The 72089-nt window shown below is 39.5% G+C and overlaps 1 protein-coding gene and 1 long non-coding RNA gene across 3 annotated transcripts; one reads left to right on the top strand and one right to left on the bottom strand.

Annotated features, from left to right (window-relative positions):
- Positions 1–9298: 9298 nt before the first annotated feature.
- Positions 9299–47680, bottom strand: LOC125129167 (uncharacterized). 2 transcript variants are annotated; one of them, XR_007135427.1, is made up of 6 exons: positions 47430–47680; positions 37165–37240; positions 32838–32919; positions 27765–28026; positions 14701–14901; positions 9299–9396 (listed from the first exon to the last, which is right to left on the bottom strand). It is a non-coding gene; the product is annotated as an uncharacterized LOC125129167 (long non-coding RNA). The 2 variants fall into 2 exon arrangements; XR_007135428.1 differs by lacking the exon at positions 37165–37240.
- A 6934-nt stretch (positions 47681–54614) lies between these two features.
- Positions 54615–56691, top strand: SERPINA10 (serpin family A member 10). Its single transcript, XM_053743507.1, is given in 5 exon segments — positions 54615–54633; positions 55801–55930; positions 55932–56055; positions 56201–56252; positions 56255–56691. Coding segments are annotated over 5 exon segments (762 nt in total).
- Positions 56692–72089: the final 15398 nt, after the last annotated feature.

Raw genomic sequence — 72089 nt, forward strand, 5'->3', positions numbered from 1 at the left:
AGAACTGAAGTGGGTCTCTTGTCAACAGCATATATATGTCTTATTTTTGTCTCCATTCAGCCAGTCTGTGTCTCTTGGTTAGAGCATTTAATCCATTTACATTTAGGATAATTATTAATACTTATGTTTTTATTTTCATTTTGTTAATTGTTTTGTATTTGTTTTGTTGATCTTTTTTCTTCATTTCCTCTTTTGTCCTCGTCTCTTGTGGTTTGATGACTAACTTTAGTGTTGTTTTCAGATTGTATTTTTTATTTGTTTGTGTATCTATTGTAGATTTTTTATTAATATGTGTCTCAGGGTGTTTCTCCTTGGATTTATTCTATATGGTACTTATTGTGCTTCCTGTATTTGAGTGAGTGATTATTACTTTCTCATATTAGGAAAGTTTTCAGCTATTATCACTTCAAATATTTTCTCTGGCCTTTTTTCTCTCTTTTCCCTCTTGCACCCCCTAGAATGGGAATGTTGGTGTGTTTAAAGTTGTCCCAGAAAACTATTCTCTTAAACATAGTTTTCTTAAACTGTCCCATTTCTTTTCATTCTTTTTTCTCTATTCTGTTCCTCATCAGTGATTTCCACCAGTCTGCCTTCTACCTTGCTTATTAGTTCTTCTGCTTCATGTATTCTGCTATGGGTTCCTTCTAGTAATTTTTCATTTCACTTATTCCACTGTTTAATCTTTAAATCTTCTATTTCTTTTTTATTAAAAAAATTTTTTTTTGTCTTTTTTTTTGGAGGGGGGGGGCACCTGCACCATATGGAAGTTCCCAGGCTAGGGGTCAAATTGGAGCCACAGATTCTGGCTTAAACCACAGCCACAGCAATGCCAGATCCAAGCTGTGTCTGCAACCTACACCACAGCTCACAGAAATGCTGGATCCTTAACCTGCTGATCAAGGCCAGGGATCAAACCCACATCCTCATGGATGCTAGTCAGGTTTGTTACCACTGAGCCATAGCAGGAACTCCCTATTTCTTTTTTAAACATTTCTTGTAATTTTCTTGATCTTTGCCTCCAGTTTCTTCTGAGATCTTGGATCATCATTACTATCATTACCCTAGTCTTTTTCATGTAGGTTTCTTATCTCCACTTCACTTAGCTCTTTATGGAATTTTGCTTGGTTCCTCCACCTGGAGCATATTTCTATGCATTTTCATGAATTTGTGGCTTCGTTTTTGTGGGCTGCAGGGTTGTATCCTCTCTTGCTTCTGGTGTCTAACCCCTTGTAGGTGAAGTTGATGGGTGGGACTGGTGTCTGCCCACTGGTTGTGGAGCTAAGTCTTTTCCTTCTGGTGGGTGGGGCCATGTCACTGGGAGGCAGCTGTGTGGCTGGCAGAACTTTAGGCAGCCTGTCTGCTGATGGGTGGGACTCGTTCCCACCCTGTTTGTTATTTAACCTGGGGCTTCTCATCACTAATGGGTGGGGCCAGAATTTTCCAAAATGGTAGGCTCCAAGGGAGCTCACACCAATGATTATTTTCTGGGACCTCCACTTCAGTTGTCCTTCTCCCATAGTGAGCCACAGCTAACCCCTGCTTTCCCAGGAGACACTCGAAGACCCACAGGTTAGACTGGCCCAGATTCTCATGGCTTCCCTGCTTGCCCTGAGACCTAGTGCATGTGAAAGCTTGTGTATACTCTCCAAAAGTTTGGAATTTAAAACAAAAAAAATGATTAAACAAAGGCTTTAGCCATTTTTAGCTCTTAGTTTCATATAAATGGCATTGCTTTGATTTTTTTCTCTATGAAGTTTGCATTTGTCTGCTTAAAAAAAACAATTGAAACAGAAGTAGGCTTGGATGATAGAATTATGTTATCTGATGTGTGGCCTGAAAAATAAAATTCCTCAGGCAAGATGATCCTATGGATATGTGTGTGTGGGGGGGTCCTCCATGATTACCATAGATAGAGGGGATATCCAGCAAAGTGAAAACATAGAATCATGCATTATCTTATTTGATTCTCACAATCCTTTAGAATAGAAATTCTTATTCTCCTTTTAAAAATAAGAAAAAAGAGATTTAGAGAGCATCATGAGATATATTAAAATAGAAAGTATGAGAAGTAGCCAGTGAGGGTCTAGAAAGGAAACATTAGATCCAGAACCTGAAGGTCCCAGTTTTCCTAGCTTGAGAATTGTCCTCATACTTCTGGGAAGGGAAATAATTGGTACTTTTAACCAGAGGAGTCTTTAGAGCGGTTAGTGGTGGTATGAAGGACAAGTTGGAATAAGAAGAAAATAAAATGGGAACAACTGCCTTTGGAAGCTTCTGCATGAATCTAGTATATAGTTAGTGAAAACCTTAACTATAGATGCTAACTTGAAGCTTGGACATATGTTATTCACCAAATCTATAGCAACAGCAATGACTGTTTAGAATTTAGCCTAACAAAAGATTTTTTTTTCAGAGGGAAGCATTTCATCAATAACATTGTTAGGATTGTCAGTGCATGGGATAATAAAAATGAGATTAACTTTTAGTCAGTTTTATTATTTTTTCAGATTCTTTCCAGGCTACACAGGCCCTTATTGCCTGTACTTTCCAGTGGACCACTCCCACCACTCCTGGGATGCCTCTGGTGGGCAACCAGACTGCTGTTCAAGGGGCTTTGCCAAATGCATACATCCATGAAACCACCACCGTAATAAAAATATCAAACATTTTCATCAGCAAATGGTTCTCTGAATCCCTTCCCAAGTCTCCAACCCTGGTCACAGATCTGCTTTCTATCACAGATTTGATTTTTCTTGCCTAGAGTTTCATATAAATTGAACCATATAATATATATTCTTTTGTGTCTGGCTTCTTTTGCTCAGCATACTGTGTTCTTGAGATTCATCCACTATGTTACACAAATCAGTAGTTTGTCAATTTTAAACCCTGAGCAGTATTTCATTGTATAGATATACCATAATTGTTTATCTCTTCACCTGTTGATAAACATTTGGGTTGATTCTAGTTTAAGACTATCATAAATAAAGCTAATTTGAACAAATTTTTGTATAGACATGATTTTTTACTTTTGGGGGGTAAAAATCCAGGGTTGCTAAAATTTATGTGTCATATGGTAAGTGTATATTGAACTTTACAAAAACTGCTAAACTGTTTTCCAAAGTGGTACCATTCTAAATTCCCACTAACAATGTATAAGGGTTCTAGCTGCTTCACATTTTAATAGATACTTGTTACTGTTAGATTTTTCTAATTTTAGTCATTTGTCATTCTAATGGATGTAATGGTACTTTGTTAGGGATCCTTTCCTTTGCCTGTAAATTTTTCATTAAATTAAGGACTTGTACTACATCATCCTAATTCTTTTCTTAACACTCTCAGACCCCAGATGTAACTAAAAGAAGAATTCAGCTGTGAGTATTTATAAAGATGATGTATTTCTTCAACAGTAATAGGCAGACTTAGGTTTTAATGATAAGATAAAAATAAAATTTTATATATATTTTTTTGATCAATCCTACATTTTACTTAGTACTTATCCAATGAAAAGAAAATATTCCTAAAGTTGTGTTAGCACTTTTTTCCTACTTCACATACACGCACACGCACAGACACACACACACACTTTATATAAAACATTTGCTTTTCTCTCTAGAGCTTGTTTCTTTTCTGTATTTCACATTTTATTTCCCTTGTTTGAACTAAGATTAATAGACAAAAGAAATTTCAGAGAAAAATGAAGAGACACACCTATAATTATTTTACATTGCAAAGAGGCTTTTTAAAGAAAACCCAAGCCTAACTGCTCCAGAGTGAGGTGGAAAGCAGAGCTGCAGTTATGCTGCTGTAAATTGCTTAAGAACATTCCCTTTTACCTGAGAACTAACTTAATACTTTTGAATTGTTAAAGAATCATATCCTTGGTTGAAGATGATGATTCAGTTCCTGTAGGAAAAACACCTGTGCACACACAAAGGCACACTCAATACATTCCCAGCAGATGTCACTAAGGTCTAGGCATGAGTTTACATAATTCTGCATTTAAACGTCTGGTGAGAGGGGTAGAAATTACTGGCATTGATAGTAAAACAATAAGCATAACGTAAGTAGTGTATATAAGCAATAGCAACACTCGTATTTTACAAAATAAACACAGTAACTCTTTCCTTCTGTTTGCACACACTTGTCCTATCTCTAAGTGGACATATATAATCTTAGAAATTTAAAGCTGATGTCCCAACTGTCTAGTCCAACAACCTCATTTTCCAAACTGAAGAAATTGAAGCCCATCCAGTTATGTGACTTGTCCCAACTCCTCTCTAGTTAGCAGCAGAGTTGGATCTAGAACTAAGATCTCCACTGCTCAAAGCACCATGTCATAGTGTGTCCCATAGTGGTTAAAAGATAGAATTGGAGCATAAAGATAAGAATTAACATACCTATTTGTAAAACATTTAAATAAATGTGGTTTCCTAATAGCTTAGCAAAACATAAGTAAACTGTTTCTTTTTTTAAAGAAAGAGCTAAAGTTACATCCAGATGGCATCAATTTATTCCTCTCCTAGTCTCCATGATAGAAAAGTAGGGAGTTTCTGTTGTGGCTCAGTGGATTAAGGACCCGACTAGTATCCATGAGGATGTAAACTTAAGAACATTTTTTTACACCAGGGAACAAGCCTCAATCCTTAGCCTTGCTCACTGGGTTAAGGCTCCAGTGTTGCCCCAAGCTGTAGTGTAGGTCACAGACATGGCTCATATCTGGTGTTGCTGTGGCTGTGGCACAGGCCAGCAGCTTCTGCTCCAAGTTGATCCCTAGCCTGGGAATTTCCATATGCTGTGGGTGCAGCCCTAAAAAGACAAAAAAAAAATTTTTTTTAAAAAAGAAAAGTGAGGAAGTCAGAGTCAAGAGTTCCCATTTCTCAAAAAATTACCTAGAAAGGAATTCTACAGCATCTCTAACTTTCTACCGCTATTACTTTAACAAGGACATTAATTTTTCACTGCATTCTGGGTGAACTCATGGATTGGTAACTCTTGCGTTCAAGAATATTTGAGGGTACGAATAGAATGATGTCCTGAAAAGCCCTAGACTGACATATAAAGCAGACATCAGGAGGCTCTTATTTGGGAGGGATTCCTATGAATTTGTATTTCCTAGACTGCCCCCCTTTATTGGTTTTGGATCAAACAAACAATTTGGAATTAAATGATTTTCTCATGTCTCCTACCTGACATTCCACGTAGCCCAGGTCTCTCTACAATTGGGCTCAAATTTCCTGGAAATTCAGCTGAAATTCAATCTTGGTTTGTGAATCTTGGCAAAGGATTCTGCTGGCTGCTCCAAGCTCCCCCAGCCGGCAGCATGCACTCTCTTCCCAATTTGGAGGACCCAGGGGGCCCATATTTACTGTGTGTTTGTGTTGATTAGCCTTCCTAAGGCCAGGGTGACGTCTCCTTTCCTGAGTTTCAGGTCTACCATTCCCTGATGTTGATCACCACATCCCAGAGGGAAAATAAAAATCCAGGGGCCATACTAATGATGCAAAATTCTATAGCATCCTCCTCTGATGCAGCCAGTTTGGTCTTGAACTCCCTCCTATGCCAATCCTTGGATAGCACTCTTACACACGGTTTCACCATTCCTTGACACGATGGTCCTAAACACACTTTTTAGCTCTTCTTCCCTTTACATGTGCCTTATAACATCATCAGGTGACAGAGTCTATAAAGTGTATCGCTCCCATTTTATCATTTGGGGATTCTTGTAATAAGTTAGAATGGTTTTCTCTACAGCATCTCTCCTTGCATGAAGAATTTCAATGAGGGAAACTTCCATGTTAAACCTAATTCTCTTTTCAAAATATAATCTACTATTCCTCAAATTTATAGTTACATTTAGAGAAACTGCCATTGTAATTTTGTGACTACCTTAATCAAAGTATCTTTCTAAATGTAATGATTCTAAATTCCATGACTGCCTTGGGCAATAGAGCCATTTTGACAGTTTTGATTCCTCCAATCCAAGAGCATGGTATATCTTTGCACCTGTTTATGTCATCTTTGATGTCTACCATCAGCATCTTATAGTTTTCAGAGTATAGGTCTTTTGTCTCTTTAGGTAGGTTTATTCCTAGGCATTTTATTCTTTTTGATGCAATGGTAAATGGGATTGTTTCCCTAATTTCTCATTCTGATCTTTCATTGTTAGTATATAGAAATGCAACAGATATCTATATGTTAATTTTGCATCCTGAAACTTTACCAAATTCATTGATGAGCTCTAACAGTTTTCTGATAATGTCTTTAGGATTTTTCTGTGTATAGTATCACATCATTTGCAAACAGTGATAGTTGCACTTTTTCTTTTTCAATTTGGACTCCTTTTATTTCTTTTGCTTTTCTGATTGCCATGGCTATGACTTCCAAAACTATATTGATGAAAAGTGATGAGAATGGACATCTTAGTTTTGTTCCTGATCTTAGAGGAAATGCTTTCAGCTTTTCACCATTAAGAAGGATGTTAGCTGTGAGTTTGTTGTATATGGCTTTTATTATGTTGACATAGTTTCCCTCTATGCCCACTTTCTGGAGCATCATTATCAGAAAAGGGTGTTGGATTTTGTCAAAATCTTGTCCTGAATCTATTGAGATGATCATATGGTTCTGATTCTTCAGTTTGTTGATGTGGTGTATCACACTGATTGATTCGCAGATACTGAAGAATCCTTGCATCCCTGGGATAAATCCCACTCGATCACGGTATATGATCCTTTTATTATATTGTTGGATTCAGTCTGCTTATATTTCGTTGAGGATTTTTGCATCTATGTTCATCAGTGATTTTTTCTTTTTTTTTTTTGTGCTATCTTTGTCTAGTTTCGGTATCAGGGTGATGGTGGCCTCATGGAATGAGGTTGGAAGTATTCCTTCCTCTACAACCTTTTGGAATAGATTCAGAAGAACAGGCATTAATTCTTTTCTGAAAGTTTGTTAGTATTTGGCTGTGAAGCCATCTGGTCCTGGACTTTTGTTCTTTGCAAGTATTTTAATCACAGTTTCAACTCAAGAACTTGTAATTGGTCTATTTATATTTTCTTTCTTCCAAGTTCAGTCTTAGAAGGTAGTACCTTTGTAAGAATTTGTCCATCTCTTATAGGTTGTCAATTTTACTGGCATATAGTTGCTGACAGTAATCTTAAGGACCTAAATATAAGGCCAAATACTATGAAACTTCCAGAAGAAAACAGAGGAAGAACACTCTTTGACATAAATTGCAGCAATATCCTGTTTGATCCACCTCCTAGAATAATGAAAATAAAAACAATAAATAAACCAATAGGACCTAATCAAATGTAAAAACTTTTGCACAGCAAAGGAAACCATCGAAAAAAATGAAAAGAGGAGTTCCCATTGTGGCTCAGTGGGTTAAGAACCAAATACTGTCTCTGTGAGGATTCAGATTGGATACCTGGCCTCCCACAGTGGGTTAAGAATCTGTTGTTGCTGCAAGCTGTGGTGTAGGTCACAGATTTGGGTCTGATCTGGTGTTGCCATGGCTATGGTGTAGGCCTCAGCAGCAGCTCTGGTTCAACCCCTGGCTTGGGAACTTCAATATACTGCAGGTGCAGCCATAAAAAAAGAAAAAAAAAAGAGGAAAATATAACCCCACAGAATGGGAGAAAATCTTTGCAAACAAAGCATCTAACAAGGGATTAATGTCCAAAATATACAAACATCTCTTGGAGCTTTATATAAAAAAAAACAAAAATTCTAGTAAAAAAAATGGACAGAAGCTCTAAATAGACAAAAACCACATGAAAAGATGTGGGTTTTTTTTCCATCTATTTAGAAAACAGCACTAATTATTAGAGAAATGCAAGTCAAAAGTACAATGAGGTATCACCTCATACCAATCAGAATGGCCATCATCAAAAAGTCTACAAACAATAAATGCTGGAAAGGATGTGGAGAAAAAGGAACAATGTTGTTGGTGGGAATATAATTTGGTGCAATCCTTATGGAGGAGAGTAGGGAGGTTCCTTAAAAAAATAAATATAGAACAACCATATGATCCAGCAATCCCACTCCTGGGCATCTGTCCAGAGAAAATCATAATTTGAAAAGACACGTACATCCCAGTGTTCATTGCGGCACCATTTACAATAGCCAAGATGCGGGAGTAACCTAATGTCTATCAACAAAGGAATAAAGAAGATGTGGTACATATATACAATGGAATATTATTCAGCCATAAAAAGTGAAGTAATTTGACCTGCAGCAACATGGATGGACCTAGAGATAATCATACTGAGTGAAGTCAGACAGAGAAAGACAAATATCATATGATATCACTTATGTGTTGAATCTAATAAAAATGATACAAAAGAACTTATTTATAAAACAGAAACAAACACTCCTATTTCAAAACCATAGTTGAAACTGTTGGAAGGAGGGAAGAATTGGGAGGGTGAGAATAACATATACACACTACTGTATAAAATAGATTATTAACAAGAACGTACACTATAGCACAGGAGAATCTACTCAGTAGTTTGTAATAACCTATATGGAAGAAAGAGTGGATATATTTATATGTATGACTGATTAACTTTGCTATACACCTGAAACTAACACAACATTGTAAGCCAATTATAATCCAATAAAATTTTAAAAATTCTTGAAAATCCATGGTAAATTAAGCAAGTGAAAACACTCAACAAAATTTGGGGTGGGGAAAGACTGATATAACTTAAAAGCATAAAAGAGCTATAACAAGTAGAAAATTTCTTTCCTAACATAGAACTCAGTCTGAGTTCACTATGATTTTTTTTAAATCTAAGAAGACATAAGAATGTAATAAATTTTAAGAGTTAACATTCAAAATGGAATTTTCATTTATTCAGAGAAAATGTTCCCTAACAATAAAAGGGAATTTTTTGCTTAGCTCAGTCTTTATAAGCAAAAGCATACTCAAAATATAAAAATGATAAGGTAGTTATATATGACTTCAGGAGGATGAGAATAAATAAACTTATGATGTAAAAATTACCATAAAGTATACTGACAAGAGACAAACCATCAAAAAGATAGAAGTATCTATAGCATATATAATAGCAATGGGAAATATATATATGTATATATAACAGTTAATAGGCAAATGGTTTTTATTTAATTAAATAGGAAAAATGACCATACCAAATAAAAACAGATTAAGGATACCTATAAGAAATTCAAAAGAAACCATATGAAATATGTATGACTGAAGAATCAGTGGATATAGTCTAAAACCCAGTATTTCAAAGGAAAATTAAGATAAGATGCAATTTTTACCTACCATATTTACAGGGAGTAAAGAAAAACTCAGATGCTGTAGAGGTGACGATGGTGTAGTGATAGGATTCCCCATCTGTTACTACCGATAGTCTACAGTGTTAATTTCTGAAAAGCAATCAGAAACATGCATCGAGACCCTTACAACTATCGTATTTTTTGAGCTAGATATCCAAATGCTGGACGCTTGTCCTGGGACAATAATTTTTAAATTATGCAAAAATGCAGACACAAAGATGCTTATCATAAGAGCATAATTTATAGGAAAGGCTGTTTTTCTTCCCTTCTTTCCTCCTTCTTTCCTTCCTTTTTTTGGCACACCTGTGGAATATGGAAGTTTCCAGGCTAGGGGTTGAATTGCAGCTGCAGCTGAGGCCTACTCCTACACTACGGCAACACCAGATCCAAGCTGCATCTGCAAACTACACTGCAGCTTGCAGCAACAGCAGATCCTTAACCCACTGAGCAAAGCCAGGGATCAAACCCACATTCTCACAACAGCATTCTCAAAGCATCAGGCCCTTAACACTGAGCCACAGTGGGAACTTTGGTTGGATTTCTTAATGGAAACACATAGGTAAGTCAGTGTTGGGATGCAAATTCAGTAGGTAAAGGCTCTTGTTCCATACAATTATTTTCATCCACACATTTCTATAGCAATGCTGGGGCCGAACACTCAGAGTTGTTAAAAATGTCTTATGTGGAGTTCCTGTCATGGCGCAGTGATTAATGAATCCGACTAGGAACCATGAAGTTGTGGCTTCTATCCATTGGCCTTGCTCAGTGGGTTAAGAATCCGGCGTTGCAGTGAGCTATGGTGTAGGTTGCAGATGCGGCTCAGATCTGGCATTGCTGTGGCTCTGGCATAGGCCAGTGGCTACAGCTCGGATTAGACCCCTAGTTTGGGAATCTGCATATGCCGCGGGAAGCGGCCCTAGAAAAGGTAAACACACACACACACACACACACACACACACACGTGTCTTATGTTACAAGGACGGCCCTGAAAGAGGTAAGATTATGTGATAGGACAGTAAGGGATTAAGGTGTAAGATCAATGAGAAAAACTTTACATTAAAATCATGTTAGTTCCAGATCTCTGAGACTTCAGCATGTCTGACTGGCTCCGCAGAAACTCTTGACAGCCTGAAAAGGCTGGTAGAGGTTCACATCTGGCAAGGCATTCAGAACTTCTGGGTACACTGGAGTCCACTGAAACTAGGGTGAACCTTTCTCTCATTGTCCCTGAGATAGTCTTTGTTTACTCTTACTGTCTGGATTATAAATGGTTAATGGGTGGCTCCTTCTACTCTCAAAAATTGCCCCATTATTTGGAATGATGTTATATGTCGCCCTAAAGACCCATTTATTTAAGTTAAATAAGCTATACTCATTTTAAGTAAATGGTGTTTTGATGCAACAGAATGTACTGAAGAGCATTAAATGACATGGCTCAATGCATTTCATTACAGTTTTTACTAAGGGTGCTGTCCATTATCTTATGTTGTTCTTCTCTGAGAGCTCATAAAAGGCATTTCTCTCTGGTCTCATTTACAGTGTAGCTGTGTTTCTCCTGGGTATCTGGTGTAATTTTGTCTCCTGGACTCAACTGCAGAACAAGTCCCATTTCTCACTTTATATTCAGCCATTGGTAGATGCTTAGAACCAACCATGATATCCATCTTTAGTCCAAATATGGTCCTTGAGTTCTTGGAGACAAATTATAAGGCCTATAATTTGCCATTGTACCTCCCCTTCAAAATGCAAACGCATGTTTTTCATTTCTTTTAGGGGGGAGGCCACACCCATGGCATATGGAGGTCCCCAGGCTAGGGGTCAAATCAGAGCTGCAGCCACTGGCCTATACCATAGCCACAGCAATGCCAGATCCAAGCTGTGTCTGAAACCTACATCATGGTTCACGGCAACGCCGGATCCTTAACCCACTGAGCGAGGCCAGGGATTGAACCTTCATCCTCATGGATACTAGTCAGATTTGTTTCCACTGAGCCATGACAGGAATTTGTTTTTCTTTTTTTCCCCCCAACAATTTTATTTATTTATTTTTATTTATTTTTTTATTACTCAATGAATTTATTACATTTATAGTTGTACAATGATCATCACAATCTAATTTTATAGGATTTCCATCCCACAAGCCCAGCACATCCTCCCACCCCCCGAACTGTCTCCTTTGGAAACCATAAGTTTTTCAAAGTCTGTGAGTCAGTATCTACTCTGCAAAGAAGGGAACTCCTGTTTTTCATCTTAAGCGTTTAAAAATAGTAGATAGTAGAAGGATCATCCCAATCAACCACCATTAAACAATAAGATTTCTGTTCTTCAAAAGATACATATTGCTGAAGGTGAGACAGTAAAATGCAGAGGTTGTAAGAGCTCTAGACAGGTGGAGTTGCGTTTAATAACTATGATGCCAAACTTAGCTTCTTTATCAACACATTATGTCATTGTTGCAGACCATCCTCAAAATATCATACTAGAATTAATTTCACTTGAGAATTCTTTGTTCATTTATTTATCCTATGTTTATGGACCACTGTGATTGTGCCATTTTAAAGTGTGATTCTGGGAATATCTGCATTAGTGTCTTTTGGATAACTGTTAAATGTGCGATCTCACATGAGACTTTCTGAAACTGAACTTGTATGGATTTACTTGATTTAAAAGCTTCTCAAGCAATTGCTTTGACACAGAATTCAAAATCTTTTAATTTACCTATGGATATGACATGGTGAAAAGCTCTGTGGGGATACAGAGATGAAGAAAATATTGCAAGTAATTCATTTTTTTAAAAGATGCATATTACAAAAAGAATGCTATAGGTGTCAGCCAATGTTCCTTGTATCTGTCAAGACACCCTTTAAGCAACTTGTGTCTTACCATTGCTGCATGAGTGACACACTCCCAGAGGACAGTCAAGAAATGAAACTCATGGCTTATACCATCATGAGGAGTTAGTTGGGGAGTTTATTCCTGTAACTAGTCTCTTCTTCCTGTTCCTTTGTTTATTTATAAAAAAGGTCAGTTTTATTGGTTCTGCAGTCACAGAAAGCTGTCACTTCAAATGGCACATGGCTACTTAGTCTCTGATCAGTGTAAGGATATGATACAATTCTTCCTCCAATTGCTAGAAGGCAATGGAGGCAGTTATTGACAGAGCTCCAAGTCGCAAGACAAGCCCCAGGATTGAGTAATGCCATTTTCAACATGGGTTGGCAGAATGCAGGCACTTAAAATAGAAATCAGAGTTTCAGCGACAACATATTCCAATTTTTTTTTCATTCTTGGTGTCATTAGAATAAGCATCACCATTTCCTCAGTTATAAAGAAACATTTTTAAAAAGACATGTTCGGGAGTTCCCGTCATGGCTCAGCAGTAATGAACCCAACTGGGACCCATGAGGACGTGGGTTCATCAGTGGGTTAGGATCTGGTGTTGCCTTGAGCTGTGGTGTAGGTTGCAGAAGCAGCTCCAATTTGACCCCTAGCCTAGGAATTTCCTTATGTCCTGGGTGAAGCCCTAAAAAGCAAATAAAATAAAATAAAATAAAATAAAATAAAATAAAATAAAATAAAATAAAATAAAATAAAATAAAATAAAATAAAATAAAACAAAATAAAATAATAAAATAAAATGATATGTTCCTACTGCCTTTGCAACTTTTCTGTAAATCTAAAACTATTCTAAAGTAAAAGTTTATTTTTTTAAAAAAGACAATGTATCTTTTTTTCTTTTTAGAGTCACACCCCTGCAGCATACGGAGCTTCCCAGGACAGGGGTCAAATCAGAGCTGTAGCTGCCAGCCTATGCCATAACCACAGCAACGTCAGATCTGAGCTACTTCTGCGACCTACACCACAGCTCAAGGCAACGCCGGATCCTTAGCCCACTGAGTGAGGCCAGGGATTGAATCTACAATCTCATGGTTACTAGTCAGATACATTTCCTCTGAGTCATGATGGGAACTCCCCAAAAAGACAAGGTATTTTTAAAAAATTAAAAACACTCTATATGCTAGCTTTAATGCTACCAAACAAATACGTGTAGTTCTTCAAACTCTAGGCACACAGTAGGATTGCCCTTCCTGGGCCCCTGAAGTTTCATAGGGCCCTGTGACCACCTCTTGCCAAAGAATGGGGCTGAAAGTATTTCCTGGCATTATAGTAAGACACTGCTTTTCCTCTGCCACAGGACTTGAGAATGTTCTAGCAAGAGGATGTTCCACCGCATCATCATGACTAAAGATGATGGAGAAGTAAAGTCCCAGCTGTGGCCTGCAGTGGACATGCCTTGTAATCAAGATATGGACCTTTCCCTTTTAAGCCACTGAGTTTTGAGAATTGCTTTCCCCATAGCATAATTGAGCATATACTCATGCAATATGGCAGGACTTTAGATGGAATGTGGGATCCAAGACTGAGTACACTTTTTTGTGCATATGTGTGTGTGCTTGTGCGTGTGTGATATGTGTGAAGTTTTATTAAATGGGTCCTCAAGCACTAGTCAGTATAGTTATGTTCCTGTTTTATCCAGAGTTCAGGTTAACCCCTATTGCCCTGAAAATTAATCACAATGTTTCCTTTCATTATAAAAAAGTGTCTCAGTTTACACAACAAACTATTACAGTCATGGTAGGACAAATGCATGCTATTAGTAAGTGTATTAGACTTCATAGTTTGCATTTTGCACACAAACCTCCATAAAAGCCTCCATCTTATTTTCCTAACTTTATTTTTACTTTCCCTCATTTTTCTATTTTATTTAAAAATTTCTTGGAGTTCCTGTCATGGCACAGCAGAAACAAATCCAACTAGGAACCATGAGGTTGTGGGTTCAATCCCTGGCCTCAGTCAGTGGGTGAAGGATCTGGCGTTGCCATAAACTGTGGTGTAGGTCACAGATGCAGCCTGGATCTGGTGTTGCTGTGGCACAGGCCAGCAGCTATAGCTTCAATTTGACCCCTAGCCTGGGAATTTCCATATGCCATGGGTGTGGCCCTAAAAAGCAAAAAAAATTTTCTCTATTTTGCTATAATATAGTATCTTTTAATCTTTCCATTAGAAAAAAACCTGATAAATTATGTGTATACAATTTGTTTTTTGTAATTAATACATTTATTAAAAATAATTAAAAAAATTTTTAAATGTGTTTGAAGAATTACAAATGGCTTTCTTCCTTTTAATAGTGTTACATGTCCTCCAGTTAATATAATTTCCCTTCACATTCCAGAAAAGCAGCCCATTCTGGTGAGCACTGAGAATAACTACATAATTACATAACGTGCTATGACTGTTCTGTCAGTCAGGGCTTTTAATTGCAAGCAACAGAGGTAGATTGTGGCAGAGGTAAGAAGAAAAAGGAGTTAATTAAGAAACTATCAGGTAACTCACAGAATCACTGGAAGAGCTTGAAGCTAACCAGCTATGGAAAATCCACCCAAATGTAGAATCTTGTTCAGTGAGGAAACAGCTTCAGCTGATTGGCCCTGCAGCCATGAAGAGAAGGTTCTTATTCTTTAATTCTTGAGTTACAGGCTCCTGAATGAAGTTCTGGTATAGATACCGCTGACTGATGTGCTAGGTGCTTGTATTCTATTGCAAAGAAAGCAGGAAAAGCAAAAAAAAATCTATCATTTTCAACAACTATAGTAAAAGACAGTCTTTGTTCCTCACCAAGATACATAGGATGGGGAATTAAACATTCCCTTGGGCTTTTACTAAGCGTTTAGATGCTGAACCAGAATAAATGAAGAAAAAAAATGGCAACTGTCTATTTTAGGCAATGAAATTTAATACAGAAGTACACGTGATCATTACATTGTACACACATGTGGTTTCGGTCCACTGTTTGGCCCGATATCCACAATCCTATTTATTCCCATGCCCTGAGACCACAGACACTGTATGAGAAGACAGATGCATTCTTCCACTTTACACTAGTTAGAAAGTTTTCTTCATCAATGACTTCATAGAAAAAGACTAAAAGGAAAGCAAATATCTCTCTCTCTTGCCAAAAACAAACAAACAAACAAACACTTCAGTAACATCTTCATCCATATATTTAGGTGAAGTAACAGCAACTCTTAAGAGCAGAGCTTTCCCGGGTGTTGTGGCTCAGTGGGTTAAGGATCCAGCATCGTCACTGCTGCAGCCTGGGTTGCAGTTTTGGAATGGGTTTGATACCTGGCCCAGGAACTTCTGCCTGCTGCAGGTAAGGCCAAAAAGATATTATATATATATAATTATATATATAAAGAGCAGGGCTCTCCCTAGAGTTAGGAAAAAGCCCACTTGCCCACTGTGAATCCATTTACCCAAGGTCCTAGCTAGATTAAAAAAAAAAAAAAAACTACCAGAGTTCTTGTTGTGGCTCAGTGGTTAACAAATCCGACCAGTATCCATGAGGTTTCGGGTTCGATCCCTGGCCTCACTCAGTGGGTTAAGGATACGGCGTTGCCATGAGCTGTGATGTAGGTCGCAGATGCGGCTCAGATTCCACGTTGCTGTGACTGTGGCGTAGGCCAATGGCTACAGCTCCGATTAGACTCCTAGCCTGGGAACTTCCATATGCCACGGGTGTGGCCCTAAAAAGACAAAAAGACAAAAAAAAAAAAAAAAAAAAACAGAAAAAACCTACCGACATAGTAAATAAAAAACTATTGCTCCTCAAATTGAGGTTAGGAAATCAGCTCTGCTACTCAGTTACAACATGCTTCTAGATATTCACCGAAGTCATTCTTACCACCTATGAAATGAGGCACTTGAGAGCAATAAAATGCCCAAGTGCTTCCAGATCTTAAATTCTATCATTCAGTAAAGACAAATAGGCAGAATTATGCCCAGGTACAGCCTCTGGACCTAAGCCTGGTATTAATACATGGCAGATACTTACTGAAGGTTGATTGAATGAATGAATACATTATGAATACATTAACTAAATACATGATTTATGAATGAATAAATGTTCTTTAATTCTTTGTTGAAGACAGTATAACCAGATCAAGGACTACAACTCCACTGAAATCCCTCTGATTATCTTTTGTTTTCAATTGATCATAGGTTTTCTCTTTTTCCGGAACGAACATTATCACTGAGTTGCTCAGCGAAAATGCTCTAATCACACCTTTATTTTCATTTACTTTAAAAAACTTTGAGTTATATTTTATACATTATATCCATTTAAAGTGTACAGCTCAATGGGCTTTAGTATACTCATATTAGCTGTAAAACCATTACCAGAATCTCATTTTAGAACTTTTCTTTTTTCTCCCCCCCCCCAACCTTGATACTCAGAGCAATTATTCTCCATCCACCTCCTATCCCAAGCCCTGGGCCAATACTAGTCTACTTTTGGTATCAATAAATTTGTCTCTTCTGGGCATTTCATCTAAATGGAATCATTAAATATGAGCTCTTTATACTTGTTTCTTTCACTTAGCATAATATTTTCAAGGTTTGTCCTTATTGTAGCACTTATTAATGTGCTATTAATTTTCTTTGGCCAAATGATATTTAATTGTATGAGTATATCATATTTTATTTATTCATTCATTAATTGACAAATATTTGAGTTGTTTCCACTTTCTTGTTAATTATGAATAATGCTGCTATGATCATTTAGGTACTAGGTTTTTTTATGAATGGATGTTTTCATTTATCTTAGCATATACCTAGGAATGAAATTGCTAGGTATATGCTAGGTCTTATGACAACTCTGTGTTTAATCTTTTGCAGAACTGTGAGACTATTTTCCAAAGTGGCTGCAGCATTCCACATTCCCACAAGCAATGTTTGGGAATTGCTTCGTCCCCTCACCAACACTCATTAATATGCCTTCTGATCATAGCCTTCCTGGTGGGTGTGCAGTTATATCTCCTTGTGGTTTTGATTTACATTTTTTGATAGTTAAGGATGTTGAGAATCTTTTCATATATTTATTCCCCTTTTGTGCATCTTCTTTGGAGAAATGTCTATTAAGATCTTTTCATCATTTTTATTAATTTTTTCAATTGTAAAATTGTTGTTTTTTAAATTTTATTAGAGTATAGTTGAAATATAATGTTGTGTTAGTTTCATGCGTACAGCAAAGTGAATTGGTTTTACATATATATACACATATCCATTCTTTTATATATTCTTTTCCCACATAGGTTATTACAGAATATTTAGATCTCCCTGTGCTATACAGTAGGTCCTTCTTAGTTATGTATTTTATGTATAATAGTATGTATATGTTAATCCCAAACTCCTAATTTATCCCTCCCCTCCTTCACTACAGTTTCCCTTTGGTAATCATAAGTTTGATTTTGAAATCTGTGAGTTTGTTTTATAAATAAGTTATTTTGTATCATTTTTATTAGATTCCACATGTTAGTGATATCATGTATTTGTCTTTTTCTGTCTGACTTACTTCACTTAGTATAATAATCTCTAGGTCCATCCATGTTGCTGCAAATGGCATTATTTCATTCTTTCTTATAGCTAAATAGTATTCCATTGTATATATTTCCACATGTTTTTATCCATGATTCTGTTAATAGACATTTTGGTTGCTTCCATGTCTTGGCTATTGTAAATAGTCCTGCAATGAACATTAGGAGGCATATATCTTTTTGAATTCCAGTTTTCTCTGGATAGATGCCCAGGAGTGGAATTGCTGGATCATACAGTAGTTCTATTTTTAGTTTTTAAGGAACTTCCATACTGTTAAATTAGGTCCCATGCATTTGTTTTTATGTTTTCATTACTCTGGGAGGTAAATCCAAAAAGTTATTGCTGTATTTTATGTCAGAGAGTGTCCTACTTAGGTTTTCTTCTAAGAGTTTTATAGTATCTGATCATATATTTAGGTCTTTAATCCATTTTGAGTTTATTTTTGTGTATGGTGTTAGAGAGAGTTCTAATTTCATTCTATTATATGTAGTGGTCCAATTTTCCCAGCACCATTTATTGAAGAGACTGTTTTTTCTCCATTGTATATTTTTGCCTCCTTTGTCATAGATTAGTCGACCATAGGTCCACAGGTCTATTTCTTGGCTTTCTATTCTGTTCCAAGATCTATATTTCTATTTTCATGCCAGTACCATACTGTTTTGATGACTATAACTCTGTAGTATAGTTGAAGTTAGGGAGTCTGATTCCTCCAGTTCCATTTTTCTTTTCAAGATGGCTTTGCCTATTTGAGATCTTTTGCATTTCCATACAAAATTTAAAATTGTTTGTTCTAGTTCTGTGAAAAATGTCACTGGTAATTTGATAGTTATTGCATTGAATCTATAGATTATCTTGGGTAACACAGTCTTTTCACAATAATGATTCTTCCAACCTAAGACCATGGTATATCTTTTCATCTGTGTGTATGTCCTCTTCATTTCTTTCATCAGTGTCTTATAGTTTTCAGAGCACAGGTCTTTTGGTTCTTTAGGTAGATCCTTTCATCATTTTTAATTGGATTGTCTTCTCATTGTTTTGTGAAAGCTCTTTATATTTTGTGTGTATAGGTCACTTAGCTGATATATGATTTGACAATATTTTCTCTCATCCTGTGGATGGTTTTTTGACCTTTGCTATAGTGTCATTTGAAGTACAAATCTTTTTAATTTTGATGAATATCAGTTTATCATTTTTTTTTCTTTTGTCAATTATGCTATTTCTTCTTTAGTCATTCCAGAAAATTGCAGGTTTCTAGAAATTTAATTTTTGGCATGCAGTTGTTCATAGTATTCCTTTAAATTTGTTTTTACTCCTGCAAGATCAGTAACAGTTTCTCTTCCATTCCTGATTTTTTAAATTTGATTCTTTTCTTTTCAGTATTGTTGATTTTCTCCATTGTTTTTGAGTATTTCATGCCACTCCCTTCTGGCCTGCATAGTTTCTGCTAAAAGTGAACTGATAGTCTTATTGGAATTCCCTTGTACATAACTAGTTGCTTCTCTCTTGCTGCTTTTAAGATTCTATCTTTATCTTTAATTTTTTTCCATTTTAATTATAACCTGTCTAGGTGTGGACCTCTTTGGGTTCATTAGTCCAAATAGAAGAAGACTCCCTGTTCTTCCTGGACCTGGGTATCTGTTTCTTTTCCAAGGTCAGGGAAGTTTTCATTTATTATTTCTTCAAATAAGTTCTCTTCCCTTTCTCTCTTTCTTCTTCTTATGGGATTCCTATAATGTGACTATTAGTACACTTGATATTGTATCCAGTATCTTCATTTTTTAATTTTATTTTTATTAGAGTATAGTTGATTTACAGTGTTGTGTCAATTTCTGCTGTACAGCATAGTGACCCAATCATACAAATATACACATTCTTTTTCTCAGATTATCTTCCATTATAGTCTATCCCAAGAGACTGGATATAGTTCCCTGTGCTCATTGCTTATCCATTCTAAATCTAATAGTTTGCATCTACTAACCCCAAACTCCCAGTCCATTCCACTCCCTACCCCCACCCCCTTGGCAACCACTATTCTGTTCTCTATGTCCATGAGTCTGTTTCTGTTTTATAGATACGTTCACTTGTGCCATGTTTTAGATTCCACATATAAATGATATCATACAGTATTTTTCTCTTTCTGAATGACTTCACTTAGCATGAAAATCTCTATTTCCATTTATGTTGCTGCAAATGGCATTAGTTTGTTCTTTTTATCACTGAGTAGTATTCCATTGTATACATGTACCACATCTTCTTAATCTATTCATCTGACGATGAACATTTAGGTTGTTTCCACATCTTGACTATTGTGAATAGTGCTGCAATAAACATAGAGGTGCATGTATCTTTTTGAAGGGGAGTTTTGTCCAGACATATGCCCAGGGGTGGGATTTCTGGATCATATGGTAGTTCTATATTTAGTTTTCTGAGGTACCTCCCTAATATTTTCCATAGTGGTTGTACCAATTTACATTCCCACCAACAGTGAAGCAGGGTTCCCTTTTCTCCACACTCTCTCCAGAATTTGTTATTTGTTGACTTGTTCGTGATGGCCATTCTGACTGGCATAAGGTGGTGCCTCACTGAAGTTTTGATTTGCATTTCTCCAATAATTAGTGATGTTGAGTATTTTTTCCTGTGGCTACTGGCCATCTATATGCCTTCTTTGAAGAATTGTCTATTTAGGTCTTCTGCCCATTTTTCAATTGGGTTGTTTGGGTTTTTGTTGTTGAGTTGTATGAGTTGTTTATATATTTTGGAGAGTAGGCCTTGTCATTTGCATTATTTGCAAAAATTTTCTCCTATTCTGTGGGTTGTCTTTCTGTTTTTTTAATGGTTTCCTATCCTTGTTTTTAATGCTTTTTTTTTTCTTTTTCCCCTTCAGCTTGAGTGACTCCACTACACTGTCTTCCAGTTTAGTCATCCATTCCTTTTTTATTGTTGTTGTTGTTGTTGTTGCTATTTCTTGGGCTGCTCCCACAGCATATGGAGGTTCCCAGGCTAGGGGTTGAATCGGAGCTGTAGCCACAGGCCTATGCCAGAGCCACAGCAACGCGGGATCCGAGCCGCGTCTGCAACCTACACCACAGCTCACGGCAATGCCGGACCGTTAACCCACTGAGCAAGGGCAGGGACCGAACCCTCAACCTCACGGTTCCTAGTCGGATTTGTTAACCACTGCGCCACGACGGGAACTCCCATAGTCATCCATTCCTCTGCATCATCTAAGCTACTGTTACTTTTAGTTTTTTTTTTTTTAATTTCAGTTATTGTATTCTTCAGTTCTGCTGATTTTTCTTTATACTTTCTAACCCTTTGTTAAACTTCTCACTGTGATCACTCATTCTTCTCCTGAGTTTCTTGAGCATCTTTATGGTCATTATCTTGAACTCTTTATCAGGTAGAATGCTTATCTCCATTTTGTTTAGTTCTTTTTCTGGGGTTGTGTCTGTTCCTTTATTTGCACCATATTTATTTGTGTCATCATTTTGCTTAAGTCTCTTTATTTTTACATATTAAATAGGTCTGTTGTACTTCCTGATCTTGGAGAAGTGACTTCATGTAGGAGGCATCCCATTTGGCTCAGCAGCATACTCCTCTCCAGTCACCAGAGCTATATATTCTAGAGGTGAACCCTGTTTGAACTGTGTGGGCCTTTCTGTTATGGCAAGGCTAACTATTGTAGGCATGCTGGTGGACAGGGATGGGTCCCCACATGGATTGCTGCCTAGGCCTCTACATCCTGGGCCTGTGCTAAGCTGCTAGTAGGAAGGGTTGGCCTCTAGCCCATTGGCTGCCAGGCTGTGCATAATGCAGTGGCTACTGGCCCACTGGTGAGTTAAGGTTGTGTCTGAGGGATCTTTTTATTTGTCTCTTTCCTTGATTTTCACTAGTGAGCCTCTAACTGGCTTAAAATTTAGCTTGATGCTCTCATAAAGCTACCAAATTTCTCTTAATTGGCTACCATCACAGCCTCCATTGTTTATGAGAATACACTTAGGCATGAATTTCCCCACACTCTGTGTTAAATAAAGTCACTTCCTTTGGGAAGAGCTCACAGCTCTCTGTTCTATGAACTGTCCTCTCCCCAACTCAACCTCTGTATCACTCTTCTAAATTGGGGTGGGAAGAGTTCCCCACTTCTTTCAAATGACACCACTGCTTCATGAGCACTATTCCAGTCTAGAGAAGCAACCTAGAATATATATATATACACACACATAGGTAGATAGATAGATAGATAGACGGACAGAGAGACAGACTAGAGTAGACTCTATCAAAAAATCAAGTTGTTAGAACCTGAGAATTCAATGAAGATTTTGTAAAGAAAGCCAAAATAGGCTTTATTTACAAAAAAAAAAAAAAAAAAAAAGCCATGGCTCAGCAGTCAATGGCTGTGACTAGTATCCATGAGGATATGGGTTTGATCCCTGGCCTCGCTCAGTGGGTTAAGGATCCAGCTTAGGTGAGCTGTGGTGTAGGTCACAGGTGTAGCTCAGATCCCTCATTGCTGTAGCTATGGTGTAGGCCAGTGGCTACAGCTCCGATTGGACCCCTAGCCTGGGAATCTCCTCATGCCTGGGGTGTGGCTCTAAAATAGCAAAAAGGAAAGAAAAAGAAAGAAGAAAGAAGAAGAAAGAAAGACCAGACATCACTGCAGGAAGGAAGGAAGGAAGGACCGTAAGGACGGAAGGAAGGCTTCGGCAGAGAATGAAGGTGAAAGTAAGTAAATTCAATTAAGGACGTACTATACGTCCGTCCTCCTTCCTTAAGTCTTACCTTGAACTTCACTTACACTCACTCCTACTCTCCCTCCATCCCCTCCCTCCCTCCTACCTCCCTCCCTCCCCATCCCCTCCATCCCTCCCTCCTCCCCCCCTCTCCCTTCCTTCCTTCCTTCCTTCCCTTCCTTCCTCCTCCCTTCCCTCCCTCCCTTCCTTCCTTCCTTCCTTCCTTCCTCCCTCCCTCCCTCCCTCCCTCCCCCTCCCTCCCCTCCCTCCCTCCCTCCCTCCCTCCCTCCCTCCCCTTCCCTCCCTCCCTCCCTCCCTCCCTCCCTCCCCTCCCTCCCGCCCTCCCTCCTCCCTCCCTTCCCTCCCTCCCCCCTCCCCAGCCATACCCTCCATTAATTACTACAGTAATTAAGTTCTGATTCCTCGCATCCAAATATAATCAGTGAGTAATGATGATGAATAGAAAAGTGTTTCCTGGAGCATAATGTATCTGTACATGACAATCCTATGCCCATGTGGTTTTCCATACATATAGCTAAATTCAGAAATAGAGGTGGGGACAGGGAACCACTTCTTATCACTGTAATTGGTCAACTTGAGGAATTTTCAGATTTTGAAAAGACCTGTGAATTACTGTTTTCCTCTAGACTCTCAAGGCACAAAAACACTCAGACAAAAAATGACACTACATTTTTTTCTTGACTGCACCTGCAGCATGCAGAAGTTATGGGGTCAGGGATGAAACATGTGCCACAACAGTGACAACACTTAATATTTAACCTACTGAACTACTAGGGAACTCCATGACAATACTTTTTTAGTCTTTTTCTGTCAAGCTTATATAAATCACCTTTCCACTTTCATTTAGTTTAGTGCTTTAGTGATAAAAGGGTTTTGAGGCCAAAATACCAGTTTCTCTGGTTATCTTGATTTAAAAGCAGCTGAGGAAGCTCCCTTTGTGGCTCAGTGGTTAACAAACCTGACTAGGATCCATGAGGATGTGGGTTCGATCCCTGGCCTCACTCAGTAGGTTAAGGATCCGGCATTGCCATGAGATGAGGTGTAGGTCACAGATGCAGCTCGGATCCTGCATTGCTTTGGCTGTGGCGTAGGCCAGCATCTGCAGCTCCAATTGGATCCCTAGCCTGGGAACCTCTACATGCCACAAGTACGGCCCTAAAAATAAAATAAAATAAAAGCATCTGAGAACACACAAATGGCAAAATTTTCTAGTGAATCTTAAAATGGGCCAGTGTTTTAATCTTGGAAATCTTCAAGTTTAATATGAGCTAAATCAGTGTTACTCGAAACACAATCTGCAGCCAGCCCTGGCCCATGGACAGTTTGTTACAGATCTATGAAAAGCACAAAAATTGAGTATAAATGTTTATAAACATTTATAGTAATTCAACAATGTAGCTTTATTTGAATCTTATAATAGCAAACTTAAGATTGATGTTTTATACCCTTGTGTTTTTGTTTCATTTTTATACTTATCCATTTTCAGCATACCTTGTAAAAGAATCAGTCCATGATAGACTGAAAATAAACAAACCAGCACTTTACCGCAAATAGTTTGAGATGTTGAGCACAAGTCTATGCCCTCTCTTGTCTCCCCACCAATTTGCCTATGAAGAATGATAATACATAATAAATATAAATCTGTCCACCTACATTTTCCATAAAATATAACTTTATGCTCTGTGTCAGTTTTGCATTTCTGTGTAACAAATTTCTACAAGCTTAGCAGTTTAAAACAATGCCCATTTATTGTCTACAGTTCTAGGTCAGAAGGCTGGTGTAGTGTGGCCGTGTTCTTTAACTAGGGTACTCCATGGCCAAGATCATGGTGTTGGCTGGACTGAGTTCTTGGCTACAGGCTAAAGGGAAAAGTCTATTCAGAAGTTCATTCTTGTTAGTAGAATTCAACGCTTTGCAATAGCAGGACCAAGGTCCCTGTTTCCTTGCTGGCTGTCAGCCAGAGCCTCCTTTTAGCTCTGAGGCTCTCTCTATAGTTTTTTTTGCCACTTGGCCTCCTTCATCTTTAAGCTAGTAACAATGCATAGAATCCTTCTGATTCAAATCTCAGACTTCCTCTTTTGCGACCTAAGCCATGAGGTTAGGTCGAGCCCGTATGGATAATCTCCCTACAACTATGCCTTGTAATATAACCTAATCACAGAGTAAAATCTATCATATTCTAATACCCAGGTAATACATGGCCATGTCCTCCACAGGAGGTTGAGGAGGAGAGAATCTTTGAGGCTGTCTTAGAATTCTGCCTACTACATGCTGTACTGAATTTCATATCTGAATTTGGCACGTTTCCTTTGAACTCTGGCCAATAAAGGCTCTTGACTATTAAATAACATTCTTTACATAAATCTATCCCCTGTTTGGAGGAGGTCTTTCTTTGCATAAAATCAGTTAAAATTGTTTCATTTCAATGACCCAAGTGATATTCACTAAATACCTCCTCTGTAAAAAAAAAGAAAAAACAGCAACTGCACCTGTGTACTATATATTACAATATTTTTAATTTCAATGCCTCCGATTTCACAGAGAGTGAGTAAAATAAAATTACTTTTTTAAAAGTTCATTTTTGTAAAGTTTATTCTTTTTAAAAAAACACTTCCCATTAAGAGTTATTTCAAAGGAATGCCCGTGGTTTCTGCTAACTTATAGATCCATCCTTTTATAATATAAACCAGGGACTGTGTGATAGAGCATACCTGTTAGAAATATAAACAGATATATTATAAATAACTTCAGCAATGCTTTTCTCTCCTGTGAATACAATTTATATCACTTGAAAGCTGGAATCAAAGGAAGCCTCTTTTTTTAGAGGTATTTAGAGCTAGGAGATTAGCAAGCAATAGCGACACCAGCTAATTAAATCAAATATCATCCATGGTCTCTGTTAGCACTTTAGGGTTCAAGATGAAACAAGATGGAAAACGTGTATGATCCCTTGATAAGTATAACTTGCAACAAGTTGGCAAACTGGTGGGAATCAAAAGCCAAAAATAGCAGTTTTGCTGTGTAATTTTTTTTGCAATGACTTTATAGCTCCACATCCCAGCTTGCATTACTCATTTTGTGAAATAAAGAGAAAACTCTATTTTTTTTTAAAAAAAAAACTTACTTCAAATAAATTACTCCACCAACTGACCAGTTTAAGGAAACTATTCCATGGGCTGATGGCATTCAAAGTTCTATACAATAGAGAAGAGAATCAAATTCTTGGACACTGATAAAAATCCAGCCAAATATAAAGTAATATTTGAAGTCAATGTAAGTCAAGCTCTGCTTAGTGTTGAGGCTGTTTTTAAGATGAAAACGTCTAAACCAGTACCTTGTTTCTGAATTGGTGTTTAATTTAATTAACATTTTCATTGTTTTTCCATGTTGCTATTTCTATGTTAAATTCATCTTAAGCAATGCAATCAAGGGACTTCAAGAACCACAGTTCTCAAATATAAAATAAGAGCTGACTGCAGAACACTGTGATTCTTAAAGACCATGCTTCACTATGTAGAAAGATAGGTGTGTGGAGACAAAGTGAGAAAGTTTTCATTGGATAAGTTCAGATTCTTGATCTTTGCCCGGTGTCTGGATCATAAAGTATGCTCCAAGAATCAAAAGATCGGGTCATTTCTGTGCTTACTGACTCCTAATTCTAAATATGTTTTGTCTTCCCACGCATCTGCAGGTGGATGTCCCTAGAAATTTGGAGGAGCCAAACACTGGCCAATACCCAAGAGTTATGAACGTATCCGTTCTGATATCCTTCTATTCACCTTTAAAAAGAGTATTGCGGAGTTCCCGTATGGTGCAGTGGTTAACGAATCCGACTAGGAACTATGAGGTTGCGGGTTCGGTCCCTGCCCTTGCTCAGTGGGTTAACGATCCGGCGTTGCCGTGAGCTGTGGTGTAGGTTGCAGACGCGGCTCGGATCCTGCGTTGCTGTGGCTCTGGCGTAGGCCAGGGGCTACAGTTCCGATTCAACCCCTAGCCTGGGAACCTCCATATGCTGCAGCCCAAAGAAATAGCAAAAAGACAAAAAAAAAAAAAAAGCAAGACGGGTCAAGCTAAGACTAAGACAAAGGTGGGTAAAGAGAGTCCTGGCAGAAGAGCAGATCCAAACAAGTGCGTGGCTGTGGGTCCTCCAGGAAGAAAGGTGGGACTTTCTAAGGGGGAAAACATCAGCCCCAGGGCAGTTTGAGCTTTCCATTAGTGGCTCATTTACCTGAAAGAGACTGAGAAAACTTTCAAAAAAAAAAGAGTATTGCACCTATTTCAATATTTCAATATGTGTGGGTGGGAGTTTCCCCACCATCAATGAGCAATGCTCCAACACTAGCTGAGTGTCCTACAACTCAGTTGAATTCTGACGCTGTTTACCTGAAAGTAGCATCAGATTTCACAGGTTAAGGGCAGGGTCCTAAAAAACTGCCCCCTGCATCAGATGTCATCCACAGGTTGTTACCTGTGCTTCTACCCAACTGGCTACATATTTGAGGTTCCCATGAACCCCTCCTTGGACTCCAGAGACCCGTCACAAGTCCAGATTTTACTTGTAATTCTGTCAGACTGACTATAAATCAGAGGTTCCCATGACCTCTTCCTTGGGTTCAATTAACTTGCTAGAGTGGCTCACAGAACTCTGGAAACCCATTTACTTACTAGATTACCAATTTATTACAAAGGATATTAAAGGATATGAATCAATAGAGAGATGAAGTGATGCATAGGGTGAGGTCCTGGGGTGGAGTTTAGAATCCGGCACAGTGACACGTGGGAGCATTCTGGTTCCCCAGCCTGGAAGTTCTTCAAACATTTTGGGTTAGTATGGAGGCTTCATTACATAGGCATTGTTGATTAAATCTTTGGCCACTGGTGAATGATTCAAACTTTAGCCCCTTTCTCCCCACCCTAGAAGTCAGGGAAGGGGGTGGAACTGAAAGTTCTAACTCTCTATCCATGGTTGGTTCCCCTGATGACAAGCCTCCATCTTTAGGTGCTTTCTGGGAGTCATCTCATTAACATAAACCCCATTGTAGTGGAAAGGGGACATTTATTTTACCTTTATGGTTCTGAAGCAACTTTAGGAATTGAAGACAAGAGATCAAATATTATAATGAGATGTTCCCATTGCCAAGTCACACTATTACCACACTGTTAGTAAAGAAGGTGTACCCCACCCTAAATGGTATGAGATGGATGAACACCCAACAATCCCTGACATTGGACAAATGAGATCAACAGCATTTATTAGTCACATATACTCACCGCCTGCGGGAGGAAGACACTGCATGCCAGGCAGGGCCACACAGGAGCTGCACTTGGGAATAGACTAAACAACCTGCAGCAGACAGGCTTTGTAGCATCAAGAGGGTGAGGTGCCCCTGGTTTCCGCAGCCTGTTTGAATAATTTTGCCATCTTGCAAGGAGGTGAATCCTGCTAGGTTGAAGATGGAGTGGAGTGCAACTGATATGGCTGATAGAAGAACTCACTAGGTGATGAGTCTTTTCCACTGGGTGGGGGACATATCTGGGGAAAGCAGAAGAATTCACCATGAGGCCTCTGGGGACTTGTCAGTTTTAAATATGTCGAGACGGCACTTTATTGTCTTACAATAAAAGTCGAGTGATGAAACTGTTTGAACAAATCAAGACTCCAACCAACCCTATCAGGACAAGGAGCACACCCTTGCCACTGCAAATTTTCCATGCAAATGATAATAATAACAAGATCAGTAATTTCACAACCTTATCTTAAAGTTCTAGGAGGTAAGAAATTTCTTAACATGGCTCTGCCTAGCTGCTTTATCACCCCTTCTGGTGACTACTGATCATGATTCTCATTGTGATGTTTATTCACATATCTGTCTTCCTCACTTTCCCTTGCATGAATAATCCCATTTTTTGCCCATGGGTAAGAGCAGGCTAGTCCAGGAGGTGACCTGGTACGTGTTCAAACTGCTCCCTGCTCACTTCCCTCTTGGCACAGAAACTGTTGTTTCTATGATGGACTGTTTCTGTTTTTTTCCCAGAAAAGTACTATTGAAGTTTTATTTACATGAAGTGATTCATTTCCACTTTTTTGTCCCCCCACCCCGGTAGCTTAGAAATTGCCAAAAAACCCAAAGTACCTCATGCTGATGCTGAATCATCTTTAGGTGTTCTTGGAGTACGACCCTGAGTTCATGAATGTGCCTATCACAGGATAACTGGCCCTGCACCTCAGCAGACCCTAAATGATGCTGCCTTCTCTATGCCTGTCCATCACCACCATGGAAAGATGCAGAGTATGTGTGAGAGGTGGGGAGAAGGGAATAAGAGGGAAAGGGAGAGAAGGAGAGGGAGAAAGAGAGAGAGAAAATTTTGCAAGAATCAAGTAGATTCCAGGAAGCAGTGCCATTAATAACATGTGTCACTCTTGATGACATTAGGAGCCAAATTCTAGACTTCGCAGCCAGCCACCAGGGGAAGTTTTTACCGGTACAGTCACTACATAAACTCCCATTTGGTCTTTTTGGTACCCCCTGCCCTGCAGGCATCCTGTAAATTTTCTTGACTTTATTTCACAAGATTTCTGAACTTGCACGTCCTCCCTGTGCATTAAGTGCCAGCAAGACTGAGGTCACAGCAACACCCACTGTTGGAGTTTGGGGGAAGGTAAAGGGAAGCAGCTGTTCTGTTCTTGGTTCCTGCAAATCACCTGCTGTCTCAGAGCGTAAAAGCCACTCCAGAAGAATTCAGCCTCCTTGCTTTTGCGCTACCCTCATTCATTCAGCCATTCATTTATGTATTCAAAACCTACTTATGGAGCACCAACTATAGGCCAGGAATTCCTACGGCACTGCTTTTATCCTGTCTGGATCTGCTAAGGCAAAGAGGACAAGAGGACTGGAGGAAACACACGTGCACTAAATCCATCCCACCCTCCTTCTCCAATTCAAGTACTGAAGAAAATGGGACATAAATTTGAGAATATAGGTTAAGTAGAAGTACTTTTTAGAGTGAAAAGTTTTCTGTAGGGTACTATCTCTTTAGTCAACACTAGGTCAAATGATTCTGAGTTGGAATATTAATCTGAAAATTGAGAAGTCAATTTTGTCATCTTACTTTGATCAAATAGTAGCCTTTACCCCTGTGAATGTTATCTTTTAACATATGTAAGTATTTGTTATGGTTTTTCTAAAAACTCTTCCTCTAAGGTGGCCATTGATTTTTCGAGGTACTAGATCAGATTCTAATTTCTAGCAGATTATTCTTCAAATCTTATAAAGGAAAATGATTTGATCCTAAAAAAGGTTAAGGGGAAATTGTTCCTAAAACACTGAAAAATAAATAGGTACTAATTGCAATCCTATATGAAGAAAATATAACTGTCCCCATTAGTTTGAAAGAAAATTGAGAATTATTTTCTTTTTCTGAGCAGTATGTTTATGAATGTCCATTTCCATGGTTGGTCTAATCACATAGCCTGTTGAAAAATCCTCAGTCGTTTTCACATGCTAACCTCAGAAATTAACATTACAATTAGCAAACTCCTGAATTTTTTGAGAAAAAGCAGTCAGTAAGAGAGCCTGGGAATTACATTATAAAGCTAAAAGTAGGATATTTATTATTTATTTATTTATTTATTTACAGTCTTTGCCTTTTTAGGGCCGCTTCCCGTGGCATATGGAGGTTCCCAGGCTAGGGGTCTAATCAGAGCTGTAGCCGCCAGCCTACGCCAGAGCCACAGCAACGAGGAATCTGAGCCGCGACTGCAACCTACACCACAGCTCACGGCAACGCTGGATCCCTAACCCACTGAGCAAGGCCAGGGATCGAACCCACAACCTCATGGTTCCTAGTCGGATTCATTAACCACTGCGCCACGACGGAAACTCTGGATATTTACTTTTTTTTTTTTTTTAATTTTTAAAAGCATTCTTGAAAGCCAATTAGGAAGTTCCTTGTTGATATAATCATGTATTTAATACACCACATATTTCAGATGACCCTGGGATCAATAAGAAAGACAGTATGTCTTAGCATCTCAATTTTCAATGGAGTGAGGTCATGAAGTTACAAGAACCTAATGTAAATAAAAACATATGCACACACACACAGAACATTAGTCTTTTCAAACCTTTAAAAGAATTCTGTGTGTGTGTGCGTGTGTGTATGTTCACAAACAGAGAGCATGGGCTCCTAAGTAAGAAGATTAAACTATTGTTCAAGTTAAGGAAACAGGAACAAAGTTTACATCCATTGTTAGGATCAGAACCACAATGGAGAAAACCATAGGGAAAGAAAAAAGTCCTCCCCATCATTTGAAGATGGTCTTTTGTTCTATTTGATAGCCTGGGAAATGAACGCTGATTTCCCTAGCCTCCAAATAAGACCCCTGGTGCCAACACCTGGACACTGGCAGAGAACACAGCCAAGCTGCCTGGATTTCCGACTTGTAAAACTGTAAGAAAATCAGAGTTTTGTTTGAAACTGCTGCGATTGTAATAATTTGACACATGGCAATTAAGTAAAGGAGGTAATCAAACTCTGATTTTCTGCTTCTAAACAAAATTCCAAATGGAACAACAAGACCAATCATGCCTCCCACTTGCCCTATCTCACTCTTAACATTCCTGGTCGCAGCTTTCACTCTTAACATTCCTGGTCGAAGCTTTACTTCCTTTGAGCCATTCCCTACTTGCCACGCCCATCACATAGGATGTATGGTACTGTTTCCCAGGCTCCTTTCCCCGTGTATCTCCAGCCTGACATTGATCCTTGGAGCCACCTCATATGAAGCCTATCCCAGCACAACATTGGACTCCAGACCCTCAGAGCTCTGCTAAACTCCCTCTCAGCTTGCCCCAACAGCAGGACCATTATAAGTTCTAACACAGTTCAACTATCTTTCCTCATGACAGAAAGATGTCCTCCAGAAGGGGGAAAAAAAAAGATGGATATAGAAAACATTGCAGATTTTTTTTTTTGTCTTTTATGGCTACACCCATGGCATATATAAGTTCCTAGGCTAGGGGTCGAATCGGAACTGCAGCTGCCAGCCTATGCCACGGCCACAGCCGTGTCTCACGGCAGCACTGGATCCCTAACCCACTGAGCGAAGCCAGGCATCACACCTGCATCCTCATGAATACTAGTTGGATTTGTTACCACTGAGCCACAATGGGAACTCCCAAGAAAACATTGCAGAATTAAAGTAGCCAGGTTCGTAACTGACAAGATAAAGAAATTAGTAGTAAGGAGCCTGGGAGGTATGAAGAATAACAAGGTCACCATCAGACTTTGGAAACTTAGAGCTCATCTTTTGGAATGAGATTGATTTTAGCATGCTAACTAAATCCTCTGAGGAACATCCAAGCTGGCCACATGCGCCCTTGGGACTGTAAGCTCCTTGAGACCAAGGACACTATCTGTCTTATTCACCCTGGTAGTTCCAGAGTCTTTCATCATGGTGAATGCATTTTAATGAGCAAATTAATAGAGATATAAATTATCCATTTAACAATCACAAATACTCAATGGTGGTTTGAAGGGAAAGGTGTTAGAGGCTACCATGAAGAGTCTTAATATTTAAGAAATAAATAATAATATTTAAGAAAAAATTAATATTTAAGAAAAAAAATCTTACAGGAAGCCTAGAGGAGATAAAAGCCAAACACAAGTTAAATCTTAAATCATATTATAAACTGATTATTAGTTTGGGAGGGGTGTGAATGTGGCTGTAGATTTTTAAAGGTCATCTTCTGAGACACATACGAAAATAATGGTGGATAGAATTATTGTGGGTGGAATGTCTTAATTTTTATTTAATATACTCCCCAAAATGTATGAAGAAAGGGGGGGTGAGAATAATGAAGCAGAAAATTGGACGGTTATAAAACTGGGTGATACGTGCATGAAAATTCAATAGAAGATTCCCTTGTGTGCTTGAAATGAAAGGAAAGGAAGGAAGAAAGAGACAAAAGAAAGAAAGAAGGGAAGGAAGGGAGGAAAGAAGGAAGGGAGGGAGGGGGAGGGAGGGAAGGAAGGAAGGAAATATGGGAGGGAGGGAGGAAGCCCACTCGGGAAACACATGCAGGGTTGCAACAAGTTGCCAACTATTTTTCACTGCATTGTTCACTGCACCCTCTTAGTCTACTCTAAATCCAGTTCGTTGGATGTAGGAATCTACATCTGTTTCTAAGCCTTTGGAGTTTTCATTCTTCTACACATCAAATGTTTACTACCTGGTGACCTTGTGTGGGACTCTATGCTAGGGTTGGGTTGATATAAGTAACAGATAAACATGTTGTGTAGGAAACCAACAAAGATGTTATTTTTGCCATAAAATATACTTACTCTGCAATTCACCATGGAACAGCCTCAGTGAAGAGCTGTAAAGTTCCTGGGCACAGTGCTTCCTTCTCCATTTTCCAATGTCCTGAAAATAAAAATCCACTACTATTACTCTATTGTGTCACTACTTAAAGCAGGACCTCTGATCAATTTGACTCTATTGGAGGAGGGCAGGTTTGGAAGAAGAGATTGCATGCTTCAGAGAGGGAGCTGGAGCAGGGGCAATGCCCACCCAGTCAGAAAAGGTACCAGACAGCCCCAAGCAGCCCCCTGACCTAGTCCTATAACAACAATCCCAACAGAGAAGTTAATCTCCTTAATGGAAAACAGATATGTTTCTTACTTATACCTATTACAGTTCTGCTCTTAAACATTTCCTGCCCGCTAAGTACCCTGCTCAGCTAAAAGCAGGAAAAGGCGAGGAGATCCTTGATGTCTCCAAGTGCAGAGAGGATGGAGCACAGCAGACACGATTACCTGGATAATGCCTTTTTTCCCTACGCCTCCCTTCCCACTCAGGCATGCAAGACAAGGAAAGGAGCTGAGGGTAGGAAAATGGGGTGAGTTGACAAAGAATACTTCCTTCTTTGTTTTTGATTAATTCTGTTTCTCTGGTGGCACAGGACTGTGACACAAAAGGGATGAATTCTACAGGGTTTATTAAATTTCAGTACCATGTTTGGAGGAGACAGGCAGCATTTCAGACATGTGCACAGACTCCTCTTTTCCGTCTAACAGAGGAGAAAAATGACACAACGCAAGGCCAAGGGCTCAGAAAAAATGATCTAGAAAGTATAATTTAGTAACCACCTGGCCCTAGCATCTTGAGAGCAAATTGCAGTGTGATGTTTCAAAAGGATTCAGGGCTTTAGACAAATCTAAGACTCAAGACTGAATATTGGCTTTGCCAATTACTAGTGTGGGAAAGCCTATTAATTTCCTGGACCCTTAGCTTCCTGACTTTCAAGTCAGGCTAGTGAGCTGATAACACAGTCTGGGGTGGTTATGACGGTTAAATGGGGAATTCATTTGCATCAGTGTTATTCATTTGAATGAAGTAGATATGAATTCCTCAGACCAAAGCTCAAGTGTGGGAAAATTAAGTTTACCCTTTTCTACAGTTGAATTTACTCAGTATCTTAAGCCACCACTTCTTCTAGTGACAGAAATGAAATCTAGTCCATTCCACGTAACACAGGTTGATTCAAAGTATTATCAGAGTGCTTAGACACTGTCACAGCTGACGGTGTGAGTCTGAACCTTCTTTTGAGTGAGGCAGGGGGTCAGTGATGCCACAGTAAATGGAAGCAGGAACCATCCCCCTCCAGGTCAAAGCCAAAGATAGGTCTGCTCCAGGCAGCTGGAGAGTGAGCACATGGCTGATGCTGGCTAGACCCACTCGGGGCATCAAATCAGCAGTGAATAGGACGTGAGGAATGCTAGGGAATTTGTTCTGGCAACAGCGGCAGCAAGGGCATCAAAGTCCTATTCTGGGAGTAGCAGAGGTTGACAGCAGTGATGTCTTGTGTCCATTTCTGACAGGGGTGATGCAGTGGTGGTGCCACCCACGTCTTACCAGAAACTTCCTGCATTGTGGTTTTGGCGGGAAGTAGCTTCATCCTTTTGTCTGAGCCCACTGATTCTGAGAACTCTCTGGTATCCTTTCTATAAATTCCTTTTCTGCTTAAATGAACCAGAATTGTTTCTTTGTTTCTAACCAGGGAGTCTGACAATTCACTTAAGTATTTCTCCTGGAAACTCCCTGAGAGGGTGGTGGGGCGAGGCACCCAAGCTCCAGAGGGCTTTACAAGGCAGTAGCTCATCCATTGGGGATTCCTGGACACTGGTCATGATAAGCTCCACAGAGGCATCTGTGGAGACATCCACCATTCTATCTAGTCCTTATTCATCATTGTCTCTCCATACCAGCCACACCCAAGATGTTCCTGTTCCCATTTGGCCGCTGGTCTTATGGTTCACACCACATTCACAATGGGCATCTCCAGCCTGCAAGTCTTCCAGCCTCAGTCTCAGATGCAGGACAGTGCCAGTCCCACAGAGAGAATCTGCTGCCCCTGCCCCACATGAGAGCATAAGGAGGATCTGAGGTGTGTCTTCCTTGGGGCTTCTTTTGCCTAATCCATAGTGGCACAAGGGACTGTGGGATCCTGGCAAGAAGTGGAACATAGCACTCCTCAAAATTCGGATCCCCAAATTTCTGGGACTTCTATGGCCATTCCCCGAGATTCAATCCAGCATAGGAGAGGGGCAGGTTGCAAGGCCAGGTTCTTGAGGACAGTCACCAGATCCTAGTGTTTTCCAACCCTCCTCAACCCCCAGATTTGAGGGTTAAACCCTTTTCAGAGAGCAGCTGACAGAGCAGCCCAGGTATATCACATATTCGGCTACTGTTATTCAATATTTATAGCTCAGACCAGGACCTTGGCATATGTATCACTGTTTATTTTAAAAATGGATAAGCAATGAGATCCTCCTGCTGTATGGCACTGGGAACTATATCTAGTCACTTATGATGGAGCATGATAATGTGAGAAAAAAAAGAATGTATACATGTATGTGTGACTGAGTCACCTTGCTGTAAAGTAGAAAATTGACAGAACACTGTAAACCAGCTATAAAGGAAAAAATAAAAATCATTATAAAATTTTAAAAATGTATGTAATGCAGAACAGCAGCTTTTATCTCATGTTTACCAGTTCCGAAGATATTACTTTTAAATACTCTAGTCATTTCTTTTACAATAAGATTATATTGCTGTCTATTGATTTATCTATTACCCTTCTGTTATGAAATATGTGTATTTAGCTCTATTATATTTCCCTCTTCTTCTGTCCCCTCTGCCATTTAAAAATGTTATGAAAACACATAAAAGACAAAAATACAGCCCTGAAAGGTAGGACAGTGATTTGACTGCCAAGCAGTCTATTGCTAGAATCTGGAGGAAATAGTTCTCTCCTTACAAAGATGAACTAAGAATTACAGTTGATAAAATCTGAATGTAAAATATCAAAAAAATATTAAAAGAGGATTAATATTAAACAAATACACTCATAAAATTACACAAACTTAAGAGGAGGGAAAGGAGGTTGTGGGGTGATGACAGGAGGAAAAACATGTCAAAATATTCATTTGACACAGAAAAGAATCAAAATCCACATGCTTTTTACTCTGTTTAACAGAAAATACACTTTTGAATAACTTAAGGATAATCATAAACAGAATTATATGGAGATTATTCTTTCCTGAAGGATTAGAGAAAAGCAAAAAGAAATACCAGAAAATAAAGAAGGGCGGTTGACCTGAATACATAAAGACAACATAAGAAAAGGCCTATTTTTACCTATTTTTAAATGTCCTAGAGTTTTTTTCCCCCATCTCTGTTGAGGTATAATTAACAAATAAAAACTGTATCTTTTTAGGTTATACGACATGATTTTTAAGGTGTGCAATGTGGTGATTTAACTTATGTCTACATTGTGAAATTGTTACAACCAAGTTAATTAAAACCTCCATCACCTCCTCACCTGGTAATTGTGTGTGTGTGTGTGTGTGTGTGTGTGTGTGTGTGTGTGTGTGTGTGTGTGGTGAGAACACTTATGATCTACTCTCTTAGTAAAATTCAAGTATAGAATGCAGTATTATTAACTATGGTCACCACGATATACATTAGTTCTCCACAACTTATTCACTTTACAACTGAAAGTTTGTACTCTTTGATCAACATTTCCCCATTTCCCCCAGGCCCCAGCCCCCGGTAACTACCATTCTCTTCTCTGCTTCTAAGAGTTTTGCATTTTTAGATTTCACGTATACCTAAAATCACTCAGTATTTGTCTTTCAGTGTCTGGTTAATGTTATTTAGCATAACATCTACCAGGTTCATCCTTGTTTTTCCAAATGGCAATAGTTCTTTCTTCCTATGGCTAAATATTTCATTATGTATATATGCCACATTTTCTTTACCCATTCATCCATCCACAGGGACTTAGGTTGCTTCAATATCTCAGCTCTTGTGAATAATGCTTCAGTGAACACGGGAGTGCAGATAACCTCTTCTAAATCCTGATTTCATTTCCTTTGGTTATATACCCAGAAGTGGGATTGCTAGACCATACAGATTGTATAGAGGTTCTGTTTTTAATTTTTGAGGATCCTCCCTCCTGTTTTCTGGAGTGGCTATAACAATTTACCTTCCCACCAAGTGCCCAAGAGCTCCCTTTTCCTCACACCCTTGCTAACACTTGTTCTCTGTTGTCTTTTTGATATTGGAAACAAGCTTATTTTAAAATCCAGATTCCGGATATCCCACCTGTGTAGTTGTACAACCCACAACTTTGGGGTTGTGGATGCGGTCTCTGAATATCTCTGTAACTCAGTGTTCCCAACTGTAAAATGAAAATAAAATGCCTACTTCATATGATTATCGCAAGACTGAAGGAGATTGGATGAACTTGGACAGCCTCCTATTGCATGGTGGCAATATGTTTTCACATGCAAAGTAGCACAGTGCAGGATTCAAAAGCAATTTTAAAAGATCTTTCTTTGCATCTCTTAAAGAACATAAAAGAAATTCAATTCATAGCTTAAAGCATGACTTCTCAAAATTAGTTTCCTCATAGCCCACAGCTTCTCGAGATTCCCCATTCAAGCTCCCCATGAGTACTACAGCTCACCAAACTCTCCTCATACTCTGGTCCTCCCCTGCTCTTGTTCTCATTGTCTTTCCACTCTTCCTCCTGAACCATTCAGTCTTGTCTCTCCCTACCCCCTTCCTGACGCTGTATTTAAAAATCACAAGACCATGGCCACAAATTCAGATCTCTTCTTACAGGAGAGAGGACGAGAGGAGTTGCAAAGACTCAGGCAGAGATGAGAGGAGAAGGAAGTAAAATTGGAATTATGCTTTAATAAATTGTGTCCCCATCACATATGTAAAGTGCCTTACACATAATAAATACCTGATACATACTATTTCCTTTCTCAGTGACTCCCAACATTTCATGCATGCTTAGTCTTTGTTTTTGATATATCTTCCATAAATAAAAATAATTATTTAATCTTTGAACACTAAATTTCTCAACACTCTCTTCCCAACTACACCAAATTAGCAATTTGAAAATGGGCACTGCTTCACAGGAGAGGGACTGCTGTTTTAAAGCAAAACTATGATTCAGATAAAATTAGAAACCTATATTACATTATGAATAATCACCTCCTAAAGTCTCTATTCTCTGCTTGACTTTTTTTTCATTGCATTTTCTTAAAGCAAGGCACACCTGCACCCCATGCCATCCCCAAGGGGCTGAGAGTGAAACCAGACTCTGTAAAAGACCCCCTTGGTGGCTCCAACTTTTTTAAAAGTAAGGGTTTTTTCTCCTGACATTTTAGAAGTGTTATTAAAACTCACTGGATTCTTGGGATTTGGAGAGGGAAGAAAAGAAACAACTGAAACCTTGATTTTCCTCTCCTGGATATCATGTTTGTTTTGACATGTGGGTGTGGTGTGCTTTTCTGGCAGTGACTGTGCAAATTCAACCCTGGGTGTCTACAGGACACAACACAGCCATGTCTACGTTGCTTGGACAAGGAGTATTGCTTTTCTGTCTGCAGGTCGTTCACACACAGCTGCTGGGCTCAGGTGTCATAGCACCACATTGCTCTGTTCTTTCATTAAGATCTTAAGCTACACACTTATGTGTCTGATAACAAAAAGCAGGGAGGGGGACTGGCTACGAATTTAATGTCGTCATAGATGGAGATGGGCTTTGGGGTTGTAGATGTATAGGAAAGGTACAGGTTGCAAGTTTCTGGCCCTTCAGACATGACACCACAGTCTTTTGCTTGACATATATCTAATTGACTGTCAGGATGTCATCATTTCTGCTCTGTCTTTTTTTCCTTCTGCAGTTCTTCCTGCCTCCTATTTCAGTGGGAGTTCTTCTCAGATGTCTTTCAAAGTTTGAGGTTGCATCTCCCTCGTGTATCTTGGCATTTATAGACAGAATGATATATGTGTTTTGTTGCAGAATTTCTTCTGCTGAAATGAGTTTTAATATTTTCTTTGCCTCACTCTCATTGTTCCCTTCTTCTGGTCATGGATTATTCTGCTTCAGCCACACAGTGAACTATGTGGGGTTCACGCATTCATCACCTATTTCATGTCTCCAAATCTTTGCATGTGCTGCTCCCTCTGCTTAGAATTCCTTTTCCTTGGACCCACAGACATAGAAAACAAACCTATGATTACCAAAAAGGAAAGGGGGAGGGATAAATTAGGAGTTTGGGAGTAACAAATACACACTACTATTTATAAAACAGACAACCAACAAGGACCTGCTGTATAGCACAGGGAACTCTACTCAATATTCTGTAATAACTTACAATGGAAAAGAATCTGAAAAAATAGTATATGTGATTTTATACATGTACATATAAACATATAAATACATATATATAACTGAATCACTTTGCTGTACACCTGAAACTAACACAACATTGTAAATCAACTGTACTTCAATTTTAAAAAAGTTTTAATGATTCCTTTCCTTCACTTTATTTAGCTACCACCAGTGCTTATCCCTCAAAACTCAACTTGTGTCACCTCTTCCCAGAAATTTTCCCTGATTCTCCCCTGTGCTCCCATAGCAGCCTATAAATACTACATAAAACCAGTATTTGCTGAGCACTTATTAAGAGTTAAGCACTGGGTTAAGCACGTGACTTCTATTCATTTATTTAATCCTCATGACAATCTTTCGTCAAAAGAACTGTTGCTTATAGAGTTCCCATTGTGGTGCAGTGGTAACAAACCCAACTGGTATCCCTGAGGACTCAGGTTCAATCCCCGGCCTCGCTCAGTGGGTTAAGGATCCAGCGTTGCCATGCGCTGCGGTGTAGATCACAGATGGGGCGCAGATCCTACCTTGCTGTGGCAGTGACATAGGCCAGCAGCTACAGCTCCAACTGAACCCCCAGCCTGGGAACTTCCATATACCATGGTTCAGCCATAAAAAGACAAAACAAACAAATAAACAAATAAAACCACTGTGGCTTAAAATCCATTTACAGACAAGAAGAGACATAAAAACATTAAGGAACTTTCCCTTGGCCAGGCTGGTGATGAGGTCTGAATTCAAAATTCAGTTCTGCCTGACATCAAAGCCAGTCCTCTTTAGCACTAAATTATTCTACATTTTCTAATAATTAAAGCATATCTGCTGATATGCTTTAATTATGGGAATGTTTTTCTCTCCTCCATTAATTTGAACGTTCCTTGGGATCAGTGCTAAAATATTACTCTAGCGTAAACTAGGCAAGTGCCTGGCTTAGATCAAGTGCTTAACACAAGCTGTTGGATAAATGAGAGTGGGGTCTCTGTTCCGCCACTTCCCATGTTCAGCTTACATCAGAGTACCTCTTTTCTCAGGGATATTGAAACCTGGCTTCCCCAGGTCAAACCATACCATATGCTAGTAAGGAAAAGCAGAAGGAATCCAAGACAACTGGTACATTGGCAGCTCTGAGTAGAGTGAACAAGAAAAACAATGTGTAAGTGCCCATGAATGCCAAGCTCCAGGGATGAATTAGTTTGTGCAGCTGGGAGTCAGCTACAGCCAGCTCACCAATTTCACACAGGAAGCAATCATCGATAGGGGAACAAGGACCAAGGACCAAGGACCAAGGGCAGGAGAAAGATACCCTGTGAAAACAAAAACTGATGGAAAGAAATCCAAGTAAGTAAATTGAGGACAAGATGGTACACGATGAAATGCAGTGTCTACTTCAAGAGTAATATTACAGGACACCAGGATGTATCAGCATTTGCAGGAATCCAAATCACCTACAGTTAGGACTCAGCAGTGACTCCCAGAGAATCAGAGATTCAGGGTTTGCTTACAGAAATTTACCAAGGAGAGGAAGGATCTACATGAGTGCAAACAACTATGTGAAGATGCTTCTAGGCAGTTGGGATCCTGAGCTCACTTAATTAAAGAATGAATGAAAGTGAATAAAAGAAAGTGTGTGGCATAATTAAACAGATAGGATGACGTATTAACAGTCGCACGGAGAGTAACAGACTAGGGATCTGCAAGAGAAAAAATATGGCTGTGAGTGAGATCTGTGATAAGGACAGAAGACAGTTAAGTATTTTCCAGGAACTTTGAATATAGGAATAAAAGGGGGTTATGTGTTGCATGCATAGCTGGAGAAGTCATACAAATGTAACATACCGGGAAGAAGAGTCGTGTAGTTAGCTACGATTGAAAAGTGACAGCAGAATGGGTTTCAGATGAGACAAAAGGGAGCAAATAGATGAATGTGCATTTCAAGTTTGTTTTTTTTTATCTTTTGTCTTTTTGTTGTTGTTGTTGTTGCTATTTCTTGGGCCGCTCCCGCGGCATATGGAAGTTCCCAGGCTAGGGGTCGAATCAGAGCTGTAGCCACCGGCCTACGCCAGAGCCACAGCAATGCGGGATCCGAGCTGCGTCTGCAACCTACACCACAGCTCACGGCAACGCCGGATCATTAACCCACTGAGCAAGGGCAGGGACCGAACCCGCAACCTCATGGTTCCTAGTCGGATTCGTTAACCACTGCGCCACGACGGGAACTCCCTCAAGTTTTGATATTGAGAAGAAAATACAAAATCATTGGGAATAAATAACACAGAGAAAGAAAGCTACTTCTTTTGTATATCAAAACTGTGGAGATCAAAATCCTGGCTTCAAAAGAAGGAATTTTATTAAAAAAAAGAAAAGATAAGAGGGAAGGAAAGTTTTGGGAAATGAATAAAAGGGGGGGAGATAAAAATGATTCAAAAAAAAAGCAGCCCACTGCAGGAAACCTAAATTCCAAATCTATAGGGAGAGAGTAGTGATACGGAACTTGAGACACCAAAGGGTAAAAGGAAGGGGGCCACTCACTCAAAGGGAGCCCCCAAATTAAATAAAACTTGAAAAGCACAAATATGGAGAAAATGCGCCATCGAGTTGGACATGGGGTTTATTTTATTTATTTATGGCCACATTGGTGGCATATGGAAGTTCCTGGGCCAGGGACTGAATCTGAGCCACAGCTGCGGTATGCTGGATCCATGCACAAGGCTGGGGATAGAACCCACACCTCTGCAGTGACCTGAACCACTGCAGTCAGCTTCTTAACCCATTGTGCCATAGTAGGAACTCGAGACATGGAGTTTAAACAGTGCACAGATATAGAATCCAAGAAGGGTTCTCTGCATATGGACTGGTCTAGGGAATACAGGTCATAGTGGTCAATGAAAGTTTGAAAATTATGGCACTTCTGGTCAAATTATGGCTTTGAATTGAAAAGCGCTAGTGTGTCAAATATTATCACCCCAAAAGGAATGAGAAAGAGGTCGATTATGGGGGAAAATTATACTTATCCTAATGACCAGTGGTCCTCCACTGCAGTATGTTAGAATCCTATGGGAACTGTTTAAACCATACCAGCCTCTAGACCTCGGCTCCAGATATTCCAAATTAATTTGTTTTGGGTGAGGTCCTAGCATCAGTATTTTTAAAAAGCCTCCTCAGGGGAGTCCACTGTGGGGTCAAGGTTAAAACCACTGCTACCCTCTCATGAGTCACTTGGTGGTAAGAAGGAATTGCATAGGTGTTAGCTAGGAAATAGGAAAGGTGACTGTTTGAAATGTAAAATTTAGGATCAATCTGTAAGAGAAGTCTAATGGAGCAGTGCTTATTTATATAAAGCTATGTACCATGGAGAATAACCCATCCAAAAGAATCAATAGAGGACATACGTATATGTAAATAAAAATAAAGCTGAAATTTAAAGTTGAAAACTAGATGAAATAAAAACACTGAGAAATTTGTCAGGAATACTTAAAAAGCCAGAAAATCTTCTTAGAATATGAGGATATTTACAATAAAATGAGAGGAATAAGCAAAGAGATGGAAGACTAGGATCTTAGAGAAAGTATCTATGTCTTTGTCTCCCCAGTAGCTAGAGTAGGGCCTGGCATGAATTTGGAATTAAGAAATTTTGCTGAATAAAAGAAATCTGGATCAGAGTAAGCATCAGAAAATTAGGTAGGAAATCCAGGAGGCGGTAAAATGAATAATGAAAGGCAATGAACTGGCAGTCTGTGCTGGGCTCCACCCACCAGAGTGCTGCCATGTGAGAGGACCAATCAATACATCTCCGTGGCTTATTGTTGGACCAATTGGACTCAAAGCTCATCTAGCCCAGAAAGTCTATGCCATCTCATAGCTTTACAAAATAAGCCCTCAAATAGAAGGAAGTCAGACTTTAAAAAGCAAAATGGAGCATGCCAGATGCATGTAATAGAATTCACAGATAGAAAAACTGAAGGTGAAGACATGAAAGCCAAAACACTAAAAACAGGAGTAAATAGAAAGGGTTTAGAGGTGCACTAACATGTAAGCTTCCTGAGGGCAGGAGCTTTGTCTGTCTTGCTTCTCACTGTAGCCGCAATACCCAGAACAATGTTTATCTCGTAGTGGGTGTTGACTTGACTAGAAAGATGGGGTATGCATGATTTGTATATAGATCCAAACAGGGCCCTGGTCTGGAAAGTGTCATGGGAAAGATGATCAAAAGAAAAAGATGTCCAGTAAGTGCAAAGTATTCACAAGTCATCAACACCACGTATCTGTATGATTGATGCCATCAACTTATCTTGGTCATACCACTAAGTGCAGTACATGTACCAGGATATGGTCCACATGAAACACTGGCTTGAAGCAAAATGTGGTGACATGGAATTAATTCAGATAGTGAAAGGACTTTAAAGCAGTACAGTACCTGCCAAGTTACTTTTTTCCTCTTTAGCCAAAAGCATGTGCTTTTCCACAGTAGAAGGCCAAAAGTCCTCGCTCATGAATCCATTTTTGTATTGCAGGACCATTCCTGAGGGAACACCTCAATTATAGTAAAAACCTTCCCTAAATAACTCCAATGGCTTCAAGGTTTAGCCCCAATTTTTTTCCAGTAAAGCAGGTCCTCTAATTTATAACTCACAGCTTTCCAAAGAGTAGGAATTTTAACAAGGAGTCTACATTTACCTATCTTAAGTTCAAAGACTATATGGACTTCATTAAGCTCCCCTGTCTCCTTTCATCACCCACAAATCATGGGCTTGGATACAATAACAAGGTAAACCAAAACAGAGGTCCACATGCATTGTCAGAGGAGGCTAGCCAATAAGTTGGGCCAAGTTTTCCAGGGTTCAGTATGGCATTCCTTTCATCCATCAGCCAACACACTTGCCTTGAACACCTGGGTCGGGCACTGTACTAGGGCTGGAGGCTAGAAAGATTAATAAGTCAAAGTGTCTCTCTAGAGGACTTTATGGTCCGGGGGAAAGATAGGTCTACATTTAAACAGGAAGGGGAAAAAAAGGAAACATATTTGTTACATATCTGCTGGAAGCCAGCTTCCGTGCTATAATGCATTATCATTTCTCCTTTCTTTAGTCCTATAGTCTCTTTTATAGATAAGAAAACTGAGGTTCAAAAAGAGTGTTTACTCACCCAAAGTCTCAAACCTGAGTGTAGCATAATAAGATGGGCACCCAGAATTTTTCTTCTTGAAAAATCTATTCTCTTGGTCCTCTACCATATTTAAATGCAATTTTCAAAAAGTTAAAACAACAGTGATGATAAAAGCTCTCCTAATAGTAGTTTGAACAAAGGGCTATAGGAGCACAAAGGGCACAGTGGAACTGTGACTCGGAGAAGAAGGGGGTCAGGGAAGGCATCACCGAGGATGTGACATTTGCACTGGGCCATGTTAAACAGCTGGAATCAGTCCTGCTGGATTACTAATGTGTTGATTTTTTGACTACACCTCTTGGGCACTTACCAGAGCCACAAAGTGAAGGAAGCAATAATTCTTCTCTGGTCACCAAATCTGCTGAAATGGAGTCACCTGCTATTTCTACACCCACCGGTTTCATACAGAGAGTCTCTCAAATAAGGTTACAGTTAGAGGATGTTAGCTTAGGGAGTAGCAGGTGTGCAGATGGAGAGGGATGCAGGCCATGTCTGATGGGAAGGGAGCACCATGGTGTTTTTGAGCCCCTCTTGTTTGCAGACTGGGACTAAAGGTACCCAGGTTAGATCAATGGAAGCAAACAGCTCCAAAGAGGATCGGCAAAAATGTTCAGTACAATTTTTGTCTGAGAGTTATTTTAAAAAGAAAGATTTCAAGCATGAATATTTTTTAAAAGAAGAGTTTCTATTTACCTATTGATGATAAATCAACAGGGTTGCAAGGCAGCCAAATGGGTCTTTGAATGTGCTGCCTCATTTTTCCCATTAAGTGCAAGGAGTGTCTTATGGAAAAAATAAGACATTAAACTTCAGTGAAGCAGAATCTGGAAAAATGTGTGATCCACTGAACAAAAGACACTGGTTTGGATATTAATGGAAAGAACCTTAGAGTAAATTATGGAAAGTTTAGTGACTATGTACTCTGAAAATGAAGGAAAATAATGGAATGCCCACAAAAAGCACATAGAGTCACCAAGTGGAGGGAGAAAGGAAAAATGTGGAAAAGGATTTTAAAGCACTATGATATTTCTCTAAGAGCAGAAGGTATACAAAGATAATAGCTGGATAACTACAGGACAAGTGAAAAAGGGAATGACTGAACTGTTCTCAGGTGATCTTCTTGTTTCCAAAGTCCTTTTTATACACAATTCCTCCCACTGTGACCACTGATCACCCTAAAATTCAGATATGATTATATCACTCTTCTGCTTCGATGACTCCAATGATCTAGTGTCAAAAAAAGTCCAAATTCCTTTGTGTGCCACGCAAGATCTACCCCTCTTTCTATCCAGTTTTGTCTCTCCTCTTTCCCAACGCCTACTTGATTCTCTAGTTGGGCTGAACCACCTGAAGATACCCTCCGATCAACCTTTGAAAGGCTAAATGTGCTATTTTTCCCACCTAGAATGCTTCACCACTACCTTCTTTTTTCTCCTGACTCCCATTTCTTCATTCTTTCATGTTGGGCAGGGCAATGGAACAGATGTTGCCCTGAGAGCAGTGATGGAGATGGTCTTGACTCTCATGGGCTCCATGGGTCTAGCTTGGTTATTATCACTTCCTTCAGTGAAGGATCCAAGGCTAGATTGAATGCTCCTCTTACACCAAAGCTCCATGAATAAATGATTAAATTAGTCATTGTTAGTTATTTAATAGTTAATATGTCAATAAATAGTTTAATGAATAACTAATTAAATAGTGAATCAAGGTCATAAAAGACCTTAGAAGATACCATTTCCTGCAGTATAATTTTCCCAACAGTATTTGCCCCTCTTCAGTTCAACAAACATTTATTGGGCATCTACCACCAGATATCTTCTAGGTACAGGCACCTGAAGATAATTAGGGCAGTCTCTGACCTTAAGGAGTTTTCAGCCCAGGAAGGGAAATACATATTAATTTTAATATAATTTTAGGAGTTCCCATTATGTCTCAGCAGCTAGTAAATCTGACTAGCATCCATGAGGATGCAGGTTTGATCCCTGGCCTGGATCAGTGGGTTAAGGATCTGGCATTGCCATGAGCTGTGGTGTAGGTCTACAACTCGGATTAGACCCCTAGCCTGGGAACCACCATATGCCACAAGTGCAGCCCTAAAAAGACAAAAAGACCAAAATAATAATAATAATAATTTTAAAACATATAAATGCATTACTGATTCCAGTGTCAGAGGCTGTTCCAAATGTTTTGTCTGAACAAACCTTTCTATCCTGACAAGAACTCTGATCTAGAGGACAGTTTTTAATCATCATCCCTATTTTATAGTGAGAAGACTGAGATTAAGTCATTTGCCCAAGGTCAAACTCGAACCAAGCCAATCTTGTTCCCCAGTTTATCAGGTTCCCTCATCTTAATAGGGCAAGGTAAGCGCTATAGCGGGGTTACATATAAAATGCTCTCTCAAAACACAAACAAGAACTGAGCCCAGAATTGAAATTCACGCAGTTTCTTGGAGGAGCTGAGTCTTTTCTTGTGCTAAACTCGGGATCAATACAATGAATCACTGCCTTAGCCAGATGAATGAGCAGACCCACTTATCCCAAATCAGAGAGGTGAGAATAAAGAAACCAGGGTGGCAGTCAGATGATTCACACGGGTGTGACAAACTCTTTGTTAAATATTAATATCTTTACACCATTTGGAAATATTGCACCTCCAAATCCACAAGTGCCACCCTTGTCATCCTGGCCTTCCTGGCTGCAATGCCGGTTCTGTAAGAATTAAGCTTCCAAATAGGTGTGATTGGGCTGCTAGTCTTGATATCCTATTCTAGCAACCTAATTCTCTATGCCAAAACCACACCCCTGTAGGGTTGTAATAACTAGAGGTTTGTAATAAATCTTGATATCAGCTAGGCTACATCCTACTTCGTTTTTCTTTAGGAATGCCTCAACTATTCATGGCCCTTTGTTTTCCTGTTTCTTTTTTTAAAATGTTTCTCAACGCACTTTATTTGTTTTAGATATCTATTGCTACAAAACAAATTATTCCCTTAATGGCTAGAAACAAGACATACTTATTATCTCAGTTTTTGTGGGCCAGGAATCCAGGAGTGGTTTAGCTGGGACATCCGGTTCAGGGTCTCTCACAAGACTGCCCTAAAGCCATGGGCAAGAGCTGGATAGTCATCTCAGGCATTTTGGGAGGGGTCACCTTCAGGTTCCCTCATGTGGCTGTTGGCAGGCCTCAAAAGATCCATTTCCAAGTTCAGTCACCCCCAGCTCTCCATAAGGTTGCTTGAAGACCCAGAAGCTGTCTTCCTCCTTAGTGAGCAAGAGAGTGAGAGAGAGAGCACTCAGACAGAAGCCAGAGTAGTGACACCCCATCAGGTCTTCCATATTGTATTCATTAGAAAAGAGTTGTTGGAGTTTCCATCGTGGCCCAGCAGTAATGAACCTGACTAGTATCCATGAAGACACGGGTTCCATCCCTGGCCTCTCTCAGTGGGTTAAGGATCCAGCATTGCTATGAGCTGTGGTGTAGGTCACAGATGCAGCTTGGATCCTCCATTGCTGTGGCCATGTAGGTTGGCAGCTGTAGCTCCGATTCGACCCCTCGCCTGGGAACCTCCATATGCTGTGGATGTGGCCCTCAAAAGCCAAAAAAAAGTCACAAATTAGACATTATTATTGTCATTGTTATTTTAAGAATTGTTTTATACAGTAAATACTTATCTAGATTTACCTACATGTTCACGCTTTTTTTTTTTTGTCTTTTGTTGTTGTTGTTGCTATTTCTTGGGCCGCTCCCGTGGCATATGGAGGTTCCCAGGCTAGGGGTTGAATCGGAGCTGTAGCCACCAGCCTACGCCAGAGCCACAGCAACGCGGGATCCGAGCCGCGTCTGCAACCTACACCACAGCTCACGGCAACGCTGGATCGTTAACCCACTGAGCAAGGGCAAGGACCGAACCCGCAACCTCATGGTTCCTAGTCGGATTTGTTAACCACTGCGCCACGACGGGAACTCCTCACTCTTTTTCTTTCTCCTATCTTTCTTGCTTCTCAGACCTTCCTTCCCTCTGGGATTATTTTCAATCTTCTTGGAGTACATCCTTCAGTAGTTCCTCTACTGATAGTGATAAACACCATATTTGATGGTAAACAGTTTTTGTTTGCCTGACACTGTCTTCATTTTACACACATTATTTTTGTTTTTTGTTTTTGTTTTTGTTTTTTTGTTTGCTTTTTAAGGCCGCACAGGGCATATGGAGGTTCCCAGGCTACGGGTCCAATTGGAGCTATAGCCGCCAGCCTACACCACAGCCACAGCAATGCCAGAACTGAGCCGCGTCTTCGACCTATACCACAGCTCATGGCCACGGTGGATCTTTAACCCACTGAGCGAGGCCAGGGATCAAACCCACAATTCTCATAGTTCCTAGTCGGATTCATTTCTGCTGAGCCACAAAGGGAACTCCCCATCGTGCTCACATTCTTAAAAGACAGTTGCTAGAGTTCCTGTCCTGGCACAGCGGAAGCGAATCCGACCAGGAACCATGAGGTTGTGAGTTTGACGATCCCCGGCCTTGCTCAATGGATTAAGGATAGCGCATTGAGGTAAGCTGTGGTGTAGGTTGCAGATGCGGCTCAGATCTAGCAATGCTGTGACTCTGGCATAGGCTGGCAGCAATAGCTCCAACTGGATCCCTAGTCTGGGAACCTCCGTATGTCATGGCTATGGCCCTTAAAAAAAAAGGGGGGGGGGATGACAAAAGACAAAAAAAGAAAAAGAAAATACAAAGATAAAAGAATTTACTCACAGCATATGGATGTTCCCCAGCTAGGAGTCAAATCGAGCTACAGCTGCTGGCCTACGCCACAGCTGGATCTGAGATGATTCTGCAACCTACACCACAGCTCACAGCAATGTCGGATCCCTAACCCACTGAGCCAGGCCAGGCATCAAACCCACATCCTCATGTATACTAGACAGGTTCGCTAACTGCTGAGCCACGATGGGAACTCCGTTAGCTCTGTTTCTTTTTCTCATATCTGTTTTGTAATGTTTGAACTGCTGAGTCCTTTATCTGATACTGTTTTATCTGAAGCAATTCTCAGAGGCATGAAGTGGAGAGTTCTTTCAGCCATGTAAGATTTATAGCTGCTTCTCGAATCCACCTTTACACTTATTATTTTCTAATAATTTTGTTTTTAAGATAGAATAAGCAAGTGTCCCTTGTAAATTAAAATTTACCTCTAGTTCACTGTTCACTGAAGGTAGATAGTACATCTTTTTGGTAGGTAGGGTCTTGACTTCACAGGCAGGTCTTTGATCTGACTCCCTACATTATATGGACTAATATTTGTTCCCTGCTCCCTGTGAGGCCATTAAAACGTAATCCCTGGATCACCAGAAACCCACAGGTGCCGAGAGAGCAGTCATAGACTTTTCCCTCAGGATTTATGTTTTTGCTTCATGTTTGACTGCTGGGGATTTCCTTACTCTGTTGCCAGCTCAGCCATGCAATGAAAAGTTTTTCCAAACACTTTATATAGTGTTTAGGATTATTCTGTAATGTAAGGCTTTTCAGAATATCAAGTCTGTAATACTGCCAGAAATGGAAATCTAATTTATTCTTCTTAAATTGTGCTTAAATTAGCATAGTTCCTTTTCAGATGACTAAGTTATTTTCTACTAAAAATTCCTTATAAGAAAAATGTTTCTGTAAAAATAGAAAATTACAAAAACCTCATAGAAAGAGAATATTGCTGAAAATTTTACCACTTCCCAAAGATATTCATGTATTACTATTATGTTGAACCATGTGAAATACTCTTTCAACAGGTCAAAATTATGGTTCAAAGAAATATTTCCTCCCAGTCTTTTTTAATAACTGTATTATACAGTTAAAACAATAGTTTATATAAAATCTTGTATGTTTTTTCTTTGAAGAAACATTTCCCCATTAAACTTCTCACAAATAGCTTGCTTATATAATAATTATATACATAATATTTAGGATAATTGTTTTATTACCCTATTTTCAGACATTTAAATTGTTTCCATGTTTTTATATAACTAGTACTATAGTGAACATCTTTGTGCATAGAGCTCTTTTACGAATTTTGTATTTTCTCTTAGAATGGATAAATGGAAATGAAATTGCTCATTCTAAAGATTAAAATTTTGAAGAGTCTTATTACCTATCAGCAAATTACACTTCCACTTGTAGATTTAAAATATCAGAAAAGAAGTATTTGAGGTCTCTTTCAATTTCCTGATTTGGTATTTCAATTCCTCATCAGAAAATTCATGTGACTGGAGTTCCAGTTGTGGCTCAGCAGTAACAAACTCAACTAGTATCCATGAGGTTGTGGGTTCAATCCCTGGCCCTGCTCAGTGGGTTGAGGATCTGGCATTGGTGTGAGCTATGGTGTACGCTGCAGATGCGGCTGGGATCTTATGCTGCTGTGGCTGTGGCTTAGAGGGGCAGCTGCAGCTCCAATTCGACCCCTAGCCTGGGAACTTCCATATAACATGGGTGTGGCCATAAAAAGAAAAGAAAAAAGAAAAAAAGAAAAGTCATGTGATACTTTAGCTCTAACCTATATCTCACCTATTGTGATATGTTCTCATTTTCATATTATCTGTTCTTGGTTTAAATAGCTCCTAGATACTCACCATATTTTATGTAATAACTGAAAGAATCTCATCCAACTTCCCTTAAGAAGTTTTCAAAAGTACTACAAAATCGGATTACTTAAATCTACCTAAATTAATGCTTCAAAAAGTTATACTAATTCATCCAATTTCCCTTAGAATATTTTTTCAAAAGTATAATCAAAGTAAAATTACCTAAATCTATCTAAATTAATTATTGAAAGAAGTATACCAATTCTCACCAAAGGCCTAAAACTTACTTCCAAGTAAGTGTCCAGATTTCATTTCATTTCCATTTGTGGAAACACCACTTTGTTTCTTTCTCTCAAGTGCCTCTCTACATAGCAAAAAAAGGCAATAACTCATACATTGTTTCTCACTAGATTGTTTCCATAACAATAATAAAAGCTTTTTTATTGAATGCCTAATTTATGCCAGGAACTATGTTAGGCCCTTCATGTGATCTCTAACTCCCAAAATAAACTTGTAAGAGAACATCTTGCCCTTTTGGTAGCTGAAGAAAACAGTTTCAGAGAGGTTAAAGTGTCATGGGAAAGTAAAAAGTGCAATCAGAGTTGAAATGGATTTGGCCAAAGTCAAGTCTTCCTCTACAGAAATATATATACATGCACAGCTAGTCAAAGTTATGGCTCAAAAGTGGGGGGGGTGTGTCTCTTTTGTGCAGCATACCAGGTATCTTGGAGCAATGAAGGACCCAAGGACACAACAGCTCATCCTTTACATCATAGTTAAGGTTTAAAGACCACAAGAAAGAAAGCTACCAACCTTGTGAAATCACTGCTGAGAAATAAACAAACAAAAAAATATGAGAAAATAAATGCATAGCCAAAAGATGGTTTTCCCTGTGGTTTCAGTTTTAATCAGCTAATGACACCCAAGAATAGCATGGCTAAGCTAGTTCTCTCATTCAATGCCATGTTCAAGTGATGTTTCACAGCTTTAATAGCCCTGTCAACATTCATCAGGAAATCAGTGCAGCCCTCCAGAATCCTGCCATAAAAACACAGAGACTTTTTTAATTAGAGCTGTGCAACCTTCAGCACACCCCAACTCCATGTTGAATTGATGTGTCTCATTCTCACTTCAAACTCACCAAGATTCAGATGAATCCAAGGGAAGCAGAGAGGAGTCAAGATGGGCCCAGCTGAACACATTTATTTTCATAGGCTTCATAGTAAGCTTTTAACTCTTGATGCCTTGGCCTTTAAAAAATGAATAAATCATGGTAGGAAAATCTAACTCTCCCCAGTATGAGGGTGTTAGGTAATCTATATGCTGGACAGAAGTAGATGTAAATTCAAGATTCTAGTGACATCAAGTTTTGCTATGTGTGTATGTACCTGCATAGAGAATATTATGCAGGCAGGAAATGAGGAGCCTAATTGAATTTGTCAGCTTTGTCATTTCATTAAAAAATATGATATTCTTTACCAAAAGTCTTGCATCTGTGTTGTTTTAAAAATATAATGAGTCTTTTATGATTATCATCCCTGGTTCTTGAATGGATTTGTGTACTCACTGAAAATCTATAGCTAGAGGTGGTAGGAAATAGTAAGGTATAGACACTTTTCCTAGAAATCTGAGGATTGCAGACTCTTAGATATTTTGCTATTGAAACCATAATACATTATGGTGACTTATGGTGAATTATGGTTATCTCTGGGTTTGAAGCTTCCATTATCTATGAATTAAATGGAAAGAGTTTGCTCTTTTCATTTTTCAATTCACTACTCAAGAATTGTATTCCTAACCAAAAATTTAATTTTGTTTTTAAAAATAAATAGCTCTAGGCAACTATAGGAAGAAAATTTCCAGTCAAACTAATATGAAACCCATTTGCTAATTGTGGGGGGAGATAAGCTTTTAAAATTATACAGGATAAAAATAAATAGCTCTTACAATGGCAAGAAAGAAAAAAATGCATATTTTGAATCTCCATCTATTACTGATCTTTTTGCCACAACCTTTAGCTTCTTTAAGATCAAACAATATATTAAACATGATTTGGTCTATTTTAAAAAATATATTTGCTATAAATCAATTATCTTGAATTTGATCTCAAATTTAATTTTTCTTCAAATAAACATACAGCATCAAGTAGTACAGATATTAAAAAAACTTTCCTCAATTGCTCTGCCAGAGCACATATCCCTGCCAATCATGAATCCAAAATTCTTTTTCAATTTTTTAAATAAACTAAAGACTTTTTATAAAATCTTGCTTCCCCAAAATTCATGTACAAATTATGACCTCACTTTTGTAATTTTTCTTGGCAAAATTTCTGGAATAAATTAATCAAATGCAACCTTCCATAGGAAAGCACTTCCAAAGAATAACTTCCTCCACTGAAAAGGAGTCTGAAGAATGACAAGTGACTTCTCCACTTTCTAATGTAAAATTTAATGCTTATTTGCCGAAGTATTCCTTTTTTACTGATAAAAGGAAACTTTGATTGGAAATTCATTACATGTGTGAAATAATTCATTTCCTGTTAAACCTGAAATGTTTAGGTACAAATATATCTGAATATCTAGAATAGATGCACTGAAAAGAGATCACATTTGGGGTCATATTTTTATTCAGGGTAATAATCTAAGAGTATTCCTACATTTTGATAAATTTGGTTTGAGGCCAAAGTGGAATAAAACAGGTAAGGAAATGAAACTTGTTAAATTTTTTGTAATCGTTGCAATGGGAAGTGACATCTCATAAACTTGTCTAGGAAGAAAATCCCGACCTCCTGTAATAAAGTCAGTACGTGCAGAGAAATGGCATGAAGGTCAAATTAAGGGTTGATCTGCCTTCCCTGGAAGAAATACCGGGCCACCTTGGGTGAAGGGCTAATCTTGCAAATGGGCTTAGCAGGTACTACACTATCTGCATGTTTAAAACTCTAGCAATGCTATCTTTCTCAAAACAGCTCCCCAATGTCTATTACTCGGACCTTAAATTCCACCACTAGAAATTTATTCTCTTCCTTTTTATATTTTGTCCCATTCTAAAACATAAATACTACAGAGAATAATAATACATGAAGCTTGTCAGTCAGTTCTGTCTTCATGGTGATGCATTTTTAACAAAAAAGTGAATTAGGTTTGGAATAATCACCTGTAAGGGAAATAATAGTAAAGGGGAAGGCCCTAGAAGATGCAAGAGGGCCCTGGGGAGTGTGGGAAGGCACTGGAAAGGCAAGTAACCCAATGAAAAGCCTCACAAATTCTATTTAAGTGGAGTTATAATCATTCTGTGGCATAATTGCATGAGGGGGTGATGTTGCTGGTTGGGCTCAAACTCTGCTTCTAAGAGCTAGGCACATATATCGAAAATAACACAAGTAAGGTCTTCTTGAACAAAAAATAAAATATAAAATAGCTGAGAAAATTAACCATCTTTTCATCAAAAATATGATCCTTAAAGAGTCAGTATCTAGAGATAGCTCTAACTGAAGCATTTCTTTTTCTATTTCTACAACATGTTTGGAAGGCAAGAAACTCAACAGCAACGCTTTAGGAGAAGGGCCCAACACATTTCTCAAAGTGAGTTCCATAGAATACTTGAATGGATAGACAGTAAAATGATGAGTGGGAGGGAGTCAGGTAAGTAAGTCTGAGAAAAGCTTTACACTACAGGTCTCTCTTAGAGGGTTAAAATATATGTATGGCAGAGACTACTATGTGTCCACTAAAATACACTTGCCTGTTCTCCAGATCACATTTTCCAGCATTCTTTGCAGTTGGGTATGACCATATGACCAAGTTCTGGACAAGGAAGTTTAAGTTCTGGGTAGAAGTCACATGTGCCACTTCCTGGTTTGGCTCATTAAAGATCTTCCACGAACCATCTTTCCTGTTCTTTGCCCCTTCCAACTGTCTCAAATGGAATAAATCCCACATAATTTGAGGGGCTCCTCACTGAGGATGATAAAATTGATGGATGTTGAGTGGCTTTATGAATTACCTTTGCGAGGCCTAAACAGAATGCTCCCATTGGCCAATGTCATAAGCCAGAAATACATCTTATTTTGCAAAGCCGCTAAGATTTCAGTATTTTTTTTCTATTACAATACTTTAGGTATTTATCCTAACTAATAAAAGGCTTTTCATTTTATTTATTTATTTATTTATTTAATTTTTTTTGGTCTTTTTGCTATTTCTTGGGCTGCTCCCGCGGCATATGGAGGTTCCCAGGCTAGGGGTCGAATCGAGCCGTAGCCACCGGCCTATGCCAGAGCCACAGCAACGCAGGATCCGAGCCGCGTCTGCGACCTACACCACAGCTCACGGCAACGCCGGATCGTTAACCCACTGAGCAAGGGCAGGGACCGAACCTGCAACCTCATGGTTCCTAGTCGGATTCGTTAACCACTGCGCCACGACGGGAACTCCGGCTTTTCATTTTAAATGTCTGAAAAGTATGACAGTTTAAAATCATGTTTACTTTCATTAAACTCAGTTTTTCCGCTTATTTGACCACAGAGCCTTTATGGTTTTGCTTTCACTTTAATAAATATTAGCTAGTAGAACTATTAGTTTTCTAATTTGAGAAAACCCATGTCTTTCTTTAGGGAAGACCGTACTCCCCTAGATTTCTAACTAGAAGAAGGGAGGACTAAGAAATAAGCTATGGCAAGTGGTTGACAATGAGTTAGGGTTAGGGTTAGGGCTAGAGTTAGGGTTAGCAGCAGGGATTTTCATTATAAACTCACCCGTAGAGCTATGTTAGCTATTCCAATACGGAATTAAGTAGATGAGTGCCAAGAACAGAGGCATGTTCTTTGAGGAAGAAGCTCTAAGATAGCCTCTCTCGCAACTGGGAGCTGGGAATGGCCCTGAAGAGTTCTGCCTTCATACCCAAGGACTTTGACATCAAAGAGAATTTCCTCAGTTTATCCAAGAGGGAAATGGATGACCCCCTTTGACCCTGTTTACATCGAGACAAACACTTTCCATCTGGACAAATACAAGGCAGTCAAGGTGCCCATGATGTATAAAGCATACAAGTTTGCCTCCACAGTTGATGAGAATTTTTTTTTTTTTTTTTTGGCCCCACCTGTGGCACATTGAAGTTCCCAGGCCAGGGATCGAATGCATAGCACAGCAGTGACCCAAGCCATGGTACTGACAACCCAGATCCTTAACCACTAGGCCAACGGGGAACCCCCAAAAGAATTTTCATTATCACATCCTCAAATTGCCCTACCATGGCAATGCCACATATCAGTGGTCTTCATGGGGAAGATGGGTGGCCACCTCACCCTTGATGACTACCTGAACACAGATCTGGTGGACATGTGACTCAGAAACATGAAAACCAGAAACATGGAAGTTTTCTTTCTGAAGTTCAAATCAGATCAGATGTATGAGGTGCATGAACTGCTTAAGTATATGGGAATCAGGAGAATCTTCTCACCCTGAGCTGACCTGAGTGAATTCTCAGTTATTGCAAGAAATCTTTAAACATCCAAGGTTTTCCAAAGAGCAATGGCTGAGGTCAGTGAGAAAGGAACTGAAGCGGTGGCGGGAACCGTGTAGGAAATGACTGCTCATTCCACCCCTCCCATCATCAAAGTGGTCTGGACATTTCATTTCATGAGCTATGAAGAAGTCTCTAGAATGTTGCTATTTCTGAGCATGGTGAATCCAACTCTCCTGTGATTTACGGCATGCATGAGTACTTAGAAAGTAATAGCAAATGCTGAATCTGAGGCGTTTGAACCTACACAGGACATTGGCACAGGGTGTCAAAAGAAAAGAGTGTCCCCTCTTGTTCCCAAATGTTAGTTTTTATATAAAACCACTCATATAAATCTGAGTATTAAATTCAAAGTTATTTTAAGGAGGAAAAAAATAAAGTAAAAGGAGGGAAGAAGCTAGAATCATACATAGAAGCTAGGGATTAGTGAGAAGGGATAAGTGTGGTGACAGGGTCTAATTTCTTTCTTTTTTTTCCTTTTTTTTTTTTTTTTTTCTTTTTAGGGCCCCACCGGCAGCATATGGAAGTTCCCAGGCTAGGGGCTGAATCAGAGCTGCAGCTGCCTACACCACAGCCGCAGCAACTCGGGATCCGAGCCACGTCTGTGACCTGCACCACAGCTCATGGCAACCCAGATCCTTAACCCACTGAGCGAGACCAGGGATCAATCAAACCTCATGGATCCTAGTCAGTTTTCTTAACTGCTGAGCCACGATGGGGACTCCTAAATTTCTTTTAACGTTGCATTATTTTCTCTTTTCATGTAAAACCATCACACAGGAATAGTAATTACTAATAATGGCCTTGTTCAGCTATTTTAATAAAAATATGTATCATGACCTTGTAGCAATTAGAACTCTATCAGAAAAAGCAATTCAAATGAAGGGGAATTACTGGTCTCAGAGGTAGGCAAACTTCAGTTCTTGTTTGACCCAACAGTTCCATGATGTCCCCAAGGTCTAGCCTTTTGGTCTCTCTGTTTTTCCTCCTGTGAAATCAGAAGCATCTTCAGTTTGCTTTCTACTGTGGTAGCAAGAACTGCAGCAGTTCTAGGGTTCATACCCATACCTCACAAAAGATCTTATTTTCCCTTCAAAAAACTCCACCCATATTTTGTTGATCTAATGCGAGTCAACACCCCTTATCGTACCCACACAAAATTCAGTGTTTGGGAAAATGCCATATACTGATTGACTTGTGTCTTGGTTACCCAGACCTGTCACTATGGCAAAAGGGATCATCTCATTAAATTAGACAAGTTGGGTCCCTCTCTTGTAGCTGGTGGTGGGTTAAATCCTTCCCCACACCATATGGCTACCACACAACAAGGGAGCAGTGGAATTGCTGATGGAAGGATGATCACAGACCAACTTTTGAATAAATTTTATAATAATAAGAGCTAATACTCACACACCAGACATTTATTATATATCAGACACTATGCTAAGTATTTCAGTATATTAATCCATTAAAATATAATTAACTCATTAAATACATTAACTCACAATAACACTATAAAATAGGCACTATTATTATTTTTTTCTTTTTTCCATTTTTATGGCTGCACCTGCAGCATATGGAAGTTCCCAGGCTAGGGGTCAAATCAGAGCAGCAGCCGCAGGCTACACCACAACCACAGCAATGCCAGATCCAAGCTACATCTGTAACCTAAGCTGCTGCTTATGGCAACACTGGATCCTTAACCCACTGAGTGAGGCCAGGGATTGAAACCACATCCTCAGAGACAATGTCAGGTCATTAGCCCACTGAGCCACAATGGGAACTCCCATAAAATCGGCACTATTATTAACTTCACTTCACAAATGAGGCAACTGAGGCATAGATAGGTTTTTTGGGGGGAGGGGCAAAATCAAGGCAAGTAGGTTTTGATTTTTGAGCTTGGTTTTGATTCTAGACAGTCAGATTTACATATACATATGTAACTATACACTTAATAACATGCATAAATACATTTACACACAGGTACTTATACTCATATTCATACCACATACACACACTCATGCACACACATTTATATACTGGATAAGAAGTCCAGCTCTTCAGATCTTTATGGTTATAACAAAGGTGCCATCTGGCGTTAGAACCCTCTAATTGCAGAAAAAGCACCCAAGTGGAAATGAAGACCCTCAAACAAAATAAACTTAATTTCAAAGTAGTCCAAAATCCTAACATTGGAGCTCTGGCTCACTCTCTGAGGCATCCATATCATGCCTGAAAACACATTTAATATTTCACAGTTCTGCTTCCATTATTTTCTATATGACCTGCAAAAACCACTCTTGAATGGAAATCACTTCATTCTCATGTCAAGGGAGAGAGCATACATGGAATATCTTATTGGGGGAAAATGAGTTGTCCTATACTACACACACCAAGTCCCCCCATCTTTAGCACCCCATCCAGCTCTGTTGCATATGTCTGCCTGTCCCAAGTTACCGATTTTGGAGGCATGGTACTTTTCTTCCTCTCTAAATTAATGGATAAATTGACAATTGCAAATCTTGCCCAGGACATGGGAGTACATTGAGGCAGTCTCCCTGTTTAATTCCTCTGGCTGCTCTGTTATACTTGGGTCTTGACATTGGCTAGACATAATGGAGGCACTCTCTTGGGATGAAACCCTGGCTAGAAATCCAACCCTGAGTTTGCTCATCTGTTTCAGAACAAGTAATTCTAGATTTTTGAAACTTTCATAACTAACCTTGAAACAAGGTCACCAGGAGCAATATCCTCTAGCCCAGACCTTCCTGTCAGCACTTTTACTCCACTGTAGCATACCCTGTCAGAAGTTCCTCCAGTTAATGATTTAATAAGCTTTCTGGTAAACCAAAGGAGAAACTTAACATGTTCATACTGACTCCTCTCCCTAAAAGCTCTCTGTAGGGTGTTTGCACTGTGGCATAGTGGGTTAAGAGTCCACTGCAGCAGCTCAGGTCACCATGGAAGTGTGGGTTTGATCCCAGGCCTGGCATAGTGGGTTAAGGATCCAGCATTGCCACAGCTATGCCATAGGTCACAGCTGTGGCTCAGATTCAATCCCTGGCCCAGGAACTTCCAAAGCCACAGATACGGCCATAAAATTTAAAAAAATAAATAAAATAAAAATAAACAAAAATTTTAGAAAAGCTCTATGTAAATCTAGAGTGACTGCCTCATTCTGAAATGACTACCTCCTTAAAATAAAGATTAGTTACTGTACACACACACAGACATACACACACAAACACACACTCACACACAAAACCCCAACATCATAGGCTTAACCTTTGGGGTACTGAACATCAAACTTCTCACAGCATATAAAGTGTTAATGGTGTAGTGTCATCTCAATGCATTTAAGTGAGCTAAAAGTTTTTGGCAAGATAGAACATTCTCCCTTAGTTCAGATTCAAGTAACAAAGGTTACACAAATGCAGATTACACAATTTCACAGCTATATAACATCAAGATTTTTTAAAAAGACATGAAAAGAGAAGGTGCTGAGCAGAAGCGCACTGAGTCATGGCAAGAAATAGGGGTTTCAAAGGCTTTCCTTTGAATCAGTATCTCATTAATTAGTTTGGCACTAGGATTTATCACATCAGTGTGAACTGCAAATGTTCCAAGATCATTAGCTTTTCAGTGGGTAACAAGCATCACCGAAGGAGTCCCAGGTCTGTTCAAAAGCCACTTCTGCTCCTTTGTCCACAGGTAGACCCCAAATCCTTGCTTCTGGGAACTTAGGTCCAGAGTTCTATACCCGAGAGGTAATGATATTTACATACATACGCTTTCTCTACCGAATCTGGAAGACTCAGAGCTCAAACTATCTGTTCTAACAAGAGACTATAGTCACTTATGATAGAGCATGATAATGTGAGAAAAAAGAATATATACATGTATGTGTAACTGGGTCACCTTGCTGTACAGTAGAAAACTGACAGAACACTGTAAACCCGCTATAATGGAAAAAATAAAAATCATTATAAAATTTTAAAAAAAGAAAATACTTCTTCAACACCAGTGAAAATTCTGCATCTAATTAAAATTTTTATTTCTTAATCTTTTCAGTTCAGCAGAGTTTTCTTTTTGGAACAAACATTCCCCTTTGATTACAAAGGCCATTCATGAATCCACCTGTCAGGAAGTCTTTTGTGTTCTTTTGTAAGCTAAGATACCAAATCACCCAACTGCTCCTCCTGCCAGACCCAGTTCTACTATCTCCCTTCTGCCCTGGACTCCTTGTGCAATAGCCAAGGTCTGGAGACCTGGATTCAAATTCTGAATTGAACAAATAATGAGGGAACTTTCCACCATGGTGCAAATATCTGATTTCTTGCTTTGAGCAGTAAAAAGAAGTTTCTAGAATTTTCCAAACTCATTGAAATAAACACTTGATACCTATGCTTTCTTTGCATGTAAAGTATACCTCATTTTTTTAAAAAAAATAAACAGGAGTTCCCGTCATGGCACAGTGGTTAATGAATCCGACTAGGAACCATGAGGTTGCGGGTTCGATCCCTGTCCTTGCTCAGTGGGTTAAGGATCCGGCGTTGCCATGAGCTGTGGTGTAGGTCGCAGAGGCGTCTCGGATCCCGTGTTGCTGTGGCTGTGGTGTAGGCCATCGGCTACAGCTCCGATTCGACCTCTAGCCTGGGAACCTCCATATGCCACGGGAGCGGCCCAAGAAAATAGCAAAAAGACCAAAAAATAAAAAATAAAAAATAAATAAACCAAGAGCCCCTATATCCATTAGGAAATTTTCTTTATTTCCCTTGATGGGGTGCCCACCTGCTAGGACAATACTAAAAGAAACTCAGGCCCTATTTTCAGGTTGGGCTCTGTAACCATGTGTTGATGCTGAAGGATCCTGAAGAGAAACCTTAGTGACCCGTGAGCCACCTCCAGAGATGACACCACCTACAGGAGGAAAATGTCCAGTGTAAAGTCTTGCAATGGCTCCCCTCCAAAATGCCTCATGTTCCCACCCAGAATGTTATGACTCCTTAGACATAGTAGAGGAAGTAACTTCTGTTGAAGACTCAGTGTTCTAAACTCAAAAGAGTCCTGAGAGAAGAAGATATAAGGAGGGATCTAACTCTAGTTACGCTGCCATTCAAGGACCTGCCATCGCCAGATGGCCTGCCTCTCATTCTATTTACCTGCAAGTATTGGCAAGCATTATTGAGCATGTCTATATACTAGGTGTAGATCTAAATACTTGACTTGTATTAACTCACGTAAGCATCACATCTTCTGTAGCTGGTACAGGGGAGAAGGCAGAAAGGCGGAAGGTGCTATGGTGGGATTGCCTAACCTACTATGATAACTTGACTTTCTTTCTCCTTTCCCACCATTTCCTCAAGGAAATCAAAGCAATGGGAATAAGTGTGATCATGAAGGTTAAGTCAAGAATGGGACCAGGAGGACCAAAGCACCAGGCACACAGGTCTCTCCCACAATTAGAATCATAAGGAATTCCCCACAGTGGGCCGAGGAGGGCAGAAAAGTAAGTAGATGCTACTTAGTGGGCACATTTCCTGAAGAGAATTTAAAAACAATAATAAAGTTGACAAAAAAGCAGATCTGCTTTTTATTATCACCATGTGTTGACAACTCTAAACAATGTGAGAAGCTACTGTTTCCCCCCAAAAATCTTTTGCCTCAGTTCTAAACAATTACTATAGTTTCTGTTGAGTTTTGACATTAATGTGTCAGCCTCAAATTAGTACATTTTAGTAGTTATTCTTTAGTAGTTATTATATTATGCATGAAAGTTAATTCAGAAACCTCCTAATTATATAGTCAGCCCTCAGCACATGTAGCCTCAGCTACACACATTTGTTTTGAGAGTAAGTTGGTAATAGTTCAGAATGAATCTTTCGTCCTCACTTTGGGCACAATTCAATTCTCCAACCCCACGGTACTACATATTCCTGCATTTATGCAGTAAATAAAAATAAACAATAGTAGAGTGATTGTTAAGGCAAAGAAATAGAATTTGAAATACTTCAGTTTGGGATCTGTATGAGCACTTGAAGTTTTCACTTTTTGGGACTTTTCAGAAAAAAAAAATTCCTTCACTCTAGTATTACTCCCTTGTTGGAAAAAATTCTACAAAATGTAGGTGTAACAGTGAAAAGGCTTTCCCAGGGTACATGAAGCTATGACCACAGTAAAGACACACACACAAAAATATGGCACAAGAGAATCAGTTAAAATTTTATTCTCTCTTTGATGTAATTTTCCTTTTCTGCTTTTTTTTCTAATGTAAAGTTTTAGATGAGGCTAATCAAACACAAAACAATTTGCAAACAACCAGCATCAGCTTTGAACAATATATAGTGAGACATCAAGCTTTAAAATGGGTTCTTTTAGATCAGCTTACACTCATCATGTAAGGCTATTAACTATGCAACAAAAATTATAAGGAAATGGATATTTCTTAGAAAAAAGAATAAAATTTTGAAGACTTCCAGGACAAACCATAAAAAATGCTGCTCTTACAAGAAGCAATTAGACAATAAACATCTGAATCCTGCAATCATTTGCACAAGAACTAGACTCTTACTCTAAAACCATGGGTGAAAAAAATACCAATTTCTTTTGTCGTTTAGGCATTTTAAAATTATTTTTGTAGAAGAATTAAAATTTCTGAGGTTCTTATTAGAAATCATAAAGATTTCTGATAAATTTTCTAATGAAGATATTTTAGTGGAAATGTTTCTGCTGAGAAGTATTTGAAAGCCGTCAGAAATGTGCCTGAATTAAAAAAAAAAAAAGATATGAACAGTATTGCAATTTCTGGAATATTGTGATTGTGATTTTAGTGAATTTCTACCAAATTTATCCCTATATGTGAGACTTTTCTATTTGTATATATATTGCTTCACATGGAAAAAAATTGAAATTTAAAAAATATTCTTCCATCAGTTATAAGTGAAAATAGGATAGAAAGCTGGCTATATTCTCTATGGAATGGAATATGCAAAGATAAATTTGTCATTGACAAATTTGCAGAAGTTAAAGCTCAAAAATAGAAACTGTAATACTATTATTTGCTAGAGTTTCAGAACAATATAAGGATTTTCCCTTTCCCCAAAAAATACATCAAAACAGTTAAACATATTACTCCATTACTTTTTCCTTTTGGGGACTGTAATGTTCATTATATACATATACATCAAGAAAATGGAATTTTCATTGTGTTTCTTTTTTGGCCATTGTTATTTTTCAGTTCATTAATCAGTTCAGCTTAGAGAAGAGAGGTTTTTTTCTTTTTTTTTTTTTTTAATGATTCTCTATGAGGGTTAAATATACCATAAATGTCACTGAAGTTAGGTATAAAAAAGAGAGTTGAAGAAAGTGGAAGTAAATTATGGACAGCCCTGTGGTCTGATGTCCCTTTTTATTCTCTAATGTCTAGTACATTATAATAGCTTCCAATGTTTTTAAATATTTCTCTTCACTCCATAGTTATCCTTCACATTCCTGCCAGATCCATCATCCAAACATTCATGGCCAAAGTCAGCAGTGACTCCAAAATTTCTGGGTAAGAGGATCTTTCTTAGAAGCACCCATCTGCTTGGAAAGGATGTCAGAAGCCTTCTCTAAGGCTCAATTTGCTTATCAACGGCGACAGTGTAACTTGTGTGTTTGATTTGGAGGCACTGGAGGTAGAGAAGGGCAGGTGGGGAGAAAGAGGCATCAAAAGCCGGCCCTCCTGACTACTGAGTGATGGCATGGAGGTATACTAACTCCACAAGTCCAGAGATCAGGAATCCCAGGTGATGTCCAGTGTATCGGCTAGCCACGTGATCATGGACAAGGTTTTACTCTCAGTCTCCTCATCTGAAAAATGATGAGGGTGGGCCTAGATGGTCTCTAAAGCCCCTTCCAACCATAACATTCAATGGTTATGACTCATTGGCTATGGCAGTCTTAAACTATGGATGGCCCTAGATTTATGTCAAATTTACACTGCATCAAAGTGGAGAGACAAACAGCCACTGAGCCAGAGACTATGAGTTAATCGCCAAGCCACATTTGGATAAATGAGAAAGTATCGGGTTCCTGTTTAAGGGGGACCAGGTGTTTTACATAGTGTGTGTTGTTCTTCCATAAACTTTGGCTTCTTAGATCATGTCTACGCTTACATGTCCTTCTGTAAACTGTGTCACTATCAACTGAGACAGATACTGAAGTTTTCTCTTTCTGTGTCCCTTAGAACTCCTTTAATCCCATTGGACAAAAATTGAGTATAGGTAATTTTGAAAATTGCTGCGTATCAGTCTAGTTTACACAACAAATATTTCCATATGGGCAGGAGCCAGTTTTCTGGTATTTGGAGGACAGGCCAGATCACAGAGTGGTCTTTTAACTCAAAAACCAAATGTGGGGTGAGCTCATTCACTGGAACTTTGTTAAGGAGAATTCATTTCACTTCCTTGGCATAAATTAAGCTGTAGTGAGCGAGTGAAAGATTCCACCACCTTTCACTGAGATGGTAAATTGAGTTGTGCGGTGGAGGTCAGAAAGAGACGTGGGCTCTCTAGAGAATGTGGAGGAAGCAGGACCCAATGGGGTGTGTTGGGTTTCTGGCGGGAAGCCAGGGAGACTCAAACGAGTGGCCAGTGAGGCCCCAGGCCCCTTTCCTTCAGTGGGAGAAGAACTGGTGGGAATCTCTGGATCCTACCCAGGCTTCAGTGGGGGAAAGAGGGGAAGGGAGAGAATTGTATTGTCTGCAGGTCGAGGAGGTGTGACTAGCATCACAGCCCTCTTCTTGGACTGGAGACGCCCCCACAAAGGGCAAGGAGTAGCCCTGAGGGCGCCTTTGTTCCTATGAGTGCCCATAGGCTTCTGGGGCCTCCAGGCCTCTATTGCCAGCATCTGTTCTTGGTGAGCCCTTTGCATGTGGATGTCCCATGCGCTTTCTCTACAGACCTCTGGGCTCCTCAGAGCTCCCATCCCTCAGGGTAGCTTCCTCCACACTCTGGTCACTGGTCACTGTGTGTGTGCCGCCAAAGCTCCCCACCCACTGCTTAGCCCAAGACATTCTCCTGTGCGCTGGACCCCAAAACCCAACAGCTTACTGCACATCTCCACACCTTTAAACGCCCTCAAGTCCTATCTGAACTCAAACTGGATACCTCCACTCTCACACATGCCCTGTTTCCTTTCAGGATGTGCCACCCATATCCTTCCAGCCACATGCCTCAGAAACCAGGAAATCCAACTCATGGCAACCCCATCCAATCAGTCATGGCATCATATAGGTTTCATTTCCTTATAGTCTCTGATTTATTTTTCCCTCTCCACTCCCAACGCACTGAATTACTTCAGTCCCTCACCGCTCATTTCCTGGAGTAAAGCATCACCTCCAAGCTCCCAGCAGTTAATCTCCATCAGTCTTGTTCCCTCCCATCAAGTTCTCTACACCTCACAGAAAGAGCTTTCAGAAATGCAAATCCAGTCTGGCCACTCCCCTGTTTAAAACCCTCTGATGAAGTCTAATAAAACAAAGTCAAAGGTGAATGATAAAATGGGAGGAAATCATGCATCATATATGATGAAGAGTTAATCTCCCTCATGAATACAAGGTGCTCATATACTGGTGGGAAGACAAACAGAAAAGGGACAAAGACTACAAGCAGGCCTTTCATCCACTAGGAATGAAATGATCAAGAAACCTATGAAATTTGTGGCCTCTCATTGTCAAGCAAACACAAAGAGAACAATGAGATTCTATTTTCTCACCTGTAAGAGTAGCAAACATTTGGAAGATTGAGAACATTTAGGACTAAGAGAGTGTGAGGACTCAGGCACACTCACACATTGCCACAATCTTTATAAAGAGTAGTCTGCCTGGATATATTAAATTTTAAAAGGAATGGAATGACATATAAATCACATCATGATATTTGTTTCTCTCTGACTGACTTCACTTAGTATGATCATCTATAGCTCCATCCATGCTGCTGCAAATGGCAGTATTTCATTCTTTTTCATGGCTGGGTGATTAATAAAGATATATGTGAACTTATTTATGAGACAGAAATAGACCTACAGATATAGAAAACAAACCTATGGTTACCAAAGGGGAAAAAGAGTGGGGAGGGGTAAATTAGGAAGTTGGGATTATAAAATAGATAAACCAACAAGGACCTACTTGTATAGCACAGGTAAACTATACTCAATATTTTGGAATAACCTACAAAGGAAAAGTATCTGAAAAAAGATAGATAGATGATGATAGATAGATAGATAGATAGATAGATAGATAGATAGATAGATAGGTAGATAGATAGATAGATAATGTATAACTGAATCACTTTGCTGTACACCTGAGACTAACATGACATTGTAAATCAACTATACTTCAACTAAAAAAAGGGGGGATGGACTGATAGGAGCATCTGCCCTACCTAGGGCTTATTCCAGCAAAAAGAAAAGTGCCAATATGTAAGGCATGTATATGAGTGTTTATGACAACATTGTTTGTAACAGCAGAAAAACTAGAAACAACCTGAATGACTATCAATAGAAGAAAAGTTAAAACAAGTACATTCATATTATGGAACAACCTTATGCAGCCATTTAAAAGAATGAATCTGGAGTTCCCGTCGTGGCTCAGTGGTTAACGAATCCTACTAGGAACCATGAGGTTTTGGGTTAGATCCCTGGCCTTGCTCAGTGGGTTAAGGATCCGGCGTTGCCATGAGCTGTGGTGTAGGTCACAGACGTGGCTCAGATCTGGCGTTGCTGTGGCTGTGGTGGAGCACGGCAGCTATAGCTCCGATTCGACCCCTAGCCTGGGAACCTTCATATGCCGTGGAAAGCAGCCCTAGAAAAGGCGGGAAGAAAAAAAGGATGAATCTGATCAGCATATGTTAGCATAGAAAGGTATCCATAAGGTGTTATTAATTTAAAAAATGACAGATTACAGAATAATGTGTAGAGCCTCATCCCATGTTTGTGAATGTTAAACAGTCTTTGCACACATTTCTTTTAGAATAAATATGCGAAAGAACATGTATCACAGGGTGGGGGGAAAGAGGCAGGGGCTAGAAGATGTTTTTTTAATTAATTAATTATTTCACGTCACTTGTCTTTATTGGCTGTTACTGCCCTTTGGTCAAGTCCAAACCTCCAAGCATGGCTTACAAGATGATCTGTGATTTGGCCTTGATCTAAGTCTAGTTAAGTAACCTTATCTCATGCTCCACCACCTCCTTCACACATCACACACTCTGACAACGCCAAACCTCTTTCAGATCCCCAAACAAGCCAGGCTGTTGCCTGTGTCTGCACAGGGTTCTCCCTCCGCCTGGTGACTGGCCCATGGCCTCCGGCCCTCCCCTTCCATCCCATGTCCATACACAAGCCCACACCTAGAAGTATATTCTGGGTCACTTGACCTCTTCTCTTTTTTCAAAACTCAGTTCAAACGCATCCTCCCTGAAACTTTTTTTGTTCTTTCTTTTTCAAGAAGAGATTTTTTTTTTTAACATACCAGATTGTCTAACACTCATCTCTCCTTATCCCAGGACCCTATTTATTTTCTTCATGTAATGCCATCATTACAACCCTATAACAAATTTCTTCCTTTTTAAAGTGTATTTTTTATTAAAATATAGTTGATTTATAATGTCGTGGCAATTTCTGCTGTCTAGCAAACTGACCCAGTCATATATATATATGGGTCTTGATCTAGGTCTAGTTATGTAACCTTATCTCATGCTCCACCACCTCCTCCACACATTACACACTCTGACAACTCCAAACCTCTTTCAGATCCCTGAACAAGCCTTCTTTTTCTCATATTATCTTCCATCATGGTCTTTTCCAAGAGATTGGATAGAGTTCCCTATGCTGTATGTTAGGACCTTATTGCTTATCCATTCTAAATGTAATAGTTTGCGTTTACTAACCCCAAACTCCCAGTCCATCCCACTCTCTCCTCCCTCCCCAGTGGCAACCGCAAGTCTGTTCTCCATGTCTGTGCGTCTGTTTCCATTCTATAGACAGGTTATATATTTGTGTAATATTTTAGATTCCACATGTAATTGATATCATACCTCCAAAATATGCAAACAAATCATCCAATTCAACAACAACAACAAAAACCCAACTGAAAAATGGGCAGAAGACCTCAATAAATTTCTCCAAAGAAGACATATGGATAGCCAATAGGCACATAAAAACATCACTAATTATTAGAGAAATGCAAATCAAAACTACAAATTTCTTATGTTTATTTCTAACATGGTCTCTGTCTATCTCTTTCCTTTCCTTTCCTTTCTTTTTTTTCTTTTTACAGCCATACCTGTAGCACATGGAAGTTCTTAGGCTAGGGGTCAAATTGGAGCTGTAGCTGCTGACCTACACCACAATCACAGCAACACGGGATCCAAGCCTTTTCTGCGACCTACACCACAGCTCACAGCAATGCCGGATCCTTAACCAACTGAGCAAGGCCAGGGATTGAACCCACATACTCATGGATACTAGTTGGGTTCTTAACCTGCTGAGCCACAATGGGAACTCCATGTCTTTCTAACAGAATATAACTTCCATGAAGACAGAGACCCACTACCCCCTTAGCACTGCACAGGGCCTGACACTTAAAAATACTTCTTGAATTGGCTTATTAATTAATAATTCAATGATTTCTGTGATTTTAAAAAGAAATTAAAAAGTCAAAATTCCTGAAATGGCTATTTACAGTTTCTGGAATAAAAGCTCAGAGCACATCCATTCATCATCTGGTTCCTGGCTTCCCTTCAGCCTCATCTCCCAGCGCCACCCCCCTTCTTCCCCGGGAGTTCTTCTCTTCAAGGCTAAGATTCCTTGAGCGCAGGAACCGTGTCTTATTAGATTTTGGATCCCCACGCTTTATACAGTGTCCAATATGTTATAGTTCCTCAGGGAATATTTGTAAAATGATTACTTCAATTGCAGATGGCGGAGGGGGAATGAATGAAACGGCTTAGACCTGGAGGGGAATCCCTCTTGCGAGACGCAGCAAGAAGAGCTGCCTTGCCAGTTACAAGCTCTGGGACCTTGGGAAAATCACTTATAAAATGGATAGAACCACACTATTAACCCCTTTACGGGGTTATTAGCAGCTGGTGAGATAGTAGGTGTGAATATAAAGTGTAAACTTGAAAGAACTATACAGATACTGTTATTTTTATGATGATGATCAATAGACTTAATGTCATATTTATTTCCCAAAATCAAATTTAACCTCTACCAGATGCGACTGAATGGCAAGAAATTCAATTTCCAATATGGCTGGTGTTTCTTTCCACAGGTCCTCAGGATGAGTCACAGGTGCCAAGAGGCCTTCCCTGGTCGTCCTGTCTGAGGCGGGCCCTCTCATCTTTGGTGCCTACCCCTCCCTGCGAATATGCCTAAGGTCCAAGCTGGGAGGTCCCCATGAAGACCAGAGGCTCTGCACTTCCAGCTGACCTTGGACATGCAGTTTTGTCTCAGCTGGGAGCTCTGTCATCTGAAGGCCCAGCTGCCCAGATGGGCCACGAAGCTTCCCCTGCTGGGGGCCTGGCAGCACTGTGAGGAGCCAGAGTGCTATTCATGGCTCAAGAACCCACAGACTTGCATCCACTGGCAGCCCTGGAAATGGATCTCTCTTTCCCCAACTTGACCATCATCTCCACCTCGCCAGTGTGCTTTCCCCCATCTCTGAACAAGCCTAGCAAGGTCTCCTCCCAGAAAGTTCTCCAAGCAACATCTAAGACCCCAAGACAAGGGAACAGAAAGACCTGGGCACCTTCCTAAAGCCAAGAGAAGGACAAAGCAAACATTAACAACCCTGGAAATTGGTCTGCCATGTTATCATTATTAAAACAATAATCAGGATAAAGGAATAATAGGAAACCTACCATAATGCAGTTGACTGCAATTCCTCTGAAAGCTTTCTGTTAAATGACTCCTGAAACTATAGCTTAGGAATTTGAAAAGGACCCTTGAGAGGGTTCATCTAGTTCAAAACATAAAGAAACTCTTTCAATATCCTTGCCACACTTACCACAGTAGAAAGAATCCCCTCATGTGATTCTGGCTGGATGATTCTGTTCTTAAAATAGGCATGAAATTCACTGAAGAAATCTGTAGTCTTGGACTCTCACTGTTCAAAGGAAGGAACTTTTGCTCCAGGAAAATGCACTTTTCTTTACCCCTCCCCTATATTTAAGTGTGCTGTCCTAGCTATTCTCTAGAAGACTCCGTGATACTTCTCTGCTCTCAGTGAGTTGTGGGACCTTCATCAGTACCCCAAGAATTCTCAGTCAAGGTGTGGTATCTTTGACAGTAGAGGCCCCTGCTTGATGAATTAGTTAGCCAGTAGCTCCCTTGCCTTGGGACCTCATGCAAAGCCATGCCACCTGCTTTAGTGCATAGAATTCCTCTCATCATGATGGATCACCACTTCTCTGACATCCAAGGTTATGGCTGTTTGCTCTGGGTTCCAGGTGCTTTTGTTCCCATCTCACATCTCCCCATAGATACAGATAGGAAGTTGTAGAGTTCCCGTCGTGGCTCAGAGGAAACGAATCTGACTAGCATCCATGAGTATGCAGGTTCTATCCCTGGCCTCGCTCAGTGGGTTAAGGATCTAGCGTTGCTGTGAGCTGTGGTGTAGGTCGCAGATGCAGCTCAGATCCCGCATTGCCGTGGCTGTGGTGTAGGCTGGCGGCTACAGCTCTGCCTGACCCCTAGCCTGAGAACTTCCATATGCCTCCAGTGTGGCCCTAAAAAGACCAAAAAAAGAAAAAGAAAAAAGATAGGAAGTTGTGATGCATAAGTGAGTTTGGATGTCCTAGAACCAGCCCTTAACCAGGATATAAAGTAAAAGTTATGGACAGTTCCCTTCCCCACTGCCCAGTGTGTACACTGCTGCCACGGGGTCTCAGTCATGTGATCTTGGTCAAGACACAAACCAATCAGACTTTATATGCCTTATCTCAAAAACAGGAGAATGGGAGTTCCCCTCATGGCACAGCAGGAACCAAGAGGTTGAAGGTTCAATCCCTGGCCTTGCTCACTGGGTTAAGGATCCAGCGTTGCTGTGAGCTGTGGTGTAGGTAATAGATGCAGCTCTGATCTGGCATTGTTGTGGCTCTGGCACAGGCCAGCAACTACAGCGCCAATTAGACCCCTAGCCTAGGAACCTCCATTTGCTGCAGGTGTGGCCCTAAAAAGACCAAAAAAAAAAAAAAAAGTCAAAAACAGGAGAGTAACTGCACACAACTTAAAGCTAGATAGCTAGACCCAAAGACTGCAGAATCAACTCTGCACATGATAATGCTTGCAGAAATGTTATTGCAAAAGATTCCTTCCAGTTCTATAATCTAATATATCATTTATTAGGGAGTTGTGTTTTGCTCTGAGTCTTAGTTTTCTCTTGTGTAAAACAAACAGTAATAACCCCTGCTTGAATCACAAGATTTATTGCAAGGAGGATCAGATAAAGTAAATATATTTTGAAAAGTACAACATTTAAACAATATATATTAGTTTCAGGTGTACATCATAGTAATTCAATATTTTTACAGGTTAT

Source organism: Phacochoerus africanus, chromosome 6, assembly GCF_016906955.1.
Source record: "Phacochoerus africanus isolate WHEZ1 chromosome 6, ROS_Pafr_v1, whole genome shotgun sequence".
NCBI classification, from domain to species: Eukaryota; Metazoa; Chordata; class Mammalia; order Artiodactyla; family Suidae; genus Phacochoerus; species Phacochoerus africanus.